At 38.7% G+C, this 67,682-nt stretch overlaps 1 protein-coding gene and 1 long non-coding RNA gene across 2 annotated transcripts; both read left to right on the top strand.

The window, feature by feature from the left end:
• The first annotated feature begins 18,887 nt into the window (after positions 1-18,887).
• On the top strand, positions 18,888-45,147 carry LOC135461877 (uncharacterized). The gene is made up of 3 exons (XR_010443407.1): positions 18,888-19,847; positions 22,541-22,643; positions 44,940-45,147. It is a non-coding gene; the product is annotated as an uncharacterized LOC135461877 (long non-coding RNA).
• A 14,212-nt stretch (positions 45,148-59,359) lies between these two features.
• Positions 59,360-66,040, top strand: LOC135461521 (probable U3 small nucleolar RNA-associated protein 11). Its single transcript, XM_064738657.1, has 8 exons — positions 59,360-59,495; positions 59,785-59,846; positions 61,528-61,630; positions 62,332-62,448; positions 62,790-62,883; positions 64,248-64,375; positions 64,863-64,973; positions 65,867-66,040. Exons 1-8 carry the CDS (start codon positions 59,436-59,438, stop codon positions 65,951-65,953), a joined length of 762 nt encoding a protein of 253 aa, XP_064594727.1. The 5' UTR covers positions 59,360-59,435; the 3' UTR covers positions 65,954-66,040.
• Positions 66,041-67,682: the final 1,642 nt, after the last annotated feature.

Below are 67,682 nucleotides of genomic sequence, written 5' to 3'. Positions count from 1 at the left end.
CACACGCCGTGTATATAAATCTACATTCAATAAAGCCTGAGTCTCCATAACGGATCGTGAAGCGGCATAAATTTGCACAGCTTGCACTGTTGCCCATGTATTTCCTTACCGGTGCCATACAGCTGAGGTTGCTCCTGTAATAAAGATGAGTTAATTATGCTTCCGCCCCAATAGGAGATCGGTTAGCATATGTGTCTTGTTATGAATATTATAAAATATTGCAACCCATCAAGTCATCGTTCCTTTTCAACTTCCTCAAAAAAAAACTACAAATAAATCTGAAAAAGGTTTGTTTATCGACTATAGTTCCAAGAAAAGCTTTGTTTATTTTATAACGTATTCTTTATTGAATGATTGGATATTCGCGCACAAAGTAAGAACACACTATTACCCATAATCCTTTCGTTACCAAAATCTTGTTCGGGATATTTGGCTTCCTGTTCTTTTATGTAAAATTTGCATTTATCAATTTCCGATGTCAAAGGTTATAATCTCCTCTCCTGCAGGATTAAACACGACAAAAATTGTGCAACATTCTCGTGGTTGTATGCAAGAAATAAATATTCCGGATCACTTATGTTTTACATTCACATGCCCAGTGTGTGCTGATGACCACAGCTCACACACTCTTTTATTCCGTTCATGAATTTAATAAGCATAATGCATGTATCCAAACAAAATGCGTCATGGTATGAAAGGACTTTGTATCAATATGAATACAACGAAAATTAATCCAACTTTTCTTTGTTTGTTGTTGAAGTCATCTCATTTTAGGTCACATTATGTCAATATTTGACAGCTTTAGCAGGGTTCCTTACACAACTGAGCTTAGACCCTCTATACCAATGGTACATGTATACAGCCTCATGGCGCTTGTTTGATTAAAGTTATATACAAGTGTCGCTTTATTCAAAGCACCACAATTAATCCAACCACGATGAGAAATGAATTGAATGAGGTAAAAACGAACGTGTGAATTTTGGCACGATCTCTTGAATTCAGCCTTTAGTCGGTTTTGTATAGAACCGGGGAAAAGCGAGTTTCAGTTAAGGCTGATGATAAAAGAGGTTGGCGGATTTAAGAAAGGATCACGCATCTATATATCAAAATGTGAGCCAGAGGCACGTAGCCATCGAAGACAGCTTTGAAAACGGACACATTTTCAAGCCGTATTTACCCGTGAACTATGGCCCGTAAAAGCTTCTGTAAAGATTTCTGCGAACACGTGCGAAGAAAGCATGGTATGGAAGGTCGCGTATTTCGTCCCCCGGTCTCAGTTTGTTTGGATGGGGCTTAAGGAATGTAGCCACTTACCGCGATCTTCTGTCCGCAGGTGTGAACGTTGCACTGGCAATAATTGCTGAACTAGTGATGAAAGACTACTTATGAAAAGCCGGAGCATGACACCTTGTAATCCTTGGCTTTTTTGTTCCATAGAACAATAGGCACATCCAGCCGATAAAAGCTGTTTTCTCCTCGCAAACTCTTCATAAGAAGATGATCTACTCTTTGTATAGACAACGGGATGGGTCGGTTTTTCGGCTTCGGTTACATGCTTTCTTTGGCACTTCTATTGTGCCGGCATTAACACCTGGGTAGTTACACGTATACTTAGACTGTTTACCATACCACACACATACATACATACCACCTTACCCGAAAAAAGAAATGCCCCTGCGATTGCAGTAGGCCTATAATAATGACAATTTTCTATAATTCGTATAAAAAATTCAATAAAACTCAATTACCAAGAAATAACTTATTATCCATTGTAGTGCTAATAAATTGACCCCTCCCCCCCGATTGTCATTTGGGAGGTGGTTTAGTGAGTGTCTCAGGCCATCGGCCAGGAACTTCTACATTTTCCCCACTTTCATTGTTTTTAGTGCCTTGGTTAAATTTAGCAATCGACGATGTTCGTGGAGCAGTTTGCACACTTTCGCTTACTTTCTTACTTTCGCTGAAGACTCGTTTGCCACCGATGTGGCGCACAATTCTGTGCGAAACTTATCAAAAGTCTCTGGTTTATACCGGGTGACACACCTATTTCCCACACCTATAAAATAGGCCATTATTATATGTTTTCAGTTTGCTTGGCGTCGAACAACAAAGAAATAGACAAATTCATTGTTATTGATTCCTGTTTTATTTTTAAAATCCTAACTGAAATCAGTAATCTTTCTTTTGGTTAGCTAGTTTCTGGTAAACAGAAATGAAGGGAGTTTTCTTCGGGTAAAATTTACGCGCCAAAGTTCATAAGCCCAAATCATAATGCTTATGGTTTCTATAATGCATGATGTTGTAAAGTATGTTTGTCGGTTAATTTTGATGTTACTAAGAGATCGAAATCCGACGGGTTAACATCTTTTCACTAGTGCTTTTGGGGAAAACTTTACCGATATAACAAAACCATTCAAAGTGTTAAAACACGACTAAGAGTGAATACCGAACTAGCTTCTATGTTTTGATGTTTGTTGGGTAATCCACGTGACAGTGTTCACGGTTTTTGACGGCCTGATTTGAAATGTCGCAGAGCCATAATATCGTTATACAGAGCCTGGTACGGTCGATTCGACAAGCTGCACACGTCACAGGGCGAACCCACGCATTCTACGCGAAAGGATACTAACTACTGAACACGAAAACTGTCAGCCTGTAAAGAAATAGAAAAGTTCAGATTACGCAGATCGCTCTTCAAACGTATACAGCGGTGGAATAGATAAAAAAAGATGAAAGTGGCATTTGAGAAGTTAAGTGGAAGTATCCCTAGCAGTGATTGAAGGTTTGAATAGAATGGTTTTCAAGAAATGGGAGGAGGTGTCGAGAGAGCAGACAAAGGTTGTTTTCAGACTACCATTCATACAGTTTCCTAGGCTGATTTAACAGCCAGAATAGACGTAATGCGATTTGAACGTCAAGAGAAGGCTTTTGAATGGGAGCCGAAAGAAAGCAGAAGAAGAACGGAGAGATTTATCTTGGCTGTAGGGCGCTTTTACAATCGAGAACTCCGACGAACAATGGGTAGTGAGGGAAGAACGAGAAGGCCGTCTGATCCTGTGTACAAACATTTCTACACGTCTTCGTCAGCTGAAAACGCCGTGTTCCAGGTTCGGTATGAAAAATGGTTGTCCTGAATTCGGAGATGAGGCTACGCAGACGGAGACATTCAACAATATGAAAGCCACTGATTGGAACAGAGGGTGGGTGGCGTGTCGGTGGGGTGAGGGTGGGGCTAGGGGGAAGGGAAGGGCGCAGATGCTCTGTCACCAGCTGTTACCAGACTCATGATAACTGTATTTACCCTGAACAACGCTTGGTTCGCTGGATAATTTACCTTGCGAATGATTCTTATTAAATTCAATAAGCCCCAGACAATAATTGACACACGTACGGTGATTTCTTTCACACCCACTAACGAGACCATATATAGAAAAGCGTTATAGTGTAGAACGTTTACAATGCGACAATTGATAACTGGTCAAGCGAATCACTTGTTCAAAATTTGCTGAAATGTTTCACGTTCAATGATACCAATGAACCAGCCCTTCAGGAAGAAGTTTTAGATTTATTGCTACAACATGCAGTATAAATGTGAGTTCTGCTTTATAGTTAAAGTGCATGTGCATATATATTAATATAAATGCAGCCATTTGCTTTATGTTTGCCTTGGCAACCGAACCAAAAATAGGTGTCTATTCTGCATAAAGCAGGTTCTTAACTGTTACAAATATAACATCGAAAACTTATTTTTACAAGATTGTTGTACCCTCAATGTAAACCAAACAACGTTGTTTAAAGTAATTGAATGGTAGCATTGTCTCAAAATGACAAAACAAAATTTAGCAAGGTCTTTATCAATACATCAGTTAACTGACACTGGAGATTTGCAAAACATTGGCATATAACTGTACGTCGGCGCTTGTTGTGTTAGATATGGCATCTTTGCAGGTCGATGGATCATTTGCCGTAACAAATGAAATGATCACGTGAAAGGGTGATGTAACATATCCAACATAGCATAGCTAACAAAGGCACAAGTCTGATGTATCAACACAAAGAACATCCTGTTGCAAATCCAACAGATTAATGAAGAACTTTCATACCTGGCCTTAAATACACCACCTCGTGCAGTCTTCATGTCACCAATTTTATCTTGCACACCTCGTTAATTCGATAACTTGCACAGCCATAAAATTTTTTTTCTCTTTTTTCTTTCGATGTTGTTGAAAGGTTCCACGAAAAGGAAAGTGAAGAGAGATATGGGAATTTCTTTTTATTTTTGAGGTATATTTTATATTTATTAATAACACCTCTATTTTATGCATATTTTCTGTCAATGGTTGGACATATTCGGAAACGAAGTCATCGATGAACATACTGAGAATGCAGGTCCAGCTTGACACCCACAATTCGACTCTCATCCTGTTAACGTTGATTTGACAGTTATCACCGATTACGTCACAACGGCAGGTTACATAATTTCCAGACTGACTCCTGACGCCTCAGAAAAACCCGACTTAAAAGCCATTTTTACGTCTAAGGAAGAGAGCGGAAAGGTTTTTGAGCACTCTTGTATGTTAGACTATGCATCATATACTGCGTAGTAAAATAAAAACCAGGCCTTTCATATATCCTTCAACGCCATTTTCACTTATTCACTTTTTCTCTAATACCCAGGTGGAGCGGTATATTTTAGGTGGGGACAACGATGGCAGACGGTTAAAACTCTGGCTTGTTGCGACTGTCAGAACCTTGAAAAATGAGTTTGCGTGTTCGAATCCAGGTCTTGGTGGTTGAAATCTAGAGGTTTGTCTCTTACCTAGAGAAGAGAAGTGGTTTATAACTAGGCACTTCTGGTTTCCTCCGCCTATACGACAGTAAATACCAATAAAATAAATACATATTATGGATTGTCAGAGGACATGAGTGCTCGGAACAAACCGCCGTCATTTGGCAAGTTATACTAACTTTTTCACGTATAGCATATATCATATAAATGGAAAGCAACTGGTTGCAGGCAAAGGTCATTAAAGACGTTTCCGATAACACCAAGGCTGCAAGGCCCCGAGAACCATGGATGTGATATAGTCTTGAAGATTCCTTGTCCAAGACTGGTGTTTGAACGTACGTTTAGTTATCTGACATATCGATTAAAACGAAAACATTTTAACTAATAGACCACGACCAAAATTTATTTGGACCTCACAAACCTATAAATGAATAAATTGTTGAAATTTCTGTGATGATCAATGAAAACTAAATTTTGTGGTGCTTTAAATCAATCTTAAAACTTGTTGTTTTCATTTCAAATCTCGCAAAGAAATATACAGTCAGATCTGTCCAAATGCTTATGGTTGATTAAACATATTATTTAATGTACTAATTTACATAATTACTTTAAATGTGCAATGCCCAAACATGTAAACTTCAATAAAGTAGACAATAAACAATAATGATTTTTAGTGGCACTTACAACACATGTCCAAATTTTGTGGTACCATATCAAACATTAAAGCATTTACTAGTTTATGCACAGCCATACTAAGTGTAACGGGTGTTTCAACAATGTGTATGTCCCCCTCAGAATTAGAGAAAATGCTAAGCGTATATGTCAAATGTGTCTCGCTGTTTGGTGTATCTTGATTTGATTTGATAAACTTATTTACGGAAATCTAACATTTTGCTTCACTCTTAAATCGGTATGATTTTATAATTTGTTATATAAAACATGCTTGAGGACATATTATATTACTGTCAGATCTTAAAATTTACAATTCGATGGATTTGTTTACAGCTGAAATGAAATGATTTCAACTTTTGCCGTTATAATGGTATTGCTATTCTGACCACTGTATATGTAATCTATGATATTATAATCTATTTCTTTTAGAGAGTCGCCTGTTTTCAGCTGTCTGTAAAATCAGTCATACTCGCTACCAAAATAGCCTTTATTCGCTCACACGTAACAACATAAGCTCTACACATTGATGTCTTAAGAAGTTCGCATTATTGCAAGGGGAATAAAGTTAGAACACTTTTTCCAACTCATAATGTTAGAATCCTTAGGTTAGTTTTCGACAGCAAGAACTCATTGCCTCGAGTGACGTCGAAATTATTAAAAACCCAGTGGTATGCTGAGTATTGGGCGGAGTTCAGCATGTTTTGACGGAGGGCGACACCAGTTACCTAAAGCGCTATCGATTTTACTCTAAACCCTGTTTCTGACACTGCCATATTTGAAATTGTTTACACAATAAATGAATTTAATTTTATTTTTTGTAGAATATGATTTCATGGTAGTATGGTTTTAAAGCTGGATATTTTTGCTATAAAAACAATTTAACCTATTCGCTGAGTATAGTGTAGGCTGAGTTACTGCGAACAGTTTGTTATAACCACATGTTGGTGCATCTATTGTAAAAAAAAATTACTCTTCACGCCCATTCCCCACCATGCCAGTTGTTTTTGAATAATTATGACGTCACCTGGCGCAATGATTTCTTGGCGTCGAAACGGAACTTATGCAGTTAGCATTATGAATTAGAAAAAGTGTTCTAATTTGATTTTTCTTTGGAAGAATACGGACTTCTAACATATTCATGTATAGAGCTTGTGTAGTTAAGTATCTCTGACTAATGGCAATTTTGGTAGCTAGTATGGCTTATTTTACATACAACTGAATATAGGCGACTCACCAAAAGGAACAGACTGCAGTTCTGGAGCCTATTTTACTTGGCCATATTGAAATGGCCACAGACAGTTTCAAAGAAATATTATTTTTTTTTAGTGTTCATTTACAAATTGTTTCTTATTATTTCAGTCATAAGATGACGAAGGAGTCCTTAGAGTGCGTGTAATATGCCGTCTAACTGCAAGACGGATTTCCACAGCTCTTTTATGTTGTGCTGCTTCCCTGAAACGCCTTACCGAAGGCTAGTAATCTGCCCCGCCCGACCCATTTTATTGATAGTAGTCAATCAGTCTTTGTACTATCCCCTTAATGCTGATCGCCGAGTGAGGAGTGTTTGAGTGAGTATTTGGGGTTTACTGTCGTACTTAACAATTTTTCAGTCATATGACGACGAAAGAATCCTTAGAGTGTTTGTAATGTGCCTCCTTGTTGCAGGACGGATTTTCACCGCTCTTTAGTGCTGCTTCACTGGGACGCCTTACTGAAGGCAAGTAAGCTGACCCGCTCGAGCCATTATACTGATATGGATCTAACCAATCGTTGCACTATCCCCTTCACGCTGAACGCCAAGCGAGGAAGTTGCAACTTCCTCTTTAAGATATTAGGTGTGACTCCACCCAGGATTGACCCTATATCTATCGCTCCCGAAGCGGACCCAAGTCTGGAATGTACAACCCTCTTTTAAGGTCTTGGGTGTGACCCGACCAAGGATTGACCTTGGATCTACCGTCCCTGAAGCGGCAGAGCCATGTGTACAAAGTCAGAACAATATACACATAGTTAGAACCATACGTCCAAATAGAATCATATGCACAAGTCAGATTCATACACACGAAGTGAGCGCCATTTATACGAAGTCAGAATCACATGTATGTGAAGTGAGAATCATATGTTCGAAGTGAAATCAATCTTGACGAAGTTCAGAACCAAATATTTATTTATTTATTTTATTGGTGTTTTACGCCGTACTCAAGACTATTTCACTTATACGACTGCGGCCAGCATTATGGTTGGAGGAAACCGGATAGAACATGTGGAACGATCATCAACAGGTTGTCTGCACGCTTAAGATCGGGAAGGAAGCCAGCATGAGCTGGAATTGAACTCACAGCGACCGCATTGGTGGGAGGCTTCTGGGTCATTGCCCCGCGCTGGCGTGCTATCTACCTCATCCATGGAGGCCCCATCCATATATTTTCTTTGACACATATGAACATTTACAGTTACATTTTGTGTAGAAGGTTCATTTGATAGCACATCGTGCAGATAGAACGAAGTTTTCACGCTGTCTCAGGACAGCTTCATATTGTACACAATGTAGCCAAAGTCAACTTAACGACATTGTACAAGTATCAATGCTGGCTTCACTTCTGTTATTGATATCCCACCACCTGTAACACTAACAGCTGTAGAAAAGCACAAAACATTTGCTCATTAGCTAGTGGTTCGAGGACGTTAAACCCCATTAAAATAAAACGATCTTTGTACCAGTTGGTATCGACTGATGATACCACGGTTGGGAAGTACTTCTAGCATACAATACAAGGATTTTGTTTCGTTCAGTTGCTTCTTAAATCCTAGTAGAGATGTATATTAATAGAATGTTTGACGGTTTAGCTGTGAACCATACCTGATCGCTTGATGGTTGATTGACTGACTGATTTATTGATTGATTGATGGAGTTTTACATGTTTTCAATAGCCCATGACTTTTCACGTCTAGCAAATCTAAGGACAACTGGAAACACGTAAAAATCCTTCCCACCACTCTGTCAACAACAACGTCAGGAGCTACATGTATCTGCTCTTTCGTTTTTCGCTTAAATGAATCACAATTTGCGGTGTATATATGTGCTTATAAAACACTTTTTGTAGTATCTCAGGACTGCGAATTCCCCCAGTCAAAAAGGTACGAATTGTGCATTTTATGTCCCTTTCAAGGAAGAGACAAGTATGGCTTTTCCTTAGTCAGACCCACATAAACCCCTAAGTCTATTTAGCAATGGATTTTTTCTTTGAACAGACCTGCACGAAATGACTTCTAATAAGCTCTAAATTCAAACGTTGCTGAAGGGCAAGGTAATATCTTTATTCCAGCGAGAAGGTTCCAGTTCTGTTACGTAACTAAAGTAGAATTATATTAGACTATTCTAAAATAGTGATGTTGGCGAAAGACATGAATCAGATTGGTAAAGGTTGTTTTGTCCTCTGTGGATTCTAGCGTCGGCATGTCCAGCTAGACAGTGCGCGTGCAGACGGCAGAAGACTGGCCCGTGACTCCGTGAAAACCTCCGGACTCTCTCTACATGTTTGCTTACACGTGTAATTTACCGACGAGTAATTGCCTCTCCTGGAGAGGTCTATATACTGGCGAGATGAGTTCCGCGGCTACCTCACGACGAATCGGATGTATTATAATTTCTATGTTCAAACAACTCTCACAATTATTCGTGCAACTACACCATGGAAGCTGTTATTCCGCTTCACAAAGAGGGGGCTTGCGCGCAAATGTACAAGATTGTCGATTGTGGCGTCAGTGACATGCGTGAATAGGCTCTCGAGAAGCAACGCAACAAAGTGACTAGATTATTGGGCAAAGAATTATCAACGCGCGCCACAATATGGCATCGATTGTCGGGATGAAACAAAATATTCATCATTTATTGAAGGCAATTCTTGTGGGCGAGCCGAGGCTTTTAGCGTTGTTTCGTTTACCTTCAAAGGTACGACAGCATTAATTCTCTAATATATATTGACTTGCTGGGAGAAACAGTGGTTGAAAGGCTTTGCCTGTACCATCTGGAAAAAAAGAGCATACTACTAAACATCGAAATGAAGTAAATACGTCCGCTAGGAATCAAAAGACAAAATCTGTCGGTAACATTGCACAACAATGGGTCAATTTATCAATTAACAGCTCATTGGTCTGGAATCTTTTTCAAAGGGAGCCTGTCTGTTTACAATCCAGTGGCTTCAGGAAGTTGGCTTCCACTCACGGCCAGAAAGCCAGATAAAACTCCATAAAGTGTCCCCATCTGAATGTCTAAGGGCATTCGGGGCGTTTTATGTTTTAATTAAGTTCAGTACGGCGTCTCTGTAGGCCGTATGAAAGCAATCAAAATGGTTGTACTTTCAGTTCAATGTATTGTTGACGCCCTAAAACACCCACCAAGTTGGGACTTCGAATGATACTCATACTTCGATATATATTTCGACTGACATTTTATGAACCCAAAGGAGTAAAATCAAATTGAGGAGCGACATGCTGGACATGGTGAACTCGGAAAATCAGCTGTAGAACAAAAACGTCCCATAACTTCAAAAGCTTTTATAAGCTGTTTTAATATCAAAGTTCAGTGTGATGGTCTTTCTAATTATTTTGCGTTATTGGAATATACGACAAACATTTTAACTGAAATATTTTATTTTATCGAAGAACATAAAAGAAAGTCTTTAAAATTAAAACGAAGGGAAAAGCAATCTTCACTGAGGAATACTTTTTTGGAAGGAATGCTTACACGCAAAAGACAGGCCTACGTATATGTGGCTTAACTGACCAGAGTGACAATCTTTTTCTCTGTAAGCTAAACCACACAGAATTTAGTACCGAAAGTGTGCTAAAAAAAGAACAGATCAGCCACACAACAAAATACTCTTTTACGTGAAAAAACATTTCATTGTTTTAATACGTTGTAAACAAAACACACTGTTTATTTTCTACTTGGAATGCCTCGGAAATAATTGAACGAAAGGCTTCCGAAAGAGAGAATACATAACAGTAAATGCACCAAAAGGATAGTGGAGGAGTTTAATTTGATGAAAGGTATGAGTATATGTGCTCTCATATGCATAATTCAGCAAAAAGACCACTGCATTTTAGAAATCGACTTGGCAGACAAACCACTGGTGTGCCGCTCACAAAAACAGTTGTCCTTTCATGGCGTCGCCCCCTCAGTTGTTGAAACAATAGAATCACTTTGGTATGGGTATAAGTTCTAGCCACGAACAGACTACTTTCCAAACAGTTTTGTTTTTCTGTTGTAATTCGTAAAACGTTTTGCAAAGAACCAGTGTATTTGGGCCCACGTGATAATTGGCGGACTGGATTGTTCTCCACGATTCATGACTTTTCGGCATAGTGGGCAATTCCGTGGAGAGGTAGGGCGTGATGCTGCATGTTCTCCTCTCACACATCGACCACTGGCGCTTTCCGGGTTGCACGGGACAAAAGTGGTTTCTTCCCATTGGGGGTAGTTCATGTTTCCTGAAGCCTCAGACAGGGGTTTCAAACGACCGTGCCCTTCGTACCTTGGGAGGTTCAAAACCTCTCGACATGTTGTCGACATTTTAGCTCATTATTTCCATGTGAAAAGAGTTAGTCCGAACAAACCTTGACCACACAGTGTCGCTGTTGTTCACTTAAGCAATTAACAAGTGTCATGCACGACATGAGAAAACGAATATATATATATATATATATATATATATATATATATATATATATATATATATATATATATATATATATATATATATATATATATATATATATATATATATATATATATATATATATATATACATTAGATATATATATCTCATATTTGTCTCATTGTGTATCAAATGTTAACCACAATAAAGATATTTCCAACAGTTATGAAAGATATTTTGAATAATGGTAGCGTAGAAACAATGTCCCTTTTGCAGTATGCTGTAAAACGTCCCGGTTCTTTACATATTGATGAATGTATTTCCACCAGAGCTGAAACTATGATTTGACACGCTTTTGACGTGGAAAAAGGCACATTCTGCTCATTTTATTTTTCACTCAGGTCAGGTAAACTTTCAGTTTATACAGAAATCTTGATGCTTTATGCTACTTTGATTCAACGAATGACATTGTCCGGTTATTTCTGTCTATTGACGGGACAGGAGATGACGCAGTTGTCGCTAGAGGGACACCCAGAGCTGGGTCGGCCTTCCACGCCGTGACGACGTCTACACCCTATTCTAAACATGCACCCATTAACCCCGGCAGCGGTTTACTTTGGACTCTTACCACTAATCAGGCGGATCATGCGCACAAGGTGCGGTGACATTTCTACACGTACTCTCCGTAACTCGACCAACAGGAGGGAACGCGCGGGTTTACAACCCAGCCTATACAACGATTTCTCTTTCCCATTTTCACTTTCCGTCAAGGTTACCCTTAATTGTACATCTGAAATACAGCATGAATTAAACTCAAAATATGTGTTCTTAATTTTTCTTCCACTTTTATAAGATTACACAGTCAGTTTAATGAAGACAAAACAATGTTTACCCTAGAGTACCAGGGCAAAGGTTACTGTTTCACTTCGGTCTGTGTCAACTTTTAGGGAGGCGCGTGTCATGTCGCGAGCAAAGTGCAGTCAGTGCCAGCTTTACCATTTATCGTGTATTTTGAATCTATCACTAGACTAAAAGCAAGCAGTGATATTGATACAAGCTGGCTGGGTCATCTTGGATGTCAGCTTGCCGAGGTGTTACGGACAGAAAACCTAATTCTAACATCGCTACATTCCACAGCTTGTCACCAAACGTCACCTAGTGCGCACCACAATAATTGGTCAGCAATGGGATTAGGCGCTGGTCGGTGGCCTCAGAGATGTCCTTGAAAAAAGGTCACATTGTTCTGTCCCGCAAACAATTTCAGTTCAAGAACTAGAAAGATAAATATCAGTTCAGGTTCATTTGTTCATTTCAGTGCAACATTTTATGTTGATTAATCTGTTAATTTTAACAGAAAATCTGATGTGTGAATGATACTAGAGTGTATTCTGCTATTACAGCAGATTGTTCTGTATTCTGTCCATTCGACGTAATGATTCTACTTGACTAACATTATATTGTGCTGAATATGACAGAATATTGTTACAATAACAGAATACATTCTAGCATCACTTCAACAACAGACTTCTTGTTAAAAATAACAGATTAATTTTTAAAAGTGTATGTGATTTTAGATAACGGCTATACCGTCATCAAACATATTGTCAAAACCAAATCAATACTTTTCGTCTAAAAGAGATATTTATTTTATGCATTGATGATTTTGCTAACGTATTTGATTTATTGATTGGTACATTCTTAACGACGTCTTGAATAATATTTCACTTATGAGGAGAGTGAGGGTTACATGTAAAGGAATCATGGTGGAGTTCGACAAAATCCACTATGTTAAAAATCCGAGAATTCTCCTGATATAGGCCTATAAAGTTGCCCGAAGAAGGGGCTGTATTTAAACATCATACCTCAACGTTTGGTAGATTGGTTAGACTTCGGCGTGACATCTTGGGTAATAAACCATCTACAGTCATCGTAGGGCCATTTTATGGTCTGACCATTTAAACATAACCAGTGTAAAAATAGACCGGCACTATAAACTGTAAGGTGTACCTTATTGTAGTCTATAATTGTGTCAGAACATCTAGAATGGGTTTACCCAAAAATCTGTTTTACCATTTGAAGCAAACGTGTAGAATGTTTCTTACCGTACCTGTACGTACAAGTACACATCTCCAACTGACGATCCTGGCTGACTGACTTACTGACTGACTGGATGGTCAATACACTGATCCAGTCATTTTCAGTTCCACTAGGAAAACTTCTTGTCAGGGTTTGGGTAAAGCTACATGTATATAGTTCCAGACCTATATATGCTACGAAATTCGGAACATTCTGAAAATGTTCATGGCACTTTTTGTATCATTTTTTGTTTCTTGTCTTTGACATAACAGCCTTACTAATTGACATAATTATGTATCTTCAAAAAACGTATCGCAGAACCAATATGATGGCAGCTAGCTCAAGCAAAATATAATGTCTAATTCTGCCGTCTGGCGATTTCGCGGCAAACCGATTCTTTCCGTTTATACGTTATCAAAGCTAAACGATGCCAATTATTACACTGTCAAGGAAATGTATAGCACTAATTTCGTCAGCCTTGTATTATCGGGAAAATCGAAATCTTTAGTTTTTTATCACTTCTAATGGCACTTGGTCAATGGACTATGCCACCGAAAGGGTAAACTCGTTTTGGGAGGGGTGCGGGGTGCTTTGACAAGATGCTGGTCTGCCATGCCATGATTTTTCATTGTAACGCGGTTAGGAGTCTGAAAATGGCCTCTGTCGAGATACCCTTGGATTATATTGAAATTTGGTCTTTCACTTTGACTAGAACTGGCTGTGTCTGATGGATGGTGCAGGGATCGGAGGGTAATTGGAGGTAGGTGTATCGCTGGGGTGAAGCTGTCATTAGCTGACTTAGGCATACCACAACCCATTTCCTTCCGCCCGATAAAGCTCTAGACGCGAATTAAATCGTAATTTTTCACCCGGCTTCATACGTTAGATGGGACTTAGATCTCCAAACGACACATCAACAATATAGAATGGGTCTACGGTGCTCAGTCGGCTTTTGCCCGAGATCGATGAGCTTCGGCGAGTTGGTGGAAAATGTTTTGGAGTTTACTGAGATCCTGATGGTCCAGATTGTCATCATTGCGGCCGACTTGTGATAGAGACCAATATCTATGGACAGCCAGATGGATCAACTCTCTCCCGATTTTCCACTTCGGGACTCTTTCCATAGACATCTTGATTTGGCCGACTTAAATGTAAAATACTTAAAATCCACGTGGTATATCTTTGGAAGAAAAGTTTCCGATTGATCTGTCAGCATCGGGTCAACCTTTCAATGGACATCCCTGCTTTGGTTTTCTCGCTTCGCCGCATGTACCTGTAGTCTTTTTATATTAGGACATTTTCATAATCTATTGTAAATGGCATAACATTTGTAATATTTGTGGGATTTCGTCCACTATTATATATATTAGAGTACGTGATTATAATTTGTGTATACATGCGGAGATATTTAAAGGGAGACAAAAAAGTCAGTCGTTATGGGTGTAAGCTATGCTAAGCCCTTCAAATTGCGGTTTCACTCTCGAATAAACAAAACAACAAAACAAAAAACAAAACCTACTGCAGGGCTATAAAAAATACAAGCAGTAACAAATACAAAGTATTCATGCAAAGATTAGCACATTCCATTCTGTATCCTTCATTAACTGAATGCTGATAGTCCTACTTCTGCTAATACACGGAATATGAAATGAAATTAAATGAATAGGCTTTAGGCCAATAACGCTGTTGTATTCAGTTGGCATCGCCGTGGAATGATTTGATTAGGAATAGGGTGGTTCTGCTTTCGTCGCCGCGTTTAAAGACGAATGATGTATGATACTTTGGTGGTGAGGTGAAAGCACCAGCTGCTCCTCTTCATATCCTACCGCTGTCATGACTAGTTATCTCACGTGACCATGGCATTCGTCTAAAAATCAGCAAATATGTGTATCCGAATAAGCTAGCGGCAAGACACTGGTCGGCCATTGTTCCAACTCGCACTGCCGGCGTTGTGGGTAATGAAGGAGCGGCCATTGATTTTGTGACGCCTTTACACCACCATCTGCGGAATGATTCCCTACAGTCAGAAAAACTACAAGCGTCCCCTTTTCGCAGCGTTATATTACCGTAGCGACAAACACAATTCAGGAAGCCGAGCTCAAGATATTCCCATATTAATGTGTTGCTACGAGTCATAGACCAGACAATCGAGTGATAAATTGAAAAACGCAATCATTTTAGACGGGCAAAAAAATTCTTCAGCCAATGATGGAAAAAATAAGTTTGAGGTGGAGACATGGGTAGAACTATCAAATGACTGTCGAAACGAATTACCCTTGGGCTGTTGATAAAGGCGGATATCTTGTCACGCCTGGGAACAGCGGCTTTTCTCACCGCTTGACTTTTTTCGGCAAACTTTCGCTGCCCCCATCAAATAATTGTAGATCCATTAAGACTCGGTCACAAGCATCGACTTCGTTTTCACTACAAATTTGCTTTGTTTTGTATACATGCTTTTATAATTACCCCTCGAAAAATACGATATCCTCGCGCGCGCCAAGCCTAAACACTTCTCGGTGGCAGGATGCGCTACCGTGAATACGGAATAATGGCGAAGAGCGGTCGGAGACTGGGGCATCACTTAGCACAACATGGTGGTCTGTTTGCTCGGCCTGGAACTTGTTGACCCGCCGTCATTAGATTTGGTGGTTGCCTTTCTACTCCACTCACCCTTTTCCCCCTCTCCCTCACGGGCCTTCTATATGACGTACAAGTTATTCTCTGACAGCAAACACTTCGGTTGTAAGCCGATACTCCCCTAAAGGCAACCCTCCACCTAATTGATTCCGAATCATGGCACTAACTTATTGCCAAAAACTATGGCAGCCGTTGCTATTGTGTCACCCCCAAGTGGTTTCGGCAGGCTACTCACCCATCCCATAACAGGTCTCTGGTCAATATAGCCCATACCTCAACAATCTCCCCGAGAATCTATCATTTCCAATGAGACTTAAGCTGCCTGCATTTTACGCATCTAACATCATACTGACAGGAAGTTCTCGAAGCGGTAACTGAAAAGACGATTAACATTTATGGAACATATCGCAGATTAATGTATCGCATTCTCACGATATGGTTGAAATGCTGCAAACGTGGCCTTAATACCCTATTCATTATACATGAATGTAGGTTCACGCCACATAATATTCACTTAATCCCAATTAAATTTATTGGATATAAAAGTAGGTCCACTCCAGCCGTATCACCACGAGGTTGGGTTTGTAAAGGTCAAACAATCACTACAAAATCTATCGCAAAGTACACTTACTTTGCTTTCATTTTAATTTCCATACTTCATGCATAATAACATCCTAGTTTCATATACGGTATCGCCATAATATGGTACATTAACTTTTATTACATCAGTACACATGCGTGCATAATACATCAGTGATGTCACGTGATACATAAACTAAATCTCTAGACAATTTCCTACTTGGCTAATAAATTTATATGGAATGTATTGTGGATCACTATACGTAAAAGTCGTACTTGCAAAATATGACGGTAGAAATAACATTAAGAAGTTAAACTAATAAAATATAATCACTCTTCCATGAAACCATTACATTTTCAGATATAGCTAATATTGAATCTACTACAGTTTTTCGTATATAAGGAGGCTTGCAAAGTACCTTGCAAGTTGTCTGTTTTCTTCTCGCGGATACATTGGACTCTAGCTCGTCGCATAGAAGTGACATGATCATATCGACGACGCCAAATTACAAGCCTAATGAATAAAGGTTATTTGCGAAGGATACTACAGGTTTTATTTATTTATTTATTTGATTGGTGTTTTACGCGGTACTCAAGAATATTTCACATATACGACGGCGGCCACATTATGGTGGGGGGAAACCAAGCAGAGCCCGTGGGAAACCCACGAGAGGAAGCCAGCATGAGCTGGACTTGAACTCACAGCGACCGCATTGGTGAGAGACGGCTGGGTCATCACACTGCGCTAGCACGCTAAACAACTGAGCCAGGATACTACAGGTGTTGTCCAACCTATGACATGGTATACATATATAACACTTTGAAAATCCTGTAAAATTTTGATCTCCACTTAAAAAAGAAAAGTCAGACTGGAGAAGCCCCGATATTTATCCTCGAGAGCCCTTGGTCTATTCAGATTAACGTGTTTGTGAATTACGGACAATAAATCTGTGACATTGTCAATAAGCCTACATTCCCATCCATATAATTATTCATGGAAAATATCCAACATTACTTAATACACTTTGTACAGAAAATATCACACGACATAACACTAACATATCAAAATTCACCAATTATATATTGAATAAATTTCAACTATTTTGGCGTTTGATGTGAAAATGTTTTTCTACTAGAAATGTAGTTTATGTGCTTAACAAACGTATCACATTTCCAATTCAGAGAATGTTTATGATTTACTGTATATTTCAAGATATTAATTTTACCTTATATACTCCACTATTGGGGCTCTGAGTGACCACGGTATGGTGTTTAATATGTGCACTGTAAACCAAACGTCACTCAACATTTTGCAAAACTTGCAAAACGGTGTAAATAAATATTTCATATAACTTGAACCCTTAATTTAATATGACTACACGTTGACTTCAAATATGTGTACGGCAGCTGTTCTTTTTTTCAAGCAAAGCTTGCCAAAATCTATGCTGTGCATATATTAATAGGTTCAAGCAAATGAAGGCTTCGACAACCGTTCAAAACCTGGCTGCTGTGGAGAACAGCATGTGTACAAGATTACAATGTTTAGCCTTAAGTGTGCAGCCCTTACAAGGTCAGCGCTGGCTCGGTGGTTTAATTGGTTTCCACAACTCAGTGATGTCACGAGGTTTAATCCATTGAATGATGGAGGTTTAGCTGATGTATATGTTGCGCTGCTTTCCTGTGAGCTCTAGCAGCTTTCCTTTACCCCAAAACCGGAACACCATCATGTTATTGAAATATCTGTATGATATAAAACATCAATAAAAAAATTAAAAAATAACAGAAACGTTTTTATTTGCTTTTTGGACCAGCTGAAGATTTCAGACAACAATGTGACAAAATTTTAATATTTTTTCCTTCCTGCAAAGGATATGTGACAAATTTCAGGATGTTATCTACACGTTCATCATTTTTCTCATATATAGATAAATACAGCACTTTATAATATTAAGCTTAAAAAGAATCCTGCAAACGTCATCGGGATCACACGTAGAAGGTATGAATGAATGATTAACGCTACATGGGCAATATTTCAGCCATATATATCGTGGATATGCAATATTGGACAAATTTATTTACGTTAAAGTTTTTTTGATACCTAAAGATTGTTTCAGCATTTCAAAACCACATTTTCGAAATCCGTAATATTTTTACACCTGTTTTGGAATACATTTACTTTATAGTTTACCGCCAGTTTTTGGCTTTGAGGATTGGGAATGGCGTGTTTGTATTCATTGCGTAGAAATATGCGGAGAATTTGTGAATATTTATGGCTGTAGTTTCTGACTGAAGGTGTTAATAAAGTCTCCGTATCCACGCCCGTCCACCACGGCCGATCGATTGCAGTCTCCATTTAATGAATAAGGTAAAGCGAGCGGGACTGTCAAATAAATACGAACCATGGAGGGAGATGTGATTAGAATAAAATGAATATGGGAGCAGCCGAAACCTTGGTCATTTTCTAAACAGCCCATTCTTATTGCTTGTTTACCGCACACAATGACTGCTTGAGCCATTTCAATGTGTGCGCCAGTCTCGAAGAATTAGCCCAGGATTTGGGCATCATAAGAGCTGGCTTTTGTGCTGTATTTCAACCTTCTTAAGATCCTAATGTCTTTTTTCCCGCCGAAACTATAGAGAAGTTGAATTCCAATGAAGTTCTTATTGATTCCAGTCTCCTCAATACTGAATGCATGAAGTACAACAGAGGAACATGGATAATGGCGACAGTTCTTCATTACAATTGCTAATGTCGAGAACGTGAACACTAGCTCCAAATACCCCCGTGTTGTGGCAGTAATGCACATCGCCTGTTTGGTAGCGGTCGGCAACACAACTCTCACCTTCTCGCCGTCACATTATAAGCCAAGTTAACAGGCTTTATCTCAGATTTCTTCTGTGGGGATAAAGAAAGCTGTAAGAAAATGGATAACACTGTTAAATCCGGAACGTCGGAGAACGGTTCAAGCCAGCCGGACCTGCTTCCTGTCAGAGGCGGACGAATACAGGGGGCGAATTCCGGTGGGTCGGGGAAGCAGACCAGTGGACTTGAAAGTGTCGGAGTTTCAAATGAAACCACGCTAACAAAATCGGAATTATATTCACTTAAAGATATTGAACGCCGGGTTTCACAGCTGGTAGGGGCAATAAGTGCTTGCTGGATTTTACGGCTATTGTGAACTGCTAAATCAGTGCTCTGTGTACTGTGAAGTAACGCATCGTCTGGGCCCTCGTAAGCGGGACGAGAGCCCCCATTTGGGAAAACTTTACTCAAGTTTTGCGGTAAGGAATAGTGTATGTAAAAGCCGAGGAGACCACATTGGAATTCTTCGGAGACACGGACTTCGCGCATGGTCAGTGTGTGTGCGACCATCTGAACAGGATAACTTGGTGGTCCTGGAGACCCCGGAGGACGACCAGACAAGACTTTTCAGGTGAGATATATGTGGGGTTTGTATACCATCAGGGAGGGGGTCCCACGTGCCTCCCCCTGATTTGTGCACCTCACTCAGGCCTCCTGGTCTGCTAATCCCCTTGCCGAGAAGGCCAACATTTTGCCAACACGTCATTTCTCTGAATTACGTCGCATGCAGGCATGACGGCGGAAGCTCTGTTTGACACAAAATGACACATTCCATTTATGGTAAGACTAGTTCATAGTGCATATATAATCGTTAGTGTGTGGTACCCACTCGCTGGTGTGACTAACATGACACCAAGGTGATTTTTTGACATACGATGACAATAACTCTGTCCTCTCTATCTCAGTCCAAATTCTCCATAGATCCTCAGTCTAAGCCAGTCCCGCCTACAACATGTCGTCTTTTTGCATCCACCGCGCATGCGCGCAACCAAATTTGCCCTTTATCATTAAGAAACAAAGGAAAATTTTTGTTCTGTTCCAATTTTCCTGTAATATTTTTTTTCTTTATTCCCCTGTAGGAAAATGTGGATAAAAATGACACAAGCCGCAACTGTCACCACGAAAAATAAGTAAACGAAGGATTTAGATAGCCAAATCAATAGCCACGCATGAATCTGACAATGAAGAGTTAACTGCATGTGTTACTTTAGGTACTTCAGACTTCAAACATAAAGCTAAAAGCAAATATTTGTGCGATGTTCACGGGGCCGTAAAAAGATATAGGTGGCCGTCCTAACCACATACAGTACACAGAGACACCACTCGTACAACGCACGTCAATGGTTCAGGACACAACTCACAACTTTACTTTGCGTGATTTTCCACGCGTGGATATCCCCGGGTTCTATATCTCAAACACACTTGCGTAAGTCAAGGGTCCTTGCTTAACCGTTCCGTCTTTATAACAACACGTAACATATGTGTCGAACAGTACTTTATGGAAAAATTGGATTTTACTTTTTATGAAAAGCGTCGATTTTGTAACAGAAGTCACATAAATAAAATCAAACGAAGATAAAAATTTGCTCACAAGCAGACAGGGTTTTATTTTTTTGTGTTTGTCGTCTTCTACAAGAACGGTCGCCATTTTGTGAGCGGAGAAAGGAATGAGTTTGTTAAAATCACTCACATTTCGATGTGACAAAAATTATAGTCTGCTTGTAGATATGCTTCAAAAGCGATTTATTAAAAAAAACATCCAGATATATGCGCCGCCTAATTGTATTACAACTAAAAGTGGACATTATTCACATATAGTTACTTCAAGCTTGCTGCCATTGAAACAGCAGAAACAAAGGATCGAGCACTCAGATTTTATTATTCTGTGTATAGCGAATTACACAGCAATCCGCTTTACTTACTTTAGTAGTCACTTGGACAATGAATAACTTTTGAAGTTTGAAATTAAAATTCATGTCACACACTCAAAGGGGTAATATATAAAACAACTTTGCCTGTAGTGAGCCCATAACGAGTTTATAATTAACGGTACATGGGCCGAAACAAGAGTTTGATGTTTTCGCTGAATCTGCAGGATCAAATAAATGTTATTAATTGACCTGTTTCAATTGAAGTATATGTGTTGTTGACATTACGGAATATGTTGTTAATTTATTACGTACGTGATCTACAGAAAATCTTCAGTCATTGTCTTATGTAACAACATTTGTTAATGTTTTGCTGAGGGAGAATTTGGCGTGAAATATTCAGACAAGGTGGCAAAACTGTCATGTGTTACCTGCATTAAATCATACGTTGCATATATTACACCTTTTTTAAAAATTTTGTTCCAGTTCATATCGTTTTATTAATTTAAGGACTTCTGTATTTTTTCTCGCAGTGAAAATTAATTTTATTACATATACATGTCTGAACTTAGAATAATGACAAAAATAAGTAAATACATGGACACACTGCGTTGTATAAAGATACATAATGAAGCAATTTTTGTTTACACCACCGATTTTTATATCTACTATGAATAGAATAATGTTTATTGCTAAAGAAAAAGTGAAGTATTTATCATAGTAAGGAAAAAGTCTTCAGACAATGGAAAGAGACTTTAAACACTTGCAACATGGTATATATTACGTAGGCGTAGGCCTAATGACTTCCTTGTTCGTCAGATGACACACCAAAGACGAGTTATACACACTTCAAACAGCAATCTTGACTCCCGTGTATATAATTTTAAAAAATGACCTTAATATGTCTATATACATAAGGAATTCTCTACACTGTTCAAATAAAACTTGTTTATTTTGCACGAAATCCATGAATGGCGGTCGCAGATTATACACAGTGAGCAAACAACCGCATCGTGATGATGCCTTTACGCAAGGCCTTGTTAATAGGTGGAGACATAAGACACGATTCACTTAAGGCTTGGGATTTTCTTTCTGTAAAACTTGAACTGGAAATTTAACGCAGGGCGGTAGGTCGACAAATGGCATTGTGGGTGGCAGAAAATGTATGCTTAAGTGTAAATATAATCTTCGCGCCAGCACAACACAGTGTAAATAATTATTTCAGCATCAAATAGCGAGATGTGAATACATAAATACCAAAATCTGAATTCATAAAGGTTAAAAGGAAATTTTAGTATGTATTTATACAACAGCCTTATCTCCCGGATATGATGGTTAATCCTTAGTTCATTGTCCAAGTCCATATAAACTGTGCACCGCTACAATTTACTTTCAGATGTATCAGAAGCAAAACGGAGTCGGACGGCAGCTAAGCGTGGCGTTTATTAGTTTTTGGAAGGATTGGAAATACTGGCATCGATACAGGAGATATATTACAGGTATATAATTATGTTTATTTACATTCATAGTTTACTCGCTTCGATTATAGTCTTAGTAATGAGTCACGCGAGAAGTTCGCGAGAGTTGGGAACAAACACGTAATACATGTAATACATAACAGCGGCAGGTAACATATATAAAATATATTGTATTATATTGTAAATACATTGTATACATATATAAATATATCTACATATTTGTGAAACCACATTTTCGGTATGTATTGTCTTGTCTTTTTAATGTTTTCCTGACGATTGTTGTGCGCAGTCCTCTTTATTTTTCTGTTTTTTTTTTTGACGTACAAATTTATTTTCCTGGTTCCTTTATGAGACCTAATTTAAAGTGCACTATTAGCCGTAAACTTAAATGCGAGTGAAAACACGAAAACACCCTATGGTGAGGACTATATAAAATAAACTAAGTATAGTAAACAAATCAAGCATTATTCACATGTGGACGTCATGACATGAAAAGCGTTATTAAAACTATATGCTTTGAAAGAGATTTTTGGCGTGTGTCGTATAAATAAACTAAAAGAGCTTTTTTACGACCAGTCGGGTTTGTGAAAGAAAAACCGACAACATATACATACTGTGTCCATGTTGAACATTGATACGCTTTGAAATCATTGGTCTCTTTGTGCGAACTAAGATTTTCCCGATTTCGCCATACTCTCAGAAAGTGTTCATTTCTCCATTTGTGCCGAATGGTACCCGATAGAATGGCGTCTGGCTTGTAGAGCAGAAAATCGCTCCGTTAAAGCGCACAGGGTAATCTGCAGAAATGGGCTATATCTTATGCTTGGACGGATTATCATGATGTGTAAATCTCTAGACACTGACCGTAAATTTTCTTGATAATGAATTCGACGGTAAAACTTTATATCTCTCGGCTTTGAAATGCGGATGACGATTGCGAGTGGTTTGAGGAACAGATGTTATCCGGCGTTTGTATCTCGAGCGAATTGTCAACACATCTTAAGCCATTTACCACCAGTGCATAGTTCGAAAGACATAACGCTGAAGGTCTGAAATGCGAACCACTCCAGTACATTAGCATTTTACGCGCAATATACAAAAACCACAGGTGATTGCTATGCTCTGTGTTGACCCACGCATAACGCTAGTTCGGGATAACCATGTTTTAAAACACACCGGATTTGCCTTACACAAAGTGAAATGTTTTTTGTTATAATATGAAAACATTTTATTTTTAATATCGCAAGCGCATGTACAAAGAAAGATTGGTTTATTCGGATAAATGCCAAAAAGCATAATGTTCTGGCCTGATAAAAATATAAGTAAAAAATATTCATTAAAATACAGAAACTACTTATTGATATTCAGTGGCAACGTAAGGATATCTAAGGTGTAAGCTGAGCAAAGATTAACCTGACTAATATGCTGAGTTAAACAAGGCATGTTGATAACATTACATATCATCTGTCACTCATTCAAGGCGTCGAACGTCATTTTAATATCGCCACAATATGGCTGGAAAATTGCCGATGTGGCGTTAAGCCATAATCTTCAATAAATATAAGAATATTAAAATTAAGGTTTAATCACTTTGATTAATTGTCGGTTTTGCCTTACGATACACATACATGTGACATAGTCTCATGGTGAGGCACGTGTACAGTATTCGTTTTTATATATTCAGAACTACAAATGCTGTAGCTATAAAGTTAAAATAAAATTTGCTTCAAATAAGATGGTACTGGATGACACTGTCACCAAAACGTAAACCAAACCAAAATTATTCCACAATTATATGAATTGATCGTTTTTGTTTTAGAAATGACTTCTAAATGAGTTCTAAATAGTGTGCATTTAAATAATATATATATTCAAAATCTGGGGAAAATTTTGTCCAATAAATCATACGCACAAAAAAGCAAAATGTATGCGTGTTGATACTTATACAGCCTTCATATAGCATTATTATATAAAATTAAAGATATCAGAGCACCAGCAAAAACTGTTATTTGATTATATTTTCCCATGGGTTTCTCTAAAATCTGTATAAAATAAATCATTATTAGGGGATAAAAAGCAGACATTATTTCATAAAGGCTGAATTATGATTAAACTTAACTCAACGTTATGACGGTATATAATTATTTTAGAATTTTTTTTCATTTTTTTTTTTAAATTTTCTTTATATGTGGCAATATGTTTACATTTGAACAGTCTTGCAGCGCTTCCTTCTAGAAAACACTTCATCAAAATGACTCCTAGTACTTTGAAGTGGGAAAGGCATGATGTGTGTCAGAACTGAATACGTCGTGTACATGGCTAAATACGGTGATAACTCTTGAATTTTCGCAGGCTTGAAATCCTTGGAGTGAAGGTCAGGAAATCTTGTAATTTCTGGTAGGATCACATCTGTGATATACTGATTACTGTATATAGATTTAGTATGAGGTAAATAGGTCGAATCGTCGGTTAAAGTCTTGTGTATATTACACATGTGTGTTTACACTGGCCAGTCACAGTTGGCTGAAGTCGTGAAGAGCTGAGGGTGTCAGGCATAAGAGTTTAGGCCCTACCCGGAGACTGATCATATATCACTGCGATCCGTACGTAATTCATCTGTCCATTCAACCTCTTCCGAATGGCTGAATAAAGCCGTGTAATGACGAACACAAAGCGCCATACAAATGCCGTCAACAGCGCGCGAGGGCACGTTTTGTGCCGAAGTTTCGGCAAGATCAGCCGCCTAATGACAGTCCATCATTGAGGGTAAATAGATCGTAAAGTATTGAAGACCACTATAGCCATTGTCACCCAGGGGTCCTGGGGCCCACCCACAATGGCAACTGAAAGGAAGCCAAATACCTTTAGCTTTCTTGCCTTGTGCGGGATGACTTTCCCTTTTGGGTCAAGGGTGTCTTTACGGCTGTCATCGAGTTTGTTTGTGTCGTCTTGGCACTTCACAAAGGCCTGACTGCGACTGCACAACAGCAGCGTAGCCATCGTGTGGGAATTTCTAACGCTGCCACCATTTTACGCCCATCTCGCCTTCTCTTCCCGGTAATAAATCACGCCGATCTTGTCAACCATAAACCGGCTATATTTGCCCGGTGTTTTATTTTTTGCCACCAAGGCGTCGTCCACGGGCGAAGTATGTGGACTCACCTGGGCCCCGGGGTCGATGCAATGGAATCAGGACGGGATTATGCCAAAGATAACAATGGTAGTTTAGTCACATGGACGCATGATCTAGCACTGTAAAATGGACAATGAAGCTATATTTGTGTCTCTGATCAGAGAGGACCATCTGGTCAGAGTTAATACAAGGAGATATTTTACAAACCATACAATTTAAATATTATGACTATCTCGACGAGTAGACATAGGAGACACATCAGACTTAGCATATGTATAGGGCTCCATCATTTTGTACATTTTTACTTAATTTATCATGGCCACACTTTTTGGCACAGCTGACCATGTGTTGTTGTATTTTTTCATTATTTTATTTTTAGAAAAGCACAATGTCTTCGTTTTGGATTTCAACAGCAACAAAATTGACAACCCTGTTGTACTGAATCGTAAAATTATAATCGAACAGGTCATGAGACGGTTCAATCAAAATAAAATGGTATCGCTGATAAGCATATAATTCAACAAATCATATACGAATATCTCCAATAAAAGCGTTGGAAAAGGTAATTATCTGGCGTAAATTTATAACCTTACTTTTACAGAAATATAGCTTTTAACGAGCTCTTTTCTGGGGATTTTTGGCTTTCAAACGTTATATATTCGGTAGAATAATATAAGGACACATGTACAATAGTATTATTAAGAAGATTACTGCTAAAATATAACGGATTTGCAGAGAGCTCAAGATGGACTATTTCGTCCCACAATTTCATGTGATGTAAAACATTTATGTTCAAGAGGGTGTTCATCGACAAATCATGGATATTAATATTCATGTGTTTGCCATCATATTCAGGATAGCCCTGTAGACAAGATCTAAAATTGATTTTATAATAGACGACAACTGTCAACGGACAGTGCTGTAATGGTTGGACATTGGTTAGACAACCACTCTTAGATCCCACTAGTTTCGTAACGTGACCTTGTATAAAGTGATCGCATTTTCGCCGAAGTTCATACATGCTAACATACATCTATATCATCACGTTGGGTTTATGTGGAATGTTAGATCAGAAGAACAGACAGATGTTTCAATAGTTCAATAATACGTTGTGCGAGTATATATTAAGACTGAACATTTCCTAAAAAAGAACTTTTAGACATATTTCTAATTGAGAATTAACCCTTCCCACCTGAAATAATTATGTTCAAAATTATGTAATATGTTGATAATTTTGACTTTTTCTAGTTTTGTTGTTGGCAAGCTGATAATTGTTTAGCAAAGGAAGGGTCGACATTGCGCGAGAAATGATACCACATTTACGCCACAAACATCCATGGTGAGCTGGACGAGTATATTGGAATATTTTTTTCTGTACTTATACAAGTTAAGAATTAGTGGCTTTCGTTGTGAACACCGACTTCAGGTTTATTCCAACAGAACATAAGACGATATTTTAATTCCATGACTCGAATTAAAAGCAAATCAACATTTTAATATCATAGATCACACCATCTTCCCAATGATGTAGCTATAGAAAACCCTATAAGAGAAACATATTTGCCGTATATGTAAAACAACACACACATTATTGTAAATGACATATAGATAATATTGTACATCACACACTTATCTCTTTCTACATATGTGTGCAGGTAATTTCACTAATCACTTATTTATTATATATGCATATAAGCCAAACCTACGGATGGTCATGGGTTTCTCTCCCGCTCTGCCCGGTTTCCTTCCGTCATAATGTTGTTTAAGTGAAATATTCTTGAGTACGGCCTAAAGCACAAAATCAAATGAATATTTATTATGCTACACACGATGTATAGATCTTCTGGTCATATTGGTCTTTTGTCCCATCAAGGCTCCATTCCACGAAGCGATTTTATTGCTATGGACATCTTGGCTCATTTTTGTTTTCATACGTCTACCAAAAACCACGCAAGAAAATAAGCGTCATGAACCGCGCTTGCCTATTAATAACACTGGCCAATAATCCACAGTCTTGTTATGTTATAACAGCCTTCTGCACACCCAGCCTGTGCTGGACCACACCCACATAAATAACAGGCTGAGGCCAGGTACATTAATTACAGCACTGAGACCTTGATGGATCAGATCACACACGCCTTTCCGTCTAAACTGGGTAATTTCCTCGCAAAGCTTTCTCGGACAAGCGGCGAGTGGCTTGCGTCATTGAGATTTCGAAGAAAAGAGATAGTCATCACGTTTCTAATAATTGCCAGATACGTTTCATGTTCGGACTGTGGTGACATGAAAATTTATTGGCTCCGGATCTATCAAGCTATAGATTCTATGCCCGTTTCTCTGTACGAGGATATTCAGAGCACGTTGTTCGCAACAATCGGTATTTCTCAGATGAATTGTTGCGATCCAAATTTGAAGGCAGCAACCTTTATCCACGAAAATATCTGGTAGACCACGAGCTTATTTGTGTGCCGGCGTGAAGATAAGATTGTATCTTTTGTGCACGGTTTGTCCCAGGTTTGGGGTATCGTCCTCCATGACAGCCCTCGTGCGGTAACAGTCGACATATCCCTAGCCCGTGGACGCCGTGACATGAATTGTACTAATCGCTTCTATTGGACGCAATTCCTCTCTTCTAGGCTCTGGTGGGCATACGGCACAGGGCCTCGTTGTTCAACCTCATTACCGCGCTCTCGACTGGGTCCAAATTGTGTTAACCAGTATTAGGAGAAAATTGGCAGCTTGGCCCCTAGACTCTAGCCGTTTTAGCTGGGCAATTTTATTTTCTACGATTGCCAGTCTTGGACAATGAGCAATTGGAGAGTTGCTGGAAGCTGTAGTCGGGTCAAGTGGCAGAGTAAGGACCTAGTAAGAGGACATGGAGATAATACAGTCTGTCTCGTTTACCCTCAATATAAATAGTTTTGCCGAGTTATGAAGGTCCTGTGCATTCCACTTGAGTCTCTATCTGTTGCCATCCCGGTTCGCTTGCCCTCCGGCCCCATCATTGCGACCTGCTCTCGTATAACATGAGCAATCCTCACAAAGTGAAACAAGTTTCGCTTTTGTCGTACAATTTGAACCCAGAGTCAAGCCGTCAATCATCGCAGAGCAATGCCAAACTTGGTCAGGTCTCTCTAGGCTTGCCGTCGAGTGGTTTAAGTCGTCAAACCACATGAAATAGCCGGCTGGCTTTATTATCGCGACAACATCTTGAAAAATGCGCGAAATTATAGATAATGAGACAGAAGGCTTCCTTTTCAGCTGCAGAGTGAGACCTTTGTCATAGTAACATATTGGTTGAAGTCACACAGATGTGATGCTGCTTGGAGCCAAAATTGTCGTAATGAGCACTAAAGTTTCTCCAGCAATGTTGTGATGCTCGATGCTTCATGACTGGGTCTCTAGACGTTTTACCACGTGAGAATTGGCTTTCAGTTCGCTGAGACATAGATATCATACATCCGTTTAGTTTGTCAGTAATTTATCTACGGTCTTTGGTTAACGCCGGCCACTCCAATTTTCTCCACCCATAAAAAGCAACGCGTTAAACAGCAACAACATTTAATCAATCAATCAATCAGTCCGTCTATTAGAATGCATAATTTTATCGCAAAAAAATGGGATTGTCTCAATGTAAGCGGACTGTCGACACAATTACATTGTAAAGTGAGAAAAGCTTGTCAAGCCTGAATAAAATCTTGCTACATCGCAAACATGTCACAAATTACAAAGATGGGGGCTGTTCCTTTGATTAAGACAGACAGTGAGCAATGGCTTTTAAATCATATAATCGCTAATCGTTAATGCTGTACGTTATACATGACTTGATTATCCAAAGTAAGAAACGATTTTGTCGGAAACCTTTCTGTTGACATTATAACTTTAAAAATGAACAGAATTTACTAATAAACTGCTTTTGTGGATTTTGTTATAGAAGACTTACTCATTACCTTACGTCAGTATACAGCTTCAAATGTCACATTATGTGTTAAACTAATACTCGCCCAATGTATCAGGAGACGTAAACAGCTGTTTGAGGTCAACAATCTATTATCGATGCTGATCAGTGTTATCTGAAAAGCATTTCATCAGTTCTAGCTTCAAATGATACCGAGATCTAAGACTGGCGACATACATATCGTAGTTTTCGATCGTATAGAACAAGGTTTACTTGGCCAGTATATTACGCGCTTCAGTATCAAAGGGATAACAAATTTTACACACACTGATCACTTTTACTGCACAAGGATTTTATTTATTGATTGCAAATTCATTACATATTACAATGTTTGATTTCAATTGTATAACGGGGGCAAATTGCTAACATTATATGGAACATTCCTGTGTTTCATTCGGTTTTTCATTTATTATTATTATTATTTAACTTTGGAGACGGTGATGGTGAGCTTTTCTTTAACTTTTATGGACCACTTTTATGAAAGGATTTGTATGGCATGACTGTATGGTGGTTGTCCTGTCAAGCAAACGTTAAGCCTCACTCATGTTCGTGGACTACAGCAAGTAATAGCCCAGTGTGTTTGCCCCGTGTCCGTCGATGAATCCTCAGCCAGGATTGGATCGTTAGCCGAGCGCGTGCGTTGAATACAATTTCGCCTCCACAAAGCCTCCAAGGGGAGAGTTACACGAATTGGTCTTCATGCTGCAGGGAAGCGTCGGCTTTACTAGGTTTATGGATATGTTACGATGAGCTTGACATGTTTAGTACATCAACCGCAGCCAACAGCGAAGGGATCCAAAGCAACACCTTGATATGGGAGCACCACTCAGTGGATTATGTCCTGGCACTAGATCGATGGAGTAGGTTAGGTATACCGAAGCCGACTAGTCGGGAGAGTAAGCCGAGAAGCACGGGGGTGATTTGTGAACGACGAGGAATAAAATCCGAAAGCAAAAAACCCAACAAATGTAACAGCTGATCGCGTTAAGCTGTATGCAAGTCGCACCCATTTTAAATGAATTTTAAACTCTATTTATTATATTAGCATACTCTAATTATATTATTATATTATAATAATTAAATTATACAGAGTATATAGTATATAGTAAATTATATACAGAGTATAGAATTATACTCTAAACCGATCTTTATGCGCTCAATTTCTGACTAAGAGACTATTTTTAACTGAAGTTTAGTACTTATAATAAAACCAAGTGCTTAGTACACGCGTATAAGCCATAACCCAGTAAGATTGCTTGCGGACAAAATGGTGTGTATTACCAATCAGGCCTCATGTGCAGCGTCATATGGTATAACTCGTGTCTGACGATGCATTCCCGTTAATTCACCCGGAGCGTCACCGTGACGTTTTGACAGCATAATAATTGACGATGCTACAGCTAAACATGTCGTACATGACAGTGGAGGTGCCACTATTATCTTGGCTTCTGAAGTTTCTTTTGTGTTTCCCCTCGGCGTTTCTGCAAGAGATCGGTTTTCTACCTTTGCGGCAGAATGTTTCTAATCTTGTTGACCATTCATCGTTTGGCACGAACTGCTCACATCAAGCGTAATTATGCCCAATTCTCTTAGGGCATGCACGATTGATCGGCCACCAAATTCTCTCCCAAGACTTCCTGACTGTCACTCATATTCTCTCAGACAACTCGTCGATTACTATCGCTAAACGGAAGGCAAAATCAATCACAATTTATGGAACCATGGCCAGAAATGGTCTCTGGAGCGAAACCGCCCTCAAACGTTACGACCATCAATGGGGCAAGACTGGTGCCCACAGCAGTTACAAATAATGCGTTTTCTGAACAAAGGTACATGTATATTAACAAAACTCGAAACACTACAGCAATTATTGTAATCTACATGAACTAGATGCAATAGAACTATTGTTTATAGGTGAAGAGAACATGGCAATTTTTGGTGATTGGTCTTCTTGCGTCGAGAAATGGATAGATATATACCGTGTTAGCCCAATAAGCTAAGTCGTTTGTTCTCGCAGTGAAAAGTCGGCCTCGGGCCAATAAAGTCAGGGGCTCGAATCCACCTCTAGTTGACGCTCGGCTTCGAATTTGCGTCAGAAGGTATGTAGCTGGTGAAGTGAATAATTGGTATACCCGAAACGCTGTGGTTTCCTCCAAACAAACACTTGATTACTGACCGAATTGTGGAAAATTCTTGAGAAAGACGTTGAACAAGTAAATAAATAGATTTATGTAAAATTTATGTGATAGATTTATGTGACATTTTTCATCTGATAGAAAAAACTTCATGACTGACTATTCGCTATGATGGATAAGCCAATATCATCATTACTACCAGGTTTATAGTTTATACTTTGCCTTCTGCCTGTTTAAGCCTGTTTATGTACAAGCTGTAGGCTGGTTCTGGTGACTGTTAGCGAATGTAAGCACGCACATATCTTATGAATCCAAAAAACCGAACTGAGCCCCAACCTATAAAATAGCTTTACCTTCGGTGATTGCTACTTGGCTCAGGATAGGGATACTTACGCCGCGTGAAAACCACTTGACCTTCCTGGCGATGGGATATAAATGGGATATCATCTATCCACTGACATCTCGCCCAAAAATACATCAAAAGCCTCCCCATATAATATACAACTAGACGTTCATGTTTTATTTCTAGTTCATATTTCAAGCTAAGAGCAGAAGTTTAATGTATATTGGCCATAGACATATAAGGCAACAGGTGTTGCATTTAAAGTGGTAATGTTCTACCAGCTGCTCTTACCATTTTGACTGACTTTACGACGCAAAGCTGGCCTAACATATAGTTGGTTGCTCTTTACCTTGAGACGTTAGCCCAGTTTTGATAAGTTATGATCTCGTCCTTTGTTTATGATTGATTATGGTTGAGTGTCTCTCTGAGCTGTTTATATTCAATTTAATGGCATATCTACGAAGTATTTCTTCTGTTTCCGTAACCAGACATCAGACTTTTTCTGCCGGGTTGAATTCCTTAACCCACTAATCTTTTTGTCAGGCTATCTAGATGTGAATTCAGACCGTAACATGTGGAAATGCTACTGTACTTGTTCCCCTGCCGCACCAGCCCTATTCATTGATACAGTCTATGTGAGGGACTGGCACCTGTGAACGAATCTAGACAATCCCTTCTCAATATGAACTAATTCGCAAAGCCGTTGTGTATTCCCTTCAAAATATTTGATTCGTCATATCGTGTGAAGCTAGACTCAGTCTGATGATATTTATAAAGCAACTGTAGCAGTCAGTTCAAAATGACCTCAGACTTGAATATTAAGAAACTTATTCTTGTCTATTGTAATTCGTTCGTAGATTTGTGTTCTGTTTTACGTTGTGTTTTCTATGTTGGGAATGTGGATATTAGTTGTTACATACAGACATTTGCGAATACGGTGAATTGTACTTGTAGATATATATCTGCCTTAGCGCTGAAGGAAACAACCATCTGAATACATGGTATGGGATTTGTCCAGTGGCGGTATAGGCTGCCCACACCTGTATAATTCAAATTAAGTTGTCACATAGAACGTGTCCTGACATTCAGCCTGACATATATAAAGGTTAAGTACGTATCAGTGCAAAACGCAAAATACTGAATAGTCTTCTTTCAGTACCGTTCGAAACATTAATATTACATTTGTACATGTGTTTAAGAACTCTCGGGTACCCACTGGTACATAAATAATATGATAATAATTGACCTTATAAGTAGTATATGGTAAAACACCTCTTTGCAAAATATAACGATTTTGTCTTCCCTAGAGATGGAAATCATCTCTGCCAAAACCATTAAGGTGCAGCTGCTGGCCATGCAACGCACACCTATCACAATAAAATATAAGATTTCAACCATGTGACAAATATGCAAGACTGTACAAGAAATTTTGAAAAGAGAAAAAATGACTCCCCTTTGCTGTTTTATACAAAACAAATTTTGTAGCAAAACTAAATCGACATGGCTGCTCATGCCAGTGTATGGTAACTCACGCGCGGAGGGTTGCTTCAAGTAACTGGTTTGTCATTTGGTTGACATACGGCAAGAGTTAAACCCAAGCGTCGCACAGTTTCCAAAGGGCGTTACATCAAATCTTGTGAAATGACCTGTTGTATAACAGGCATTGTTCTATTTTCGCTCACCCTCCCCCCTCCCCCACCTTCCTCTCCCTGAGGCCGCCAAGACTGGCCCTTGCTTATTAGCGGGGGGAGGGAGAGGGTCAAATTTGCCAAAATCAATTATCACTAAAGTTATCGTTTCCTATTGGTGGTCAGTTGATTTCATCTGCAGAAACCGCTCACAACTGACTAGGGTGATTGAAGAAAGCGAGAAAGACAATCAGGCCTTCCCTTGTGTGTCTTGAATTCTCCTTGATTAGGTTGCCTGCGCATGGAAGATTTCAATTGTACCTCTTTGGTTGTGGGTCAGTATCAACACATACCATGGCGTTGATGTTTACGAAGTATTCTAGTCATGTACCTTGGCAGAGTGGACGACCAACAAGCTTTGTTTATGGCACACCGGATTTCGGGCTCAAGCGCTCTGCCCACAACATGACCAATGCTCCGCGCAATACCTTGATTGCTGGAAACACGAAACCTGGCTTCATCCCGCAAGAACTCCATCCATATATACCGCCAAATACATGTTATGTCAACGAACAAAATAACCTTGTTAGATTGGGAACAAGGCAAGAAATTGCTGCATGCACAAAGCGTAGGCAAACTGTGTATACGATGTTTTTTTTCAGTTAACATGTTCGAACTTCATTTTCAAAGTAGGACATTTTCGAACTTTAATTCCTCAATATGACCGATATATGTGGCACATACATTCGCCACGGAAGAGGCGCATCTATGTTATGCCAGCGAGCCAGGCAACCTTGTTCAGCCGTAAGACAAGAGAGTGCTGAGTGGAGAAAACATACTGTATATTTACCATATATTATTTTTGATCGATTTATTAAAAGATGGGTTTGTTGGTATTATTCATGGTAATAATACATGGTATTATTCATCAGGAGTAAAATTCACAAATGCTAAGCTAAAGCTAATTTAAAATGATTTTAACATGTTGCATTCTAAATATTTTCAAAACGAAAACAAGAAATGTAATTTCTGAAGTAATATGATTCAACCCCAGATTTAAGAATTTGTTTTTCATCTTTCATTTTACTATTACAGTTACTGTTACATCGTAGACGAATGCACTGACTTAGACACCATTGCTTTCGAGCTAACCATAGTCCTATGAGCATAATGTCCTCGAATATGGTGTTGTACACTAATCAATCAGTCAATCCATTTACAGCTGACTGCGCGAAACATATGCTACGATAACTTACCTAATTTTGTCGGAATCGAAATAGAACCGCTGGACTTCAAATATAAGATGACTAGCTCTATGTATGTCTATCTACAAAGCGAATTGGCTCGATCCATTCAGTAAGTAAAGAGATTTTCCGATGCCTTTGATCATAAAGTGCTTTGGGTAATTAAGTTTTATTGCTTTTCAACCTTGAGAATAACTTCACTTAAGTTTCCGTCTGCTTTTAGGTATGTAGGCCTGGCTGTGTCTGTAGACGCACGTTGAAAGAATCATAATGCATGATTGTGGTTAAACGCCACGTCAGCAATATTTCAGCGACATTGTAGCGAGATATAGGATATGACAGAGGGAAGACAGTTAGTAATGTGGGTAGGGTACAGGTGAGGGTCCTTGTTGCACACCCAGATAGGTTTATGTCCAAACAACCTCCGGTTGTGGTATCAACCCCCGATTTGAACCTGGCTTTATTTCCCCACACCCCCAGTCACGTGCTGTGGGTGATAAACGGCTGCGAGTGTGTAGATATTAACCAAGCTAATATTAACCATGGTGTAGATGTGTGGCCTTACTGGGCTGTTTAATCTCCATTCATCCGACCTGGTGGCACAAAATTAATGTGTGCGGAAATACGATCAAATAAAACACCAGTGTACCAAGCCGGGGCCCTCCATGAATAGGACCCTCTCACACAGCTGCGCCCTTTCAAATACTATACGCCCATTGAAACGTGTGAAAAAATCTTCACCCTTGTTAAAATCTCAGTCTCTGATGCCGTGGGTTTTCAATGGTAACCTCGGGTAAATGGATAATCGCCATTAATGCTAGGAAATGACCGACCTGTATTCGGTATTTAACCGCAACGTCAGGTGCGTGACATGGATAGCATGCAGTAACTGTTACGCTCTGCAAATCAGTAAGCTTCAATATAAAAGACTACAGTACAGAGAGTATATCCAGAGCAGTGATGGCAGTGTAATGGTTGGCGTATACTCACACGTAGCTGTATATTAACGCTGTGCAGTCTCTTGTCAGTTTACCTCAGTTAATGGGGTTTTATTCCAACTGTTCGTTGTGTGCAGCGATGTTAGCTGCGATTTATTATACGTCACTGGTCTAGAATAACAAAAAGTACTTTGTTGCCATCATATTTAATATACTTTCACATTAAAACAATGCAAAGTCATAAGGCCTCTGGAATGCTTCGTCCACCAGCAGAATCCTTGTTTATATAGAAATACCGAACACAGTAATGGCATAACACATATCTTGCTGGCTACCACGGTACTTTGCCTTCATCAAATAACGTCCTTTATATTCATTTCTTTTTTAAATATTCTGTTATGTACACACTTTAATCGCCCAAACCATCGTGCAGCATTCACTGTATGGTTCTTCTGCTCTAGTTTCAAGGCAATAAATCAAAATGGCCGAAGTTATCCGGGGAAGACCTCAAAACTTCCAAGAACCCATGAGTCGATCATTTGAAGTCTAAATTAGTGTTCCATTTTGTTTGTGCTATGTCGGTATAGTTATACAATGGCCGTCTCTTTTCAAATTGGATGGGTTTGGGTGCACAGTTGTGATCTGATGAGGGATTTGAACATTTGAGATTTTCCCTTAGTTTGAACTAATTGTTGAGATGGAGTTAAACAACAATCAAATAAATATTTAAGTTAATCGTAATTAATATAATTTCCGTTGTGCTGACTCACTTAAACCGGATGCTGTTTACACCAGTTAAGTCAGGCATACTGTAGAATAAACAGTGCAAGAATAGAACAATTAAATGTCACTGGCATCAATTTTGTTTGAAGTTACAAGACAAAGTCATGACTATAGGACAAGTTGAATGAATTGTTAAATTATCATTATTGCCATTTGCATAACTAAATAATCCATGCAATGGCATTTTTTTTATAACAAAGAATTTTTTGCATAATATGCATGTTCCCATACTCATTCCATTATTATTAATAGCTTACAATTTATCCCCAAATACTCTATTTGAGATCGTGTCACTATTTTTAAATCGGTTTTATTACAGCAATTAAAAAGATAAAACTTCGGCACCATGTTTGTTCCAGTGAATGAACTAGTAGATGAAAACATCGGCAGCCTGTGTAAGTAATTAATTCCCATGGCATTAATCTCTGTTAGGCTTTGTCCTGCTAGGTACGAGTGTAAACAGCCACCCCATTAGTTTGATTCTCTCATAGATTAATGCTATATTAAACTTTTCAAGCTGCACATGCAGTCGCACGAAAGGCAATTGCGACACCACTGTTGCCATGCGATACAGTTGATATACACCTTGTCGAAAACTGAACTCAATAACATGTCACTAACGTTTTACCAAAAAGTCACAAAAATAAATGATTGGTGGTGTTCCTTTTATCAAGGTGTTTAGTCTTATTACATAGCAGCTGAGTTCTAAGAACATCCACACTTTCCCCTTTGCTTATAAACAAATCCGTATGTGGGCAGAACAAATGAAATATTCCATCGTTCCTAATTTCATAATAGAAAATAGTGTTTCCCATCCAAGAGGATTTCCGTTACAATGTTGCTAATACACGTTGGCGGTGTGTTTACATCGTACCCAACAACATTTCAGCTGTTTTAAGACTTGGGAGGTAAAGTCAAACAAAAATCGATGTATTTATTTTTACATACCTATACCTTGTTGAATCTTATCAGGTGGATGCTCAGCGTTAACATGAACAGTTATATACAGAGGTCAATTCAACGGCGAGTAAAATGCCATATCAAAACAAGGAGAACATGCTTATAAATAATATCCTTGTTAAAGGGAGACCACTCGATCGCGTGTAAATAACGGCGACTTCTCTTGTGTTATTCGATTTTTTAAAATCATAGCTAAAGCCATTAGCGCCTTGTTAAAATTGAATTGAAAATCTTCTCGATAGTCAAAACGTTATGCTGTTTGGGGTGATTGATCTAAACGAAACAGTTACAATATTTGCACGGTTTTCTCAATGGAAATGTTTTGAAAGGGCTTAAAGGGTTCAGAAACTGAGGTCAAAATTGAAAACTTTTCTGGTTAAAGAAAAACAATATTTGGTAAGGAAATTCGGGAATTGTTTTGTTAGTCTTTGTTGACTTAGCACTTTATACCCAGGGAGGTCCTCGAAAAACCGTCATAGCAAATAAAACCGCATGTCTCGTTTCTACATTTCTCTTTTCTCGCACTGTATACGTATAGCGTGTGGATGGGCACTCTGCGAAAAGCCTCCAGTGCTCGTCTCAATGGCTACTTTTCTCTTGTGTATTTGCAATAATCTTTCCTCGTCAAGCGCCCATTGTTCGTGAACACCTGCAGCGCTCACTTTGACCACACAAAATATTGGTTCAATGTTGGATCGGTGTGTGTGAGGTAAATGGATAACCGAGGCTCCCCAACATCTGTTTCACTCCCTTGTGTGTACCTGGTCCAACAGCTTGTACACTTTCCCTCCGCGCACCGACTAATATTTTTATTTCTCTGTCTAGTTTAAGATGATTCTAACAGCTGCGATCATTGCAAAGGCGCTCCGCTACAAAAACGGCTTCGATGATCATCGGCAAATAGGTATGTATGAGCGTGTAAGGCGAACCAACCCTGAATAAACGCAACCCTTATCTGGCATTCATAAGCCGAGAGTTGTATACACATCAGATCTCGTACAAACAGACCTTGAGAAAACAGTGAGAAAAAACCGTAGCGAATGCGAACAGTTCGACTTCTAACCGACATATGATAATCGCTTCTTTGGAGTTTCTCTCATTATTTAATCTTCGATCCCCCGCAGTATCGTTGAAATGAATTATGCATTCGGTCCTTTAGCCTAAGTCTAAAGTAAACTTAACTTGTAACATTATATGCATTAATGTTACGACTCCAGAAGTTGTATTCATGTGGTCTTTGTGACTCTCAGACACAGAAAGATTCCGCATGTGTGTACTTACAGAATTACGGAACTTTGCCATCTACAAATTCAACATTTGCTTGCCAAATACAAGTGCTTCCTTGCGAACTTACCGCTGTCTGTATGTATTTGGAATTACCTATAGAAAAGAAATTTGAATTGTCCTTATCCTCAAGACCAGATACAACATTGAACCCTCCAGAATTTTTTCTTTCTTGTTTTCTCTTTTTGCATTTCCAATTTTATGCAATTTTGAACTCACTGGAGGATATCCTTTAGTTTTCGCGGTATGCGCAGAGAAGTGCAAAAAGTACGGTTAAGAGGAAAACGCAGCATGTATTTGTTTCCAGACAACGTTGGAAATAGAACAATATAGCTCTGAGCGGTCTATGCCAATCTGCTTCATGACTCAAGCACTTTCTATTTTCGTATTTTTGGTACGTTTAAAAATTACAGTAGGTAAATATGCTAATGTCTGGGGACTCTGACTCATTTCCCGGCCACGTTATTAATCAACCTGACGGCTCCAATTAGACTGAGGATTTAGGGCCACGTAAGCTCACATAAAGTGTGAAATAATTATACATGATTATAGTCCCGCTAAGGCTGGACCAGCTGCTAAAATGGAATATGATGGTTTATTTATAATGTGTAAACAAACATATGAGATTATAACGGATTCGTATATTTACACACAGTAACTTCCAAAACAAATATTTTTAATAGAGCATTGACACAGCAAACAGTTTTTTTTAGTTTATTATGATGAGGTCGTTTTCTATGTTTGCTTTTGCTAGATCTTTGGCAGTCAAATCCATTCTTTACCGTAGATTTTATTTTGCTACACGGTAAATAACAATGTGTTTTAAAAAAAGGTTTTATAATACTAAAATACGGTTATTTTATCGAGGAGTGTCGCAAGACTCAAATTGTCAGTTTAAAAATATTCCAGTTTCTGCAATTAATTGCTAATCATACTTATATATCAACTCATGCAAGTAAAAGGCGCGAAGTAGGAAATTTTAGAGAGATAAATTGCTTTGTATTTATATTTAGCTTAAAAAACAACACCAAGGAACCCACAAAAAGCAATTTTCTTTTCCCTTCCGAAATATTAGAATAGCTTCGAGTTACCACTATATCTTTGGCTTATTCAAGATATGAACGAGATGAAATTTTCTACTTCGCGCCTTTTACTTGCATGAGTTGAGTTAACTATTCGTGTGACCATAAAGGCGTCTGGAGTGGAATTCATTATCTAAAGTTAAATTCCTAACCCGTTATACGTGACTACGATATAGTCTGTCGATTTGCACGGTTGGATATACGTGAGAGCGCAATGGTGTAGAGGCGCCAGTCGGAATGCCGACCCTGACTCCATCAGCACTTCACACTCTTCTATATACTCCCATATATTTTACTGTACTAATCTGTGGGGCGTTACCGCGCTTTGCTCCTCAATTTTCCCCTATAAATGACCGCTTGAGAAAACGTCAAATTAGGTAGAAGAATATAACAAGAGACATTTAAACCATTATTTCTTAATAAAGTCTCAGTATAAATGAAATTTGTACCATAATCCGGATTTAGTGTGCCGTCGAATCTGATTAATGCCTCCCGCTATAAACAAAACTGTGCTCACTGGGGTGGAGATAAGTTTACAGTTAGTCACTATTTTCACGCGCCAGTCGGAATATCATAGCTTTAACTTAGCCGACCGAGCATCTTATCTGTCTGCTATCCATAATAAAATTACAGATTATCTGTCTGCTGTCCGTAATAAAATTACAGATTTCGAGATTTTTTTTATTATATTGGCTGATCCATTCAGACTTTTAAAAAAAAACAGCCGACCTTTTTTAAATACACACTGATACCAAGGACGTGTAATTATTTGCTACTTTTGCCTTTGCCAAATATTCGTCATATACATTTGTATATGTCATTAAGGCGTTATGTTCAGAATTGATTTACTTTGTGTGTGTGTGTGTGTGTGTGTGTGTGTGTGTGTGTGTGTATGTGTGTGTGAAGATTTAAAAAGGACTACAAAGCGTACATTAAACCAATTTCATTCAGAGATGCTAAATTCATTAAAATGCATTTTTGATATATACAAAAGATACAATTCAAATACATGTAAGTAATTATTACAGATGCAGTTAAAAATTGTGGTGTAAAAATAACTTCTGTTAATTATGCTTGTATACGTATATATACATGTACAGTGTACTTATAGACATCCCGAAGACAATTTTTGGGAACTTTGCTCATGGTTTTTAACCTAATACCAACGAAAACTATTCAGTTTCTAGATGATATTACTGCGAAAATATGGGTATAATATACTATGTTATCATGAATGTATATAATCATGGCTTAAGTATACAAGTGGATCCCTATGAAAAGTTCATTCTGATTCATGTTCATGTGACATTTCTACTTTCCGTACAACACTGCCGATGGTGTGTGCAGGTAGCATATTTTTTGACGATGGCCTCAGATTTTGTATAGAGAGCTGGGTGTAATAAATGTATAGTCTTTCTTGGTTCTTTACCTTTGCAATCAAGTGATTGTATTACCAAAACTTGTAGTAAATAAAATAATTTACTTAGTGCAGGATGAATCTATATTAGTCATGCACAAGGCTGCGATGTATCACCTATGTTATTATATATGCAAAAAGCGGAGAAAATTAATTCATTCGGTTTTGAAATATTCTATGAAACATGACAGATAATCAATTCTAACAACGTCATACCATATACACGATAACTCACAATAATGAAACAAAAGATTAATCGTTCCAGCAGGGCAGATCATGTTTATATCTATAGTCAAAAAAAATTCACCATTCCACATCCACTCTTTATGAGTTATAGATTCGTGATCTTACATACTGTAACAGTTATATTAAGTGATACACATGTACGATTTCACACCAATGCTTCTTATTGCAAACTTAGACTTGACACATCATGAAAAAAAAACTTCCACCTCTTTATAGTCTGGCAAGATTTTGCATGGATATTTTCAGATATTGTAAGCTCTATCGTTAATTATTTTACACATTAAATTTTATCATTATTAATACTTTGTCGTAATACAGATCATCAGTTTTTTGTCTTTACCACCTTAAAAAGATTTTGATTATTGTTTTGCAAATTCCACACTTAAAGTGACAGTATCGAAAAATTCTTGCTTGAGGGGATGTCAAATTGTTACCATGGTACATGTGGGCCTATTTATGTAAATTTATTTTTCCAAACACCAATATATAACAAAGGTTTACATGTATAGTGGTAAAGCAAACGTGTCACAACGGCCATTCAAATAACTAAATGTCAAACAACAGAATATCCAAGCATTTATGCTATACCTGCTTGCATTACACCGTTGTCGAGAAAAAGCATGTATATTCATAAAACTGGTAGGCTCTTATATAAGTACATATGCAGTCCATGTTTGTGGCCTGAAAGGGGTGTACCGCAGTCGTATAAGTGAAATATTCTTTAGTGTGGCATAAAACGCCAATCAAAATATTTGTTATATGTTAACTACAGACACAGGGCTGTCCAAAGCTGATAAAATTCTAGGTGTAGATTTACTGTGTATAAACAGAACAGATGCCCAGAAACAAAAGTACATTCCGGGCAAATTTAAATGCACCGAGTCACCCCACCAGGTGTGTTTGGTATCCCTCGGAAAGGTCACCTAGTCCACTTAGGTTAATTGCTAGACATTTTGAGAGGACTAGATATATTTCATTTGTATTCGAAAATTATCCACAGGCACTAAAAGTGAGTCGCTGAGGGGGGAACATGCAGTGTAGGAAAAACTCCAGCTAACAGATGTAGCAGATGAGCATTCATGCTCTGGCTTTGTTTCCTCACTCTTTTGGGCTGGAATGTGTGTGTGTGTGTGTTTGTGTGTGTGTGTGTGTGTCTGTCTGTGTGTGTGTGTGTGTGTGTGTGTGTGTGTGTGTATGTGTGTGTGTGTGTGTGTAATTAAGATAGTCTATCTTAATCCTAGAATATATACACATTTACCTCGTCTTTAATATATTTATATATGGGTTCATTTGAAATAATGCCATTCGCATTATTTTGTTTAATGTTACAATCAAACTAAACAAAATTTAATCCAAGAGTTGAAAATAATATATTTAATATTGGTATATATAGCACAATTAACCACCCGTGCATAACAAATGTTTCTTCATGTGTGTTAACAAATTAAGTATATCTGAGGTATTTGTGGTAAAAAATACCATGTATGCTTTATGATGGTATCATGCATGGTATATTATATATGTATTTATACAATAATAGAGTCTGACAGATAACTTCACAAATATTCTGGAAGGCATTCGCCTGTTTAGTTATGATTTTGAATGAATATTTGCTTTTGTATTTTTCACTTAAAGGACAACGTTAACTGTTTTGACGACTGCCACATACAGATCAAATCAAATCATTGATTTTAAAAACGCAGTCTGACGACCAAACCATTCTTTTGCATAAGTAAAGATAACGCACTTACTTTGCATACTACTGAAACAACAGGCGTTGGGCGTCGCCATTTTGAATTCTTTTATGATAATTTTATTTTAGAAATTATGCACATCAGAGAGTGATCAGCTGGATTAAATAAGTTAGGGGTATATTGACTTACAGAATTAAGCATTTTAACGTGAATTGCTGAGTGCGTGGAAGTTAATGGAGTCCAAAGGTTACTGACTTCGCCAGTATACGTGACATAATTAGCTGCATCATTATTAGTCAGTATATGGTTATGGAATATGAATACAACACCTCCTCCATTCGCCTATTCATAACGCCTCATTAGCTTGGTTGTCTCTACGGTCCGCGCCATTCTTTCAAACTGTATTTTGACACCGCTCGTTTATTTTCCTCCAGCTGGTTACTGAGACGTAGCTGCTTTCATTGTCTTCGAATTTCAACAGATCGGAAGGCGCCATTATTGTAATTGAGGAATAATTAGAAATTTAATAAATGAGTTTGTTTAGATCGTGATCTTTCTACAACGAGCAATAACCCATTCTCTGATGTAATAATCCGTTACATCGAGGTATAGGCCTATACAAGACATCTCGTTATTAAAACAGAAACGCGCATAGCAAAAATTGAGTTAAGCCAAAATATTGACGCTAATGTTCTGAACTTGAGATTTAAGTTGAACAGTTGAACAGTTCATCACGAACAGTTATATTTTGTCATTTGATAGGAACACACAGGTTTCTGAACTTGAGATTTAAGTTGAACAGTTGAACAGTTCATCACGAACAGTTATATTTTGTCATTTGGTAGGAACACACAGGTTTCTGAACTTGAGATTTAAGTTGAACAATTGAACAGTTCATCACGAACAGTTATATTTTGTCATTTGGTAGGAACACACAGGTTTTGTAACTAGTATATACTATACACAGTCTATATATCAGAGGTATTTAAGTTTTTCCAGTCACAAACACATACGGAACAGTGTTAGAGAATGTACATTCAATAAAGTTTATATTGCTGAAGATTTCTCAAATGTGCATATTTTGGTTTGAAAACAAGACACTTTTCTATCACTTTTAATTCTTTTTTGTTTTCTCATTGCTAAATATCGCTCTTGCTAATCCTTGATTTTAATCATCCTAAATGAAAGACTCGTTGTCGAAGTTAAGCAGATACACGTATTAAACCCATAAAGAACCGAATGTAGATGACAGAGCACACATTTTAGCTGACAAACACTTTCAAATGTTCTACACATTCGTCATAAAGTGACCCCCTCTCCCTCCTCCACCCTCGCTTAACCCCAATATTAATAAATTTCATAAGGAGGATGTGTTTTGTATACAGACATCTACAGCCTTGATAAATAATTTATATGGTTCATTTAAAATTGCTTTTATATAAAATTATCTTTTTATCGTTTTGTGATTTCAGGTGAAAGCAGAGACACTGCCCGAAGGAAGTATTGAAACACAACAGGAACTTTATAACTATGTATTTATTCATGGCAAAAAGTGCAAGACTGTGCGTTTATGCAGACAAGAACATCTTCAGTTTTGGGAAACCTTTCGCGTATGTGCTACTGGTACACATCACTATCTCGTGCAACGTCTTCAGTGGTTACAACCCTTTCATCGCCAGCCCGGGAGCACATATCGTTCTGTGATATATATATATATATATATATATATATATATATATATATATATATATATATATATATATATATATATACTCTTCTAATATAAAACAAAAAATCCACTTTACAGACAGCTACTGGAAATATATTAGCCGACAATGTAAGTATTGTCAGTGTATATATGGAAGCATATAACAGCACTATGTATTATCATGCAGCTAACAGATTGGAATCCTAAACCGTTGGCAATCCAATTTTAATAAACTCCTTGTTCATTAAGAAACATCTGCTTTGTTGCTATTTTGTTCGACAGAAAGTCTTCTTTGATGGTTAAAAATGTGGAATAATAAATGCATGGGTTTTCTGTCTGTATACAGGTGTAACTGAGCCAGACAATTTCTATAGATAACAACTTAATATTGGTAGGCCTATTGAATGACGATGCAAAATGTCTGCCGATGCTACCATCGTCATCTATACACAAATTAACGTTGACTTTATTAACTTTGTTGACTCTGTTTTGTATTTATTTTCCCGAATACGATGCCCCGAAAACTCTGTTCAGCTCTTACTGCAGGTTCGAATTCGGCTGTCATTTGCACCTTTTTTTTTTGCTCAGATGAGTTCTCTGAATAATGCAGGAGCAATAAATCAGATGTATAAGGCCTGTACTATCAAGATATGAAAGAACAGACAACTCAAAAACGGTTTTCAGTATACTTGGGGGCTCCTCTGTATATTACGTTTGCCCTTTTAAATCTACTTTCATGGATGGAATCATTGACACCAAAGCTCTACCTATAAAGAAAAGAAAACTTGGTACCACGTCACCGTTCTTGCAGACAAAATAGATTTATATTTGCCTATTAAAATACGGATCTACACCGGTGTGGGTGACGACTTCTTGTTTATTGAAAGTCGAACGCATTTCTTCTGGTCGGGATAGGATAACTGAGTGAGGTCACGACGAGGAGGTCGCGCTAAGGTCGTTGTTGACATTAATAAATTCAAGATCTTTGCTTGGAGTCGTTGATCAGTGGGTGTTACTGTACTTCAGAGGAAAAGTCAGTGAATACCATGTACTGTATTTGCTTCATTGGAAAAACCTACGTGTTTAAAGAGACTGGGAAGTACTATAATCGACCTTTCACTGTCGAAAGGCAGGAGAGTGGTTCAGGATTGCCATATAAGGGAGACAACCGTAACTGGATTTGTGTGACTTCCGGCTCACTGTGGGCAACATCCTGACTGCGAGGCGCTCACCCATTGATTTATTTGTCAGTGTCAATGTTGTCCAGTCATCATTATTGGATTTCTCCACTTAGAGGACCTCGTCAGGATTTCCTCTCCCTCTCCAAATCCCCTCGCGTTGCTTGGCCAAATCCAGCGACTCCGTCTGTGTTTTTCTGGCTGCGGGGTTAGAACAACGGCGCTAACAACACGAAGGCCGACTCGCCGCGTCTTTTCTTCCTCGTGTTTTCTAACCGTGCATTGATCCAGCGTTTTTACTAAGTTTCGCTGACGAAAATAGTATTATTGTGTGTGGTTATAGCGGCTAATGCGTTCTAATGTCATTTCATCGCCACTACGCTTTTCCTCCCCTGTTAATGGCGCGCTATGAGAAGCCGAACGCATGTGTCTGTTTCTTTTCAATACGATAAATTCGGCCTGTCCGATGTGATTGATGGAAAATCGATGTGGCCGGTGTAGCAGCTAATTTCCTCTGCGGAATAAGCTAGCTTAGACAATGGACAAAATTGTGCAGTTTGTTCGCAGCCCGCCAGATGCAGTTGCCGATCGGACCACCCAACTGCTGGTTGCAGGTCTTTTTTTTTTGTCCTCGTCACGACTGAAGGTGATTCAGACTGCCGTCTGCCACTTCTTGGTGACACACCATACACACCTCAATACGCGGAAGAGTTCCTAAATCTCTCGTGACTTTTGACAACCAACGACTGTCTCAACAGCTAGACCAATCCGTACATGCATACTTCTACCACCTTCCTCATTTTCGTTTTCACTTCTGCAGACCGATAATGAGACTTTGATCAAGTGATTGTCGCTTACATGTTAATAAAACTTTTAATTTTCGGCCTTTTGTAAAGTTACCGGTACCTTTTTTTTGTCATTTCGCCAACAAATATGCTGACTGAAACAGAATAAGAGAGAATAAGTTTTTGCAAGGAAGTCCATTCGATAACATACAGGAGATGTTTAGAAAGGCATTCTGTATGCTATATTCAAATCCTGAGCGGCAAACCAAATGCACAGGAGCACATAATAATTTCAAAACAGATGAGCAGGTAATACACTCGATCAGGTACCATGCATCAAATTCAACAAGAACAAAAAAGGTTCGATATATATTTTTTTATTTATTAAAATATTATATGCCTATATGTTTTGGAAGTTTTTCTCGTATCCTTTGAGCATATTTGTCCCTTAATATATATACCATTGTCAAGTGGATTTGCAATGACAGTATAGAGACCCTGAAGGCGTAACAACAGATTTTAATTTACAGGAATTCCTACATTCTGCACATGTTATTCCGTTCTGTAAGAAATGAACGGAGGAATTGATAAGGATCATCTTGGCTAATTTTGAAGCAGCGAATATTTCTCCAAAGCTTAAATATATAGATAGATATCTATATCCAATGCCTATACATAGATATATATCAATATATAAGCTTTGGAGAAATAATAGCTGTGCGATTAAATTAAATTAGCTGTTTATATGGCTAAACACCGCAACTACATGTATGACCTGAAACGTTTAACACTCTAACACACAGGTAAAATTGAATCCGGATCTAATGTGAACCGGTTTAAATCGAAACCAGTTGTAAAAATTCGTGCGCTCACATGACCATGTGGCCAAGCCGTTTTTAAGCCAGTTCAGGGCATTTGTCCGTTCACGATGATATTTACGCAGGTTTAGTAATTACGGCGTCATCCTGACCACATATCCGGGGCATTTAATCCAGCTACCGTTCACACGACAAAGATAAACCGGCCAAGACCTGAAACTGGCTTAAAACCACGTCACCAGCAGGGACAGGTAAACCCTGTTGAGTGCCCCTGCTTTACGTTCACACGAGCGACGTCAAACTGGCCCAAAGCCACTTTCGGATTTAAACCAGATTAACTTTGCCCTTGTGAACGGAGCATTAAGTCAAATGCTAGTATCAAGTATTGTGTTACGTCCCGAAGACTACAGGCATTACGGCATACATGACACTGGCAACAGAGAACAAGCGACATTGCTTTTCAAGCCCGTCAAGTGTCAAGTGTGATTGATTTCAACTTGCGCTTTTCTACATGTGACACAACAGACAAGTGACACCACGTGATTTGAAGGTCAGATACTTCAAGTGGTGAATACTAGGCATTGTTGTGAATAATGGAAGAAGTGTAAATCGGGGTCGTCTTTGACCCTTCAAGACAAATGGACGAGAAACGTCTGTATGGGATTTCTGAAGATAGATTATCCACTAGACACATCTATACGTTAAATTCAATAACACCCTTCTGGAACGACACTCCGAAAGAAAAGTAGAAAGAAAGATTCGTCTTAAGTCATCGTGACAAGCAGTCCAAAATTGTAGACATGATCAACGATAGATGGTTTTGACAAGAGAGATATGGAGGCCGTCAGCTATAATCAACCTTTTACAAAAGTTTCGAATTTACGTTTTATCACAAGCATCAAAGCGCCTTATGCATGTCGTTTTAAAAGAAACATCGTCAGTTCGGAAACAGGTTATACTGTATGACAATAGCACAGATGTTTATTGGAAAGTAGTTCTGTAAATGGAGGGCTATACATGCAACAAAAGAAACATATAGCTGGCTATTTGAGAAAACAATATTATTAACTGGGAAATGACTAACACGTTGTCATTTGAAAGATACCGGCATATCAAGCATTCTGAACGCACAAACACAAAACTGTTCTTTTGTAAAATTGTTCTTATTGTAAGGTGAATTTTAATGTATAGCAAAATACATGCAAACAGTTCATGTAGTATCACGTTGATTAAATACTTATACTTCATAGGCTTCAAAACATTGTGCCATCGCTTGCTCACAGACATAAAGGTTTGTGATGAAATGTTTCGTTATAATGTAATGCAATATATATGCAGGTTTGGCTGAACCCGGCTTTTTTACTACAGTTAAGATTAGGGGTTTTGTTAGGTGCTGGTCGAAGTGCGCTAAATCAGCCAAGATATGGCCGAAATACTGATTGCAATAAGCATAATCATTTTTTTCAATCAAATAAATTAAAAAAACGAGTCACTTTGGATACCATGGATATCCATAGGCCTATTTAGGCCTAATCCCTACAAGAACAGGTTATGTGGTACATGGCAGATATTATGTGTTTTATTGTACAACGGATTCTGAGTAGGTTACTTAATATCGAAGACCATACGTGCCGTAAATTATTTGGGTAGTTATATGTATTAAGTATCACGCCGAAGGTTTACACGGTAACATTGTGTAAGGGTGATGGAAACACGGCTACGGCCAAGCGTGTTTGGGTTACAGAGAGGCATGAGGCGGCCCTAAAACTAGCAGCGGATGGTAGAACAGGCAAGAATAATTGGCTATTACTCTGTTACCGCTCACTGGTCATCTGCTCAAAGCCGATGTCAAAATGAATTTATCGGGCGAAAATGACAGTGATGACAGGAGCATTCACGTGCTGCCGATTACCGAGTCTTCGACAGATCCCGCTACTTCCAGTCCGTCGTGTCGGATCTTTTGACAAGCCGGACTTTCCTTCATCCCTACTGATGTCTACCCTGGTCTTCGATCACAATCCCTTCCGCCTCGCTCCTGATGGCTTATGGTTGATTAGTCAAGTTTATTTAGCCGATGTTCCGAAAGGACGTTCGGGTCAATCCGCCAAATTACGTACAAAACCCCAGAAAGTTAAGGTTCGATCAAATAATTGCCTTCGAGAGATCTGTCTACAACTCATTTATGTCATGTGGTAAATCAGCCGTACACAAGCTCTCTGATTAGTCATTAAATCTGACGTTCGTCCAGCAGCGGTATAACTTGAGGGAGGGCACGGTGGACGGCGCTGGCCGGCTTTCTCCCCGCTTAACTAGCATTCCTCAAGGCGGAATGTATCATCGGCCAGCCGTCCCAAACCCCTTACCGCCATCTGCCACTCGCAACCGTAATTACCTGCTAGCGTGTTTGTTTACAGGCGCGTGTGAAATAAATATCAGGTAATTCTAGCGCGATATTGGCCCAGATAAAGTTCCACAGAGACTTCCAGTAAGACTTAAGTCTCCACTTCAGAATCGCTTGTAGTCGGTCTGCAGCTTTCGGTTACATTCCAAACCTAATTGCCCAAGGTATACAGAATTTAAACTTGATAACTGTCCAGTTTCCCATTGACCGTATCGTCCTACTAGAATCGAGACATTTCATCCGGGAAAATGTTGGGTAGATACAATGTATTTAGAAGTCCACGGGACGCTTTTCTCTCCCACTGCTGGTATCAGGGCCCGACTCTAAAGCCGTCATGTCCACTTAGCCCTGTTATAATAGTGTTGTTTGGCGGATGACCCGACTAATGGGACCTCGGGATGTCAAATCTATTTTGTCTCGGCTTAAGCTTAAATTGGCTACAATCACAAGGGACGATTTCTGGCAAAACTGGATAAATTGGGTTGTATCAATAAATCAGCCCTTTGGGTTTACGGCGAAATGGCTAACAGCAATTGGTAGAATGAAATAGTGGAACTTTAAGAGAAATTGCTATCTATAGAAGCGTCACTTACGTTGGTTTATATAGGTCTACAACGATAAACTTGACATCGTGAAAAGTTTTCCTTTTCGATAGGCACGTAAACTTGTTCAAGAAGTATATAGATGCAAGCGTATATTGTGTACTTTGTTGTTGGGATAAATTTCTGAAAAATCCTGAAAACTTAGAGTAACGACCTCTGGATTGTAACGAACAGCCTGTCGTATGGCGTACTGAATAATGGCTTTTAAATACTCAAACCCGATTGTTGCATTATGTTGGACACACAGAAAAATTAGTTTGGTCAAATAAGTGATTATAATGCGTACTATGCGCTATAAGTGTATACTTGGAAACTGGCTGGTAAAGTGATCTAAATGACACTGGAAGAATGTGCTGTCAGTTCATACATACCTCCTAGCGTGTCAGTAAAGCCAACTTGAAATGTGGCAGATGTCCACCACAAATATAGAAGAAGAAAAAAGAAAAGAAATGTGCTGTGCGAGTGCTGGATTTGAACGCGCGACACCTGGATTGTTTTAAATGGAGAAAGGGGAATTTTAGAAACATTACCAATCAGACCCATAAGTAGAATGTCAGTAAAAATAATAACTGGCCGTTATGAAAGGCTGTTATGAACTGACTGAAGCACACAAGAACTGAAAAAGTAAACTAGATATAAGAGATCTTCCCTGGCAAAGCCAGGCGTATACCAGTCGTCAACCATAATGAGTGTTCCAGGTTAATCAATGGAAGCTCAATTTCCAAAACAGGGTTCAAAACAAACCACCCAGAAAATACGACAGTACATATACAAGTAACATATGGAAATTAAGAAATCATGTAAAGAGAAATCGTCAACCGTTTTCAACCTTGCATATCTCCAAAGACACACCCAGATCCAGAGCCCCATTCTTCTGGTAACCTGTTTGGTCACGACACCAGTGTGAAAGAGGGTTAACCATGCCGATCAGACCTGGATTTGAACTCGCATCTCCCAACTGAGCGAAAGGAAAAATTTCCGTAGATGCTGATCACAAGCGCCCGAAAGCCGGTGCTATTACTCTCTTAAGACACATCCACGTTCACAGGCCCTGAGCTCCATACATGTTTCTTGGAACATGTTTAGTCATGCGCTAGATCTTATTTGGATTTCAAATGAATGTGAAAAAGGGATTTGCAAGAAACAATATACATGTATATAAATAGTAAATAAAGCTAGTAATATGTAAGAGAGAAGCAGTTCTCAATATCGAACTGGTAATCTGTGCATAATTAAAATATACTAGTGGCAGAAATATATATGTAGGTATTTAGGTTTTGACTGCAACTGTTCATAACGCATCATGTCGATATAATGGACATAAATGCTTTATATACAACCCCTAACTCCTGGGTGAAGCGGGACTAAATACACAGATCGGCAGAGATCCTGAATCCTGTTTTCCATACTTGCCAACAAGTGTGCTGTATTCATTTTACAATGTTGTAAACTTTGAGCGAAGGTGTTCGATAGAGAATACTTCACATATTTGTTTCTTACACAATAACTTGTGACGTAGATTAAGATCATCACTGTTTTCGCAAGGTTTAACAACTGCTACACCGTCTCCGCGGTCATACGTCGATGTTCTGCCCAGTTTCCTTTCACCATAATGCTGGACGACATCGTATCACTGAAATATTCTTAAGTACGACGTAAAACACAAATCAGATATATAAATATATAAATAAACAGGCCGAGATATGTACATGTACATGCATGCGTCACATGCAGGGCCAATTGCCAATACTACTATAGAAGCCCAGCACTCTAATAACTGCGCTATATGGTTGGGCAATTCCTCTAGCTACTGTCGTAGTGTAAACACTGGATTATAGTTCCCGTTACCTCAGATAAGATAAGACAATAAAAAATAAAATAACTAAAGGATTTAACGTCGGTTTTCAGAAACAGCGAACATAGGCTCATTTGTATGTATGCACATCTTTTTGTCTGGGGTTTTATGCCGCACTTATCAACTTCTCAGTCAAATGACGACGATTTCATTAGGTGTGTATACACATACTGTGTGTTCTCGTGGCAGGGCGAGTCCATGCTCCCAATGTGCTGTCGCCGCTGAAGTATCATGCCGAGGACACCAGACATGACACCCCACCCAGACACACTATGCCTTCTCCAGCCCAACCAGTCCTTGCTCTAATTTCTCAGTTTTCATCGCCAAGCGAGTCATCAACAAGTGCCATTTTTAAAGTCTTTAATACGACCCGACTCGCGTATGGTCCCAGATCTGCCAACTTCGAGGTGTATGCTCTAACCATTAACTCACTTGTTTGCGGTACAAGTGCTACAATATGCGTGTTCAATGATGTGCATGTAAAAGTACCAGTGTATACCGACAATGATGTATCGTCAGATACTCTGCATTAAACTCTGTGAAATTATTGAAACAGTTCCTTTAATTGAGAAAATGTTGTCATTTTCGGTTTTTACAAACACAAAACTATATTTAAGTAAGATACATAGCTGTTGAGGAATATCAGTTTTTCGTGGTTCACATGTTTTATTGCTACTGACCATACTACATAGTCACATTCCGCAAAACTAAAACTAATGACTACGTCTCAACGCATTATAGATATTTAAACACAAAAGTTTATTAGGTAATTTTTTGGACAAATTTGACATCCGATCGATATGTAGATTCCACTGTCAGACTCTGTTTCCATACCGTTCTATCTAAGATGTTCATGGTAATCCACTGAAAAGACCACACTAGTAGGTTCTTTTTTACTTATCTACGATGGCTTTTTAGCACAAGGCTTTATCAAGTTAAACGTTCAACTGGGAGCATTTCCAGCCTGTTGATAATATCTTCTGTCGTTTTTAATCACAAAAACTTCATAACACTATAAAGATTTCCCCACTTCGTCAAAACATAACCCATACATCATGCTACTCTAACCATTTCCCAATTAGTCCCCGTTCTTTTCTTTTTTTTTAATTTAGAATATTCGCTGATAACATATATTGAACGGATGTGTCTTCTGGATGGAATCGACAGTCGTAAGCAATGCAAAAGCCATAAATCACAGCATTTTAGCCTGACTGTAATCCGGCTATTCCATATCTACAAATCCATGGCCTTCAAAAATAACTTTGGCTTTATTGGGCGTATCAGCTGATATTGAGCATGTGGGCAGACGCTCGACATTGATCATGTCATGTGCCCTTACCTCCACCCCTCCTCCCCATCCCCCGGTCAAAACTATTCAACCACCCCCACCCCGCACCAAACAGCAATCTCATATGTCTTATTTTCCATATGATTATTCAGCTAAAAATCGATCGTTGGCTCTGTCGATATTTTCCTCCCAGTCAGTTCGTCTTGATCAGTGAGGTTGCAGGCTCGAATATAGCTTTTGCATGTCCAACTGCATTTTCAAGGTTACATTTTCCTGCAATCCGATTTTCTTGACCGCTGGCGCATAAGTGAAAAATTCTTGAGCACGAGATTAAGCACAGAACAAATAAATAAATTTATTTATAAACAAAATGTGGCTTGCAAATGTTACGGATCCTGGCAAATAAAACCGAATAATATGTATTTATAACGCGTATTCATTTTTTAAATTTATTTTAGGTCATTTTTGTTGCTTGAGAAAGGACATAAAAGCCTTGCTTTGTGAATGTTATAGGAAACTAACCTGAAATGCTAAAGCAAGACAACGACGTTCCTAAACCAGGAAACCCAACTCCGTATATGTGTTACATGTTGTTACTACATAAAGGGTTGTGATTATCTCCGCCAGTAAAGTGAAGCATTCTTGAGTACGGTGTTTTAAACAACAATCAATCACTCATATACAAAATTAGTGTTATTACAATTTTCCAGCTACAAGGCTTTATTGGCCCATTGCCGACATAAATGAGGGTAACCTGAAACATGCACTGCTATACAGCTAGAACCGAGGATGCAAAGAAATGTATGTGCTTAAAACAGATTGCAAAGGGCAAACATCAGCCTAGCGGATCAGCTGTACCAAGGATCTATGTTGCCTACAAACCCGAAAGTTTGGGATGCGTTGAAGATGGCGCTTCAGGGCTTTTTATACACAGATAAATCTATGATGCAGATGATTCGCGATTGGGAACTGAAGAGTAAGGACAGCATCTGCACTTTACAATAGAAGATGTTTAGTATCATCTGGCATGTGACCAGTAACGTGTATCGGACGTTGACAGATATTCCAGATGGCCCGAACCAACGCCACGCTTGCACGCAGGCCAACTTCCGCTTTTAGAGCGCTTTAATCCAGGGACAATTGTTTGGTGGGTTGGGTCCACGCCAGGACGGTCGTAAAATTTTATGACTTCTGTAAGACTGCTTGATGAATTAATCTGAAGCATTTGTGGGAGATGATGGCTTTTTGTCTTGCTAACGGTTGCCTCCATGAGCCATTAAGCCCGCGCAACGCCCTGAGCAACTTGACAAGGTCTGTTTGGGATATGGTGGACAACTTCAGGAACCCGTTACAAGTTTGGTCGGCGATTGCTCCTAGCGGCCAGCCAACACGTCGAGCGCTGCCGATAGTGTTCTTATAAACGGTGCCGAGGTGAGGGTTAATTGACAGACGCCTCAGACTGTCACTGGTCCATCTGTATTAAGGCTTAGTGGTCCCGGGTTTAGAGACACGGGTGCCAGATTGAGCTATTACAGGAAGCGACTTTTCGATGGCGCAGTCGGGAGATAGCAGATGGCGGAGGATAACGAATCAGCTCCGGAATCCAGGAGAAATATGACGGCGTTATAACTCCTCTGGGTATCGTACCCTCTAGATACCCTCCCCAGTCCACATATCACCAGGCTATCCAAGGGAGCAGGCTATATGGAGATACACTTTCCTACGCAGCCAGGGAACATTTTCACTTTTGCATTATGGTACATGTATATTGACTGTATAACGCAACTTTCTTGCAACATCACCATATATGTAAATGTAAAGTATACACGACTTACATTTAATCTATAGATAAACACAAAACAGTTATACTGAGTATTATTTATAAATATATAACCCTTAATTTATACAAAACGCATACATATAACTATTGACACCTCATACAATAATTATTACGCATTTGATGAAACTTTTGTGAATATATTTCACATATTTATGAAACTGTTTGGAGCTGTATATCAAATGGTACATATATGACTAAATTTTTTGAAGATATTAATTTTCCGCATTTATGACATAACCTTTGTTTAATTCTGGTACGTTCTTTAAATTTACTTGTCTTTTTAAATGGCCGTACTTGGGAAGGTCTTCCAGCCACCTGCGGATGGTCGTGAGTTTCCCCCGAGCTCTGTCCGGTTTCCTCCCACCATAATGCTGTCGTGTAAGTGAAATATTCTTGAGTACAGCGTAAAACACCAGACAAATAAATAAATAAATATATCTAAGTCTAAACAGTTAACCTAGAAGTATGAGCGATGGTTTTAAGGTTAAAACCTTAAAAGCAGGCCGTAACCCAATATAGGATGGTCGTCGTTCAATCACTTAGCATCGAAGGGTGGGGGGGTTCAATCCCGGCCTTGGGAAATAACTTCTGACAGATTCTCCCGTTCTTGTTGTCTCTCGTGGGTGTTTTGAACAACCTAACTAGCGTTCAGGACCACTTCTACCATTATGGTGTGCATATCCATACGACACAAATGGCTCGTTTGTCAGTAATTTGTCAAAGGTCCTGGTTTACTCCGATCACTTGGGCTTCCTCTACCCATAAATTAAGCAGACCGTCCTGGAATAGGTAAGAATAAAATCTTAAACAACAACCATGTGAATCAGTTGAATTTAAGTCGAATGCCTTAGCAGGTAATGTGGTGCTCCGACCGCTATTGGTATAAGTGCTTCGTCGGGGTAGGGCGTCGAGCCTGATGTGTTCAGCTTGGAGTTTCAATGAGGATTCTCCATGCAAATATGTCGGCTTGCTAGAATGACAGAAATAATAGCGAAAACGACGTTAACCCCTGATTAGGCCAAATAATACAATTTGTATATTGCCTTCGTTATTTATAGATTATATATACATGTATGAAATGTTGTCTACTTCCGATTTTTTTGTGAAATTTGATATTCTTGTAGAGTGATTCCAGTTAGAACAATTTTTTAAAAATTTGGACATGCATTCAAAACTTTGGAAGCTCGACATTGATCGAACTTGTGACGTCATAAAAGTGTCTAAGTTTGATAATGTTTTCATGTTTTCTGGTGTATTTAGCAAAATGCTGATTCAGAATGTGCTTTCGGATTTTGCCTACCTTTGTGAGATATGGTCAAAAACATTTTTCAGTCACGTAATTTCAATGGACTGCAACTACGAAAGCTACAAATCTGAGACTTGCACAGCATTATGGCCAAGACATGTAGTTTCTGATGCATGCCAACGGATTTGAGCTACGATCTATAGTTTTCTCGCTAGAAATATTTAAATGACACCACTCTACTTCAGAAACAGAAACGTAAGGCCGTGGATTTAACATAGACTTTTGAGGTAACTGTGTATTACTATATACATGTGCTGCAGGTAACCTGCCCCATAGGTTGGCTGCCTGTCACTCAACCCGAAAAGTGAACAACTGCCCCTCCTCTCCACAGCTATCAACAAAGAATTTTCAATGTTTGCTCAGCCAACCTCCGACGGTATCCCCGCACACACCCCATGCCATCAGAAATACAAGTCCAAAGCCATGGTGAAATATACGAAAATGCCTATCCACACATGTACCTTGAGTCATGACGAGCCCAAAACATGTTACTCTTATTAGGCCAAATTTAACCGTTAAAGAAATATCGCGGTTTCTAGTTTCTCTTCAGGTCTAGACATTACATGCCCCTAAGCTAGAGACGGGCTTCGGGGTGCCGGAAAGTTACTACGAAACCGCACGCCATGGCTTTGGACTGAAGATCTTTTGTAAAGAAGACAACACAACAACACCGCTTATTCCTTCTCACTATTTAGACCAAAATAGTGTGGGGTTCAAACCCAGTTGATTAGTTTTCATTTTTGTCATGGAATGTAACAGCTTTAATTTGATTCTGTATTTGTTTTACGACAATTTCCTACAGCCTAAAGGTCACGGAGGCTCCCCTCAACAATAAAACCAACATATACACAAATTATTACTGATGATAAAAAAAATATATAAATCCCATGATACATAACGAGGTTATGGGGATCAAAATAAAGTCAAGGATTCAGAAATGGAAAGAGCATTATTTGCATATGTTTATTTATTGTATTATGACTGGACTGAGTTGGTTAATCTACATGTAGATGTAGATTAGCTACGTTAACTTATCAAATTATGCACAGAAATCAAAGTTAATTTTTTTTATCAATGCCAGGTTCAGGTGACACAAGCATACTGAAAATTATCGATAGTTTGTTTGGAGTGAGTGAGCGCTGGGGGTTTAATGTCGGATAGATTTTTGGGCAAGGTATATATACCTTGCATTACGCAATCCTAACATACACTATTTGTTTGTTTATTTGATTGGTTGAGTGATTCATTGATTTACTGATTAATTACATTTAGAATTCACGCCGTATTTAAAACCACACGTATAGGCTTTTGTTCAATGATTTTTTCTTCTTTATTTGATAGGCACACGTTAAATGGATGATGGATATAAAAGCAACGTAGTGAAAAACGAAATAAAAAAAAAAGTCAAAAGCTAAACTGGATGTTCCTACCGTAACACCTATCGGTCAAGGTGATGGGCTGCGAAAATTGTATCCTACTGTTCCCAACATTCCCTTTCAGAATTGCATGCCCGGTAAACAGAATGTTGGGTGGGATAAAATTTTCACGGCCCATTAACCTGGTACAAGATGAAGCAAAAAAAAAATCTAAAAATGACAGATGTTGATTTGAGTTGTCCGATTCGAAAGTTTAAATGGTTGGATTTCTCTTGAAAGATGGTTTACAAGTGCTGGCTTTGACATATTACATTTCGGGCTTATTAGAGAATCCGTGGATAGCAAAAATAAGTAAGGTTCTAGCCATTTTTTTTAGTGAAATTGTCCGCGTGGAAGTCCATATGACTGAAGGTGGGCGTTGTGGTACTAACGTCCAGCTTAGTCTGGGCTGGTAACACAGGCCTTTATGGATACATAGACACAGATTTACTTCTTGTTTCTTTTTTATTCTGCTTAGAAAACAAATTAAAGGACCTGCTCTGAATTCAGTTGTATTGCATCATTGGTACCCTACATTTAGTACAGATGACCAGTAACCTACAAGCACTCCACTTTGTGATGGAAGATCCGAATGTCCAATCATCATCTACGGACATAGGTTGCAGGAGGGATAATCCGAATGGGTATGAAGTCCATGCTAGTTTGGGAGCTCTTCAGCACTGGAGGCGAGAACGAATGATTACAGACGATGGTGGAAGCCACACGCATTTGATAGACGAAGTGCTTCTGACGAACTTTAAGACAAATCACCATGGCTTCTCTCAAAAATGCTGCCAAGAGCAGACAGAAGCCACACAGAGAACGTAGCCAGGTAACAATAATGCTGTAGTTATCATGACATAAATGAGGCCCCCAAAGAATGTTGATATCGTTATCGTGGCAACGAAAACTGGTCCTTTTGAAGTGACTCCACCAGCTGTAGTGCATTTCATATCGAATTTGTTTTGTTGTTCCCAGTTTGCCTCGTCGTGTACCCTTGTCCGATGATTCTGATTTTTATTTCTGTGTTTATACGTTGATAATCTACATAATTCTTTTGAAATTGTACAGACCAATTGGTCGCAAGGTTTTAATTAATATCAAACTGTTTAACTTTTCAGCCTGAAAGTCGAGCCAAGCTTGGGTTTTTGGAGAAGAAAAAAGATTACAAACAGAGGGCAGAGTATGTTCTTGTTTTGCTGTTTATCCTTGTACATTTTCTACATTTCAGGCATATTAAGCTACACAGTGTATGTATTATGTGTTTTTATTCATTGGTGAAATACTGTTTCAAATCATTAGTGGACTGAAAGAAATGAGCTAGTACAGCTCTTGTGTGCTTATCTACACATTGTATATGAGCGGTTAGAGCAAGAAGACAGGACTGGTTGGCTTGGTGTCTGTATAAAGTGACTGGGTGAGGTGTGAGGTCTGGTGTCTCCAGAGTGATGCTTCAATGACAGCAGCACTTTGGCGGCATGGATTAGCCCAGTCAAAAGAAGACACAGTATATGCACACGCACCCCTAATGACTCCTTGTTGTCATATGATTGAAATATTGTTATGTACGACATAAAACTCCAATTGAGTGAGTACTTGGGGTTTAACATCATACTTAACAATTTTTTAGTCATATGACGACGAAGGAATCCTTAAAGTGTATGTAATGTGCCTCTTTGTTGCAGGACGGATTTTCACCGCTCTTTTATCTAGTGCTACTTCACTGATACGACCTAACAAATGCAAGTAAGCTACATCGCCATTATACTGATACGGGTCAACCAGTCGCTGTACTATCCCCTTAATGCTGAATGCCAAGCTTTTAATGTCTTAGGTGTGACTTGACTCAGGATTGACCGTGGATCTACCACCCAGAAGCGGACGCGGTATAAAACCCCAAGCATACATACATAAATACATACATAAATACACAATGTATATGATGAGTAAATGGGTAGTACTGTAATTCTTCAACCCTGTGGCATTTTTGCAAGGTGTTTCTTCAAGCATATGCTGAAGGAATTATTCTGTGTAGACTGGTGAAAATACACTTTGTGTGAAGCCTTGAAATTAGTCAATTCAACCAATATAGTTTTGTCTCCAAAATCAACCTAAGAATGTGCATAAGTTTCATATATGGTTGAGGAATAAGGGTGAATGGAATATGTTGTATGTTATGATTTTGAAAGTTATATTGAACACCTTTCAAACATATGTCGACACTAATGTAAATCGACTTTGGGACGGGTGAAGTGTATTTGTGAGGAGGGATGCTTTTTACTGTAATGCACTGACACACTATGGCCAGTGTTACTTTTATTTTTCCTACAATCTGATATTATGAGTATTAAAGAACCATACAAAGATCCAGGAAGGTGGTCATGGCCAAGACGTGGTAAATTCGCTTGAATTTCAGTTGAAAGGACATATGACACAAGGATTTAATCCTAGCCTTAGACAGGATATTTTTTCTCAGGCCTGCTCTGACTTTTCTTTGGGTCTTGTAGAGAATAAGTTGTCAACAACTCTCATATGACCATCTACACAGTCATTGAGGAACACTTGTCTTCCACAAGTCAAATATTTGAATGCCCTTCAACACCCTAACAAAAAATAAATGAAAGTATTTTTACACATAGTTTTCAGTGGTCGGTATGATGAACCTTACTTCATATTTTGGCTTTCGTTTACTTTAAGTGAAGATTTCCTAAGTGTGATATTAAACAAAAATCAAATAAATAAATGAATAAATCCAAAAAAATCTTGACTTCTGAAAACATTCAAGAGCATAGAGATTTGAGTTTTGTAAGAAAACATAAGATGTGCTTCTGTCCATTCTTTACCAATTCTGATCTTGCTTTTAGAGAATTTCATCGTAAGGAAAGCACATTGACAGCTCTGAGACGAAGGGCTTTAAACAGAAATCCTGATGAGTTCTACTTTAACATGGTTCGCACGAAGAAAGTGGTAAGTTCTGAGAAACATAACCTATGTTGAAGATAAGGTAACGGGTCACCATTGGCATAACCTTAAATAATTGTACAGACAAGTTAAATGTATACTGTATAACTGTGTTATTTTGAGCTGATTATTAATTGGAAACAACTTGCACCATTTAATTTTAATGTAGTTACAGTAAATGCCTTAAAATTTCAATGAAAAAACACATTCTTAGGGCAAATAAATGTCATAAAAGTATTACTTGTGGTGCTGAAACTTGCTGTATCTTCCAACATGTACCTGTGTCGTGGGCGAAATTTTAGGTGATTTGCCATATTTCGAGATAATTTTAGTGCATAGATTCGATTTATTTATTTATTTATTTATCTGATTGGCGTTTTACACTGTGGTCAAGAATATGTCACTTATACGACGGCGGTAAAAGGTGGGTGGAAACGGGTACAGCCCGGGGGAAACCCACGACCATCCGCAGGTTGCTGACAGACCTTCCCATGTACGGCTGGAGAAGGAAGCCAGCATGAGCTGGACTTGAGCTCACAGCGACCGCATTGGTGAGAGACTCCTGGGCAATAATGCTGCGCTAGCGCGCTAAGCCATGAAGCCCCCATTGATTCGAGTGCAGTCAAATTTCTCTAGTTATTTTTGCAGATGAATTTTTGTTTTTTGTGTACTTTTCTTTAAAGTTTTTGCTGATTGTTTGTTTATAGGATGGAGTGCATCAACCCCGAGAGGAAAGAGAGCCTGAATATACGGAGGAACAGATTAAACTGATGCGCTCACAAGATATAAGATATGTTAACTTCAAGAGAACTGCAGAATTAAAAGTGAGTAGACTGACCCTGAGTATCATAAAGCTGGTAGTAACTTGCCATATATAGGCTTGATCTTCATCTTCATTCTTTTTATCTTGAGTATCTTTTGGCAGTTACCTGAGTACCCAATATCATAGTTTTTTTCTGAATTCTAGATTTCAGGATGGTGCTGTGCTCAAGCTAGTTTATTCTATTCATGTTTATATTTAGCTTGTTGAGCGCTCATCATTGGTAGAAATAATCTAGCTTTATCCAATAGTACCTGGGGTTACAGCTTGACTGCGAACAGAGTGCAATTTAATCATACAGAATATGACTTTCATGAAAAGTAAACATCTTTTTTTTATTTCCAGAAAATTGAAAGGCTGAAGTCAGAGTTACATCTGTTGGATGCGCAGGATAAGCCTCAAAACAAACACACAATATTTGTGGATTCCAAAAAAGATGGTAATTACAATGTACATTGGGTCTGCCAGCAACCTGGTCAGTGGTCATGGGTTACCCATTTTTTTACACCATAACGCAGGCCGTCGTCATAGAAAGTGCACATTTAAAACATGCACATTTAAAATGTGTCAGGTCTTGTAATAGGAGAAATGCGAGTGGTAAGCAGACATATATCTCAGTAATGGCTCGGACCTGGTGTCACAGGCTCAAATCCAACTCTAGCTGATTCAGCTGTGGCTTTAAGTCAGGATTTTAATCAGGGACTTGGCGAATTTTGGTGGTATGCTCCACCAGAGTATAAATGATACATTCTCAAGAAAGACACTAAATACTAGGCATCAGATAAATAAGTAAATATCATTAGTTTTGTGGCCTGCATGCTTGGCATTTTAAGGGTTTCCCCACTTAAGCTAAACATGAGTGCGTTACTCAGACTCGTATCTTGTAATCACGTAAATATCAAAGGTGTAAGTTTAGACTGAATCTCTGGCACAGAATTTTTGAGATTCCCTCAACCAGTCTGAGTTATGGTCTTGGTGGATTAAACAGTGAGTAGTTGAGGTAATTTTACACGAAGTTCATGGTAGATCAGTTACCTTCCGTCAATGTGACAGGCAGATTTTAACATCATTGTTTAAGAAGCTTAGGCATTTACATGTACCGTACATGACATAGGTTGGTGGGTAGTCGGGGCACTCGACACACGGACCAAAATAAATATACTGTAAATTTTCAACCTTTTCCTCCACTAAAGCCTTCTTTTCAGTGGAAGTTTTGCATACAGTTATTATGAAAATAATACTAAAAATGATCTGTTCATGCCATAAAAGATGAAAGCTTCATAAAGCTATGCAAGTTATATCTCTACACCCCATAGTTCTGTCAGATTGTTTCAAAATATTGATTACAGAGGTGAAGGTTGAAGAATGAGGGTAGTGTAATTCTTCAACCTTTGCAAATGTTTGCAAGGTGTTTATTCAAGCGTATTCTGAGGACAGTTTTCTGTGTTGAATGATACAATTTTTTGTGAAGCCGTGAAATTGGTCAATCTAGATTATGTAGTTTTGTCAGCAAAAAGTCATATTAAAAATGTGCTCAAATTGCTTTGAACATTGCTCTTCCCTATGCAAAAATGTTGAGGAATTAGGGTAGTAACTCTTTAAACACGTGTTATTTGGTAGCATTCTGATTTGTATTGCTATCAGTCTGAACATTTTTATATACATGTGTGTAGATAACAAAAGTTTGGGATTCCAGACTTCTTTTTGAATGGTTAAAACATGCTCATGGTCAGACCCTGATTAAACAGTGTGTATGTGACAGTGTTTTGTTTAAATAATCAATGGTGTGTTTCTTATCAATAGTGAAGACGTTTGATGCTGCAAGTCATTTCAACACCCACCCAGCCCTGGTAGGAAGACGATACAACAGACCCACCTGGGATACACTAGAAAAACACCAGACACCGGTCTTTGATGAGGAAATGATGCAGGTATGGCCAAAATGTTGAAAAAACTGATCACTGTTACAAAGATAATGTGTGATGGTAAAGTTTTGAAACTGTTTGGTCAGGTCAGGCTCTTTTTAAAAGCTTTGGCTGGGCATGTGTGTGTTGCATGCATGATTGTAATAATTATATTGTTAAGAATATTTCTCCTATATAAGCAGCCAGCGTAATGGTGGAAGGAAAGTGTGCAGATCTGGGCTGAAACCCACAACCATCCGCAGGTTGCTGGCAGAATGATTGTAATAAGTTTGTTGTGTTCAGGGTTAATTTTTATCTATTTGATTTGTGTTTTAAGCCATTTCACTTATAGGACAGTGGCCAGCATTATGGGGGGAGGATACAGGGCCGTGCCCGCTTGAAACCCACGACCATCCACAGGCTGCTGAGAGACCTTCCCAATAAATCAAATTAACAAATACATAGACTTGTTCTAATGTGTTGTCTTTTTTTTATTTTGGCGTGAAACTAAAAGGACCTAGCCTCAGAAAAACAGAAAAAATACAAGGAGTTGACCAAAAGGATAGAACGTGAAAGAGAGTTGAGTATAATAGCTCAGAAGATGGAAGTCCAGAAACGATTAATGGTGAGTGTGGAAACTATTCAGTCTTTCGTAAGGAAAGGGGAAGGGGAGGGCCTCTGTCGCTGGTGTCTGCATGGTTTGCTCTGAGTCCACAGGGTGTTGGTTCCATCCCAGCTTTCGACAGTTTTGAAATTTGGTGTCAACTTTTCTCAGTCTGTTGATGGAATTATGAAAGTAAAGTGGTTAATGCTCTTCTTGTGTTCTTTTAGATGGTCTTATGTGAATTTTATTTGACATTTCCTTACCGATAATAGCTTTTACCAAAATGACGTACCCAAGGTCATAAATGACTTACCAAAAGGTGGTGGTTTATTCTCAGAACCAGTGTTTTCTTTAGCTATGGTATATGTAACAAATATTCTTGGGTATTGGGAATAAATTAAATAGCAATCAAACAAATCAGATGTTTATATCAGATATCTTGGCTTACACTAATACCTTAATCTTTTCGCGTATGGAAGAGGTACTTTCAGTGCAAGTTATGCGCCTTTTACATTTGATTTTGGAGACAATACTACATTCTTGAGGTTAGTCAATTTAATTCCTTCACAAAATTTTCTCAGTCTACATAGACTAATGCCCTCAGAATATGGGTAAATAAACACCTTGAAAACATGCGAAAAGGTTGAAGAATTACAGTATGTTATGTGCTTGATCGATGCTCACTGATTAGCAGATAAATACACGGAATATTTTCTCTTTTCGATTGAATTAACCAGAAAAATAGGCGCAGAATGCAGATTATATCTTAATTCCTTTATAATCACATAAGAAAAATAGGGTGAAAATTCATTATAATTATGATAAAAACACGGCTTGAGTTTTTCCTTTAATTGTACAAGCTGTTTGAATACAACCAATAGTTTCATTGTGTTCTGCACCTCTCTTATTTCAAGGACAAAAAGGCCAAGAAGAAGAAAATAGCGGATGAAACTAAAGAAAGTGCAGCGCAGTATAGATGGTGTGCCAAAAGGAAAAGATAGTGATCAGCAGTGGTCACGCACATGTTGATGCTATGAAATGGAGGAAAAACATGTTTGAACTGTGAATTTTGAATAATAAATGAGGTGTGTCACAACAACATCGCCATGATTATCATTTGTACGGAATATATTCGTTTATTCTAAACAACTTTAACTTGCTTTATTTATTACGGGCTGTTCGTGAATGGGTGGTTAGGACTTACCACGGCACAACAGGTATGAGTTTAATCCCCATGTGGGACAGGGACTTTAGATGACAATAGTCTCTTGCAATCTACGGATGATCGTGGGTTTCCTCCCACCATAATGCTGGCCGCTGATGTATAAGTAAAATATTCTTGAGTACGGCGTAAAACACCAATCAGATAAATAAATAAATCTATAAGATGTCAGCAGTACTGGACTGGCCGTTTAGGTGGTCATGAAATTCATTGGAGGTCACTCGTCTTCCATCACTATGGGGAACTCCGTGGCCGAGAGGGCTTAGTGTTCCAGCTCAGCACATTGGCTGAGGAGCCTCTCACCAATGACATCGATATGAATTCAAATCCAGCTCAGACTGGCTTCCTCTCCGGTCACACGTGTGGATTGTCGTGGGTTTCGGCCGGAATCTGCCGGATTTCCTCAGACCTAAATGTTAGCCGCCTTCGTATAAGTGAAATACTCATGAGTACGGCGTAAAACGCGAATGAAATAAATAAATCCAATCAAATCCCATTATTGTGATGACCCTTTCTTTTGCCAAATGGTTATAGCCTCAAAATCAAAAGATCTGGGATCAAACGCGAGTCGTACCGAGTTTGACAACTACACGTACATAGGTCTACCGGCGGAAGTTTTTGTAACACGTGCATTTAATTTCGTAAGTTTTCTATTCTAATCAAGTTATGCCTGTTGACTTTCACATCTGCATGTACGTTTAAGCAACTAAATGGTGTTTTTTTTTATTATTATTTTTTTTTTACAGATGATCGTTTAATATTAGGCCGCCGTAAATCTCAAAATGTATCTAAGAGCAAAGTTCTAACCTATCCTGGCTCATGTCACGCCTGAAGTAATCTATACCGGAATCAGTTACAAGATCGCTAACTCACCTAGCATAAAATTGAAAGTAGCAGCAGGGGGTTTGATCTTAGATAGTGCATGGTGCAATATTTGTTACGCATGGATATACTTCTCTGAATCTATCCCCAGTTTATTACTATAATTGCGGTTTCCATCTAGTTTGCTGAACCTGCTTAGGTGACATCTGTTAGCGGGATGTCGATATCTGCCACACCTGCCAAGGTGTAAAATGTCCATAAACAACCAAATCGATGGTGATCTGTTACCTATCAAATGACACGGCTACCGACACAATCTTTATGTTAGTTTCACACACGTGCGAAGGCAGACTGTGTGTCTTAAACGAGAAACAAACATGCACGGTGCAGGTTCATTCGTGTGGGTTGATATCAAGTTTGCCGTGTTGACCCTTCTTGTATGAGGTGCTTGATGTCGCGAAAGTTATAGACCTATACATGCCGGTTATCACACCTGTAACTCCTTGAAGCCAGTGTAACTAAGACTACAGTTAAGATGTGAAACATAATTTAAAAGATCATTTCTCATACAAAATTATGAACCGGTATTGCTGTTATTTTGTTTGTAGTATACCTAATCTATATAGGTATATGTAGCTCCTGAAAGCGTAAATATAGATGCCCTCTACATGTTAGGCCTGTAAGTC

The sequence above is a fragment of the Liolophura sinensis genome, chromosome 1, assembly GCF_032854445.1.
Source record: "Liolophura sinensis isolate JHLJ2023 chromosome 1, CUHK_Ljap_v2, whole genome shotgun sequence".
Lineage (NCBI taxonomy): Eukaryota > Metazoa > Mollusca > Polyplacophora > Chitonida > Chitonidae > Liolophura > Liolophura sinensis.
The sequence above is the reverse complement of the archived record's forward strand: the minus strand, read 5'-3'. Positions and strand labels throughout refer to the sequence as shown.

Excerpts from the sequence above, each read along its gene's own strand:
- LOC135461521 (XM_064738657.1), top strand. The coding sequence starts at position 59,436 with ATGGCTTCTCTCAAAAATGCTGCCAAGAGCAGACAGAAGCCACACAGA. Across the intron at positions 59,847-61,527 it reads GATTACAAACAGAGGGCAGA|AGAATTTCATCGTAAGGAAA; the intron begins GTATGTTCTTGT and ends TCTTGCTTTTAG. Across the intron at positions 64,376-64,862 it reads TTGATGAGGAAATGATGCAG|GACCTAGCCTCAGAAAAACA; the intron begins GTATGGCCAAAA and ends TGAAACTAAAAG.